At 34.4% G+C, this 61,240-nt stretch overlaps 2 protein-coding genes, 1 long non-coding RNA gene and 1 pseudogene across 4 annotated transcripts; 2 read left to right on the top strand and 2 right to left on the bottom strand.

The window, feature by feature from the left end:
• Positions 1-417: 417 nt before the first annotated feature.
• LOC111412093 (tRNA-specific adenosine deaminase 2-like) lies at positions 418-10,341 on the bottom strand. 2 transcript variants are annotated; one of them, XM_023042866.1, is made up of 9 exons: positions 9,981-10,341; positions 6,443-6,496; positions 5,935-5,972; positions 5,550-5,616; positions 4,370-4,529; positions 4,188-4,284; positions 2,838-2,935; positions 2,058-2,118; positions 418-788 (listed from the first exon to the last, which is right to left on the bottom strand). In XM_023042866.1, exons 2-8 carry the CDS (start codon positions 6,494-6,496, stop codon positions 2,081-2,083), a joined length of 552 nt encoding a protein of 183 aa, XP_022898634.1. In that variant the 5' UTR covers positions 9,981-10,341; the 3' UTR covers positions 418-788; positions 2,058-2,080. The 2 variants fall into 2 exon arrangements, with proteins under 2 accessions (XP_022898634.1, XP_022898625.1); XM_023042857.1 differs by having other exon boundaries at positions 9,938-10,338.
• An 8-nt stretch (positions 10,342-10,349) lies between these two features.
• On the top strand, positions 10,350-11,370 carry LOC111372994 (annotated as a pseudogene).
• A 1,763-nt stretch (positions 11,371-13,133) lies between these two features.
• LOC111412105 lies at positions 13,134-13,890 on the top strand. Its single transcript, XR_002705964.1, has 2 exons — positions 13,134-13,452; positions 13,548-13,890. It is a non-coding gene; the product is annotated as an uncharacterized LOC111412105 (long non-coding RNA).
• A 20,479-nt stretch (positions 13,891-34,369) lies between these two features.
• Positions 34,370-60,582, bottom strand: LOC111372984 (calcium-transporting ATPase 9, plasma membrane-type-like). Its single transcript, XM_022995426.1, has 36 exons — positions 60,538-60,582; positions 59,419-59,522; positions 59,091-59,265; positions 58,060-58,176; positions 57,918-57,981; positions 57,229-57,317; positions 56,946-57,077; positions 56,752-56,841; positions 55,644-55,713; positions 55,089-55,159; positions 54,872-54,955; positions 54,694-54,771; positions 54,542-54,613; positions 53,224-53,307; positions 53,051-53,133; positions 52,849-52,957; positions 52,708-52,763; positions 52,427-52,469; positions 52,245-52,328; positions 51,951-52,088; positions 50,452-50,517; positions 50,265-50,363; positions 49,895-50,005; positions 49,045-49,215; positions 48,533-48,592; positions 45,195-45,359; positions 44,977-45,093; positions 40,050-40,148; positions 39,130-39,267; positions 38,889-38,989; positions 35,934-35,979; positions 35,689-35,823; positions 35,187-35,294; positions 35,015-35,106; positions 34,649-34,746; positions 34,370-34,564 (listed from the first exon to the last, which is right to left on the bottom strand). Exons 1-36 carry the CDS (start codon positions 60,580-60,582, stop codon positions 34,560-34,562), a joined length of 3,399 nt encoding a protein of 1,132 aa, XP_022851194.1. The 3' UTR covers positions 34,370-34,559.
• Between the last annotated feature and the right edge of the window lie 658 nt (positions 60,583-61,240).

The raw sequence follows: 61,240 nt of genomic DNA, 5'->3' as shown, positions 1-61,240 counted from the left end.
TATATTTTAATAACTAATATATATTATCCTAAAAGGATAATTGGTGCATAACCAAGTTAAATAGATTAAGAAATAAATGTTTACATTAAACAAAAATTTTGCCCCTTGCGAACTCAAATTCTCATCATCAAAAGGTTTAAATCACTTTGCAAATGTAATAGATTGCATTTTACAAGCATAAAGAGTTTAAATTGCAACATTATATGCACAAGGAGTTCTCCTTGGATAAAGAGTGCAAGTTTAATTTGTTAACATATATAAAACCATTGCATTAAAGAAGCAAAATCTTATCAACTCGTGATTTAAAGTTAGAGACGTTGAAAGTGTTGTATATGTATAGATATTTATAACATACATTCTTTCACACATGCACCATTTTTGAAAAGTGCTTATAACTCACAAAGTAACGTAAAGGGAAAAATACAAAAAGACGACATATGTAGCGTTTAAAAGTTATTTCTCTCAAAGGTACATAGATGCTATATGTTGTTCATGTTACACAAAGGGCGTAATAATTTAAGATGAGTGAAGTATAAAACAAGAAACTACGTCCTATATTTCAACATGAGAAATCAAAAGAATTCAAATGTATGAATGCTGCCTCCAAAAGCATCTGATCCCAGATTCACATTCAGTTTCTCAACCTGAAACAAGTGATCTTTTCTAAGCTAGATTTTGGACGCCATAGCATAAGAACAGGACCAGTTCAAAGGCACTGCAATTTTGATCCTTCAGACCCGACCCAAATTTAAAGTTGCATAAACAGGTTACATTCTCCATCACAGCACCTAAACATCAGATGATTCGATCAGATAAGCATGACAATTATATCAGATAAAAATGTTAATTATACGAACTTACGCACAAGAAACGTCAATGTCCAGATGGGGAAACAGGGAGTTTGAAGGCATAAAAATCTCATAGGCATGGTTTATATCGTTTGAGATGCTCGTCATGCAGGACATCCTTAAGGTGAAAAACATTACACAAAAAATAAGGGCGCGGTTGGTTTCCATTTTCATTTTCAAAACGATTTTTAGTTTTTCCCGAAAACGGCCCGTTCTCCGCGTTTTGAGCGTTTTCGACATTTATAACTGAAAACGCTAAAAACGAAAAAAAATCGTTTTGCGTTTTCAATTATAAATTTTAACTCGTTTTTTAAAACGACGGACCAAACGCTTTTTCCGCGTTTTCGAAAACGAAAAATGGGCCGAAAACGGCAAACCAACTACGACCTAAGTTTTTATAATTTCAAACTCACGTATTAAAAGAATATATTTAAATTTAAATAATGGTGGTCTGAGATCAATCATTAATCAATTTCCCGATAAGGAATTTAATTTCTTCCTACCAACATTCTAAAATCATGATAGATAAGCCAATCCTTTTCCCTCTTTTATTTGTAAATCAGTAATCTAGCATCCTGGATTTGTATCCTTAAGGGTCACAAATAGCAATTTTCTTAGTCCCAACCTTGAAAGTTGAATATCTATTGCCAAAAGCACATGAAATTATGAGAAATACAGTCAACTAATTTCTACAGACCAAATATACTAAGGACCGGTTTGGCATAGCTTTTACTTTTGCTTCTTGTAAAAGAACTTTTGAAGGAAGCTACCATAATTTTTGTTTGAAAACTAACATTTAAAAGCACTTCCTATTCCAGAGGTGCTCTTAGACCATAATGCACCAGCTTTCTCTGAAAGCTCTTAACTATCAAAAACACTTCAACAAAATTAGCCAAATGGATCCAAAAGCAACTTTTGGGTCTCAAAGGCTCCTTTGGCTTTTCAAAAGTCATGTCAAATGGACCCTAAAGCATCTTGCCTTTTATTTCTTAGCAAAGACAATCTTATGGAACTAGATTAAGCATTGGACAAGCATGCTAAGAAATCAAATGCAATCATATAAGCCACTATTCTCTGTCACATCAAAGCATGAAAATCCACCTTCTCACTTAGTCACCAGGATGCTGATATGTATGGTTACGGGCACAAAGAATAGATAGTATGACTGTGTGTGAGACAGACAGCCGAGCCAAAAGGCCAAAATAATACCTCTGGGACTGGAATCAATCCATTTAGACCCCTTGCATTGGCTTTCTGTGAGGCTTTGGGGCTGAATCAAAACAAATACAGTCATCACTTCACATGCCAGCAATTAAATTAATAGAATGAAGATATAAAAAATTAGAATTGACAGTATACAAGCATGTGATGTATGGAGTTGATATCCTAGAAAAACATAAAGTTGCAGAAGTGCACAAGTCTAGCCTAACACCGGATAACAGATACAGCATGTGAATGGATCCAAATCCTCTATAATATTTCTATACAACAAAAGAAGATTTTAGTTTGAACATACATCCTCAGTTATAAGGACAAAATACTTTGGATGAGACCGGAATTTTACGATCTGTAACTTTATTGGACCGGAAGGATGACAACTTCTAAGATTGGCATCAAATTATAAAAAATTCACCAACTTTATTGATGATGTTAGGCATTTAATAAGGTTTTAGGTTATTTAAACGTGTTCATTAAATATTAAGAAGCCAGATCAAGCAGGATGTATACATTTCAGATGGCATGTGTTATTGATAGGTTAAACAAGATGGGAATGCTTGTGATCCTAATCCAATAAGAACATTAAGGTTCTAGATTGTTCACCAAAGAAATGCCTTTGCAATTGATTAATAAATAAACTCCTGAAGTGATTCTAGGGAGATCATACATTGAATTTTCCTTTTTGTGTTACAACCTTCCCATTTTAAGCAAAAATCTGTAAATGTAAAAATGTTAAATTGCAGGGACAACAACTAGAACTAATATACATACCATTGGGATTTCCTTGTTCATAGAAGCTTCTTAAAAGATTGACTGCTTCTGATGCCATTACTCCTCCAGTACACTTGAAACCCTTTTTCGAAACTCCACTGTCAAAAAGTTGAAAATTACAAGAAAGAAACTAATTAGAACATATATTCCAACCATTAATCGAAACCAAAATTTAGAGGGGTAATTATCAAAAAACCGGAAAATAAAGACTCTTTTGTTGTGACCCTTCATTATTACTCTAACTAGATCCCAGGATAAGCCAAACATTTGAATTTTAATAGCCAGTTATGTCCTGTGCTCTTAGTGATTATGCAATATTATGAAAAAATAACAAATGCAGTTGCAACATTTATGGAGAGACCGGTAGTTTAGCACCATAAATTGCATACCAACTTAGAGTCTTAGAAATTAGCAAGAACACCATCCCTGGATGAAGTATCTCATAAGGAAGTGCGAGAAATTTAAACTAAATAAAGTATATCGCTTTTCTTTATGGAGAGAGAGTAATGCAGAAGCAAAAATTGCATAGGAACTCAAACGTTAGAGAGAGCCTCCAGCCCAATTAACCAATTTTTATTGGATCCAGTTATCCAATCTTTACTTCCATACATAATTGAAAGACCCGCATATGAAAATAGAAGACCGATTAATGTTAAGAATTGATATACGTAATTTTTCTGAACCACCCGATCCAAAAGCTTAATCTAATGGAGCAGAAGTAAATTTATTTTATTTAAACTCTTCAACACAATCCCTTACATGCATGCTCCTTTTTCATCAAATGATGTATAAGTGTTCAATTTTTATAAACAGGAGGCGGGGACACTCAACCCAGAACTTCATTTATTGTATAATACAACCTCGAAGTAGAGCGATTATTAAACTTGTAGCAAAAAGACGAGTTTCCCACGACCAAAAATCAGAACCTACTGAAGAGGTTGCTTCATATTTTCTATAACAGACACGAATAAGAAGGTGCACTAGACCTTAAAGCAAATTCGACCACATTATAAGCCCTGGTTGCATCTGTTCCCACCCACATGCTAAGCTTAAACTATTTGTTTTCCAAGTTTTTGGCCACATACCATGTGTACCACTATAATACTATTCAATCATGACTTAAAGACTAAAAGAGGAAAGGGGAATACATTGAGCTCTCCTATAACCACAATGATTTCAGACTGCATAGTATACGAAAGAGACAGTAAAGCTTATCAACAAGTATTGCCCATAAAATACCAGGAATCACAAGTATTATATAATCCAACACGTATGTCCAAAAATATACTATGACAAATAGCTTTTACAGGTTAATGCTTTTCTAGAAATGAAAAGAGGTTAGAATCAAACCTATTGAGATTTTCAGAGCTATTCGTATGCAAGGACAAAATTGACCCACACCCTCCAAATTTATCATTTGCACAGCCGTAATATACTTCTTTTATGCCTATATGAAGATCATGACGTTGCCCAAAGTTAAAATAACTATTAAATGTAACATTTATTATGCAAATAAACTTCTTTGAGCATACCAATTATAGATAAAGCTGCTGCACACATTATACATGGTTCACATGTAACATAAAGAGTGCATCTTGAGAATTTCGAAGCAACTTCTTCCTTTGAAAGTTCATCTTTCTGCCACTGCTCAAGTAGCATATCAATTGCTTCCATCTCTGCATGTCTGGTAGCCTGAACTTATAAAATATAAGTAAATCAAACCCCAGATCTTTCGCGTGTAGAAGGAAAATGTGAACGCCAGAATGTTTGATAACCAGAAACGGACAAAGAAGAAAGAGAGAAAAAGTTCAAATAAACATAAGGAAAATGCAACAAATAGAATGAGCAAGTAGAAACTAAGTTACTATCAGGAATTGATCCAAAAAGTTAAAAATGCTTTTTCAACATTGTAATAGTAGAACCGAGAAAAGCACATCAAGAAATGTTTTGCCAATATTTTATTCAAACACATCAAATTCTCAAATCAAACAGTGATTCCCTTAAATCAGTAGTGCAGGGAAGAGTGACTAGCATAGCATAAAAAAGGGGGAGCACAGGCATCCCCAGCTCCACAACCACGTTATTTACATAGGTAGCATATTCTGAAAAGAAATGCAATAGGGTTCTATTTTCCATCTCAAAATAGTGATGTATTAAAAATAAAAAAATAAAATTACACACACGCAAGGAAGCAAACCTCATCAGTCATGAAAATGGGTCTAATGCAAATGTAGGAAAACACCCCCAAGTATCAAATCTTGGCACCTAAAAACAGTTTTTAATGCTTATCTCCAATTGTACAAAATTCAATAAATACCATCATGACAAAAAGTAGTTTCAATCTATTTCAGCCCCCGTTTGGTTTTGATTTTTCACTCCTAGAAAATTAATTTTTTGACCGTTACTTCCATAAGCCAGCCGTCATTTTTGCCTTCTTCACTCATAGGTGGGACCCAACGGTCAAAAAATTGATTCTCAAAATCACTACCAAACAGGCCCTATTTGATCATAAAAATTCTTACCCCAAGATGATAGTTTTGGTGATATCAGATAGTACCGATAACATGGGCAAAGACAGAAACTTGTTATAGGAGGGCCAAAAGACAAGGAAATGAACTCTAATGTAAACTCACAAAGAAACCCATAAAAATCTCAAGAACCGAGAAGTTGGCAAACTTGTGGAGACAAGAGAAAAGCAGATAATGAACGTACATTTCTTGTCTCAGTGGTTCGATTTCTCCCTGAAGCAATGACTGCATGATCCTCGACAATAACACAACTGACCAAATGAACATGGAAAGTGAATGAGAACACAGGTCTAAACGTTCATCTATCAATCTTGTTTAAAAATTGAAATCCAGGTCTCATCAATCAATTCTAACTGCAGAGGGCTGATTGGAGATCCTAAAAGATTTTATACCTTATAGATTTAAATTTAAAGCATGTAATTGCACCTTAAAATAGGCACTAATTTATCCACATGCATGATGCATCAATGAACATGTCATACTGTAAAAGATATTAACGACATTCACTCGCAAAATAAAAAATGTATGTAATTAAAAACAACAAGGAAAAAGTAGAAAGACAAGCTTACCCAACAGGTACTTCAAGGCTGTCCAAGGCAAGCTTTGCCTGGCAGAAAATAAGTAGGCATTAGAAAATAACAGAATTTCAGACATAACTAAATAATTATTGCATCTTACAAAAATGATACAAAATTACATCAGCAATGACCGTTAGAATTACGACACTTGAAGAATGTGCAACCTCAGAGCTAAGAATTTGCAACCTATATTACATCATATATTGAGATTCCCTTTTGCAATTTTGCTTTCATATTAACCAACTCCATTTCCAATGCCTAGTATCACGGATCCTCATTTTTAGTTTGCAGTATAGTCAAAACCTCAGATTATCATTGATAAGAACTTCAGATATACATCTACTATAAACAAATAGAACAGAAACTTGGAAAAAGTTCAAAGTTGTAAACTAAAAGTTTTGAATTTTATGAAAATTGGGTAAGAGAAGAAACCCACAAACTTGGTGCCAAACATCAATATGCCAAAGCAAGAATAAGATGAATAAGTTAGGTCTAACACCTGCTCTATAGCAAGGTTCATAAACAATGTAGTATCTTCCTCTGTCTCTACCATCTGCATAAAACAAGGACAAAAGAAATAACAAACATCAAAAATCATATTTGTCATACTTTTTCTTGTTTACAGAATTGAATTCTCACAAGCATTTTCAAGAACATATCAAAAGCTCCAAACTTTGTATTACACAGCAACAAGTTCTTGACCCAATTCTCCTGCCTACGGAACTTATATGATATGCACTCATGACAAAATTACGTATATGCAAGACGTTACGGACCCACATAAGAAATAGAAAGTCAAATATGATGGTTTGATATGATAGATAACGATCATATTTTTCATTTTTGTGGCCAAAGAATGGGAATCAAACCGAGGCTATACAAAAGATTTATATTATAAAATAACAAAACCAACATATTTCAAACAATTAGTTGAATACTATTTGCCTTACTGTTTTAGAGGCAAAAACATTAATTAAGACAATCTAGCAGCTCAACCATTTCTTTCTCTATTGATAATATAGCCAATCTATTCAATCTTTCTTCTGACATTGTTGATCGGAGGTAAATCTTGATCAACTTCAATTTCGAAAAACTTCTTTCTGCAGATGCAACTATAATCGGTGTGGTTAAAAAAAATTTGTAAGCAATATAAGTATTTGGGAAACAAACATTCCACGTCTTCAAATATTGTAGCAGTTCAATTACTCGTGTTGCTTCACTTTGTATATAACACCTCAAGACTTGTAACTTCGAATATAAATCATCTCCACTGATATCCAAACACCCACTATATTCTAGATATTTCTCAAGATTCATACAAGAGTTCAACAAATTTAAATAAGTTGCACCCCTTTACCTCTTCAAATTAAACAAAAATTCAAATGTGACATCATATTGTTTGAATTGTTCAAATCAAATCCTTAGAGAAGATAGAGCTCGATCAATTATAAAAATTAAATATTCAACTCTAAAAGATTCTTCTACTGATTGCTTTATCTCATCACTCCCACTTTCATCAAATTGCTTTTTTCTTCGAATTATGCATTTTTCTATAAATACAACTTCAATTTCCATTTCACTTGCCTTTTTTGTCGCTTCATCCATGGTAATAGTAAATCCAATTTCTCTATAATCTTTAAAAAATGAAACAAGTCCTTGCAAGAGGTCGATAGCATGATCAATATCCATGATTTCGATTTTAAGAAATCTACTCACAATATTGACAATGTACAACAACCAGTACCAAATTACAATGCCAAGCAAGAACTCAAATTCTCAAGTTCATATGTTGTTTACAACTTGGTTTCACTATTTACTTTAGAATCTTCGTTACTTTCTGCCAAATCAAGTAAAACATCCTATTTGTGAAGTTTGCTCCATTATAGGTCTCACACTCTCAACATGACTTTCCCAACATGTTTGACACAATGGCTTTACTGTCAAACCTTGTACATTATCTTTGAAAATCTTTCATCGCTTGGTAGAAGAAGAGAACAATAGGTACATGCGTTGTATCACTCCAAAGAAGGATGCAGCTTTAGAACAACAATTCACCATGTCACATAATGCTATATTCAGATTAAGAGCGCCACATTAAGTATAGAGAGCTTGGGGATTCATTTCAAGTACTCTTCTGTGCACACTTTTTTGCTTCTCGCTCATGTTAGAACCGTTATCATGCCCTTACCCTCTTATATCATCAATATCAAGATCAAGTTTGATCAAAACCTTTTGAATCTCAGTTGCAAGTCCAAGTCCTGTTGTGTCATCTACCTCAGAAAATTCAAGCCAATATTCTTCAACTATAGGTAAGTTTGCTGAATCATCTACACATTGTCCTCTTAAGACATTTGCTCCTTATGACTTACATCTGGAGTACAATCAAGTATAATTGTGAAATATTTTGCATGTTTAAATTTCTTGACAATTGAACTTCTCACCTCATTGGCCAACAACTGTATCAAACCATTTTGAATTTTTATTTTTTTTGTCAAGATACGTATATTGAATCTCTCGTGCTTTAGCCTACCAAATATGCTCTTGCATTACTAGATCAAACTCACTAACCATTTCCACCATTTGTAAAAACAAGTCATTGTTCTGAACATGTAGAAACGAGATGTCATCAACTCTTTCAGACCCATTTTCAACTAAATAATCCCTCATTCTTTGATCAACGATTTTTCAATTCTCAAGATCATCCAAATTTAGAGAAAAGCAACCCTCTTCTTCCTTATCGTCTACTTCATTAACACAAGCAAGTTTCATCACTTCTTCTTCCTTATCATCTACTTCATTAACATAAGCAGGTTGACTCATTTCTTCTTCCCTATTATCTACTTTATTAACACGGACAAATTGAATCTCTACTTCGTCCTCATTCAACTCAGTCACATTGTTGATTTTAAAGTAATTGTCAATATTCCCTACTTGATTTTGAGTTAATGCAATTTCATTTCGTTTCATTTTTCTCTTTTGAGCACCAGAATCATATTTAGAAGACATGGTGTATGAGTCAATAGCTAATGTCCAATGATTAACCTAAAAGGCAATTATAAAATATATCAATCCTCTCACCATTAAAGTTTTTAATATAGTTACCACATGCGCCTGTGCAACTGATCATGCAATAACCAATCATATAAGCCGACGAGACTTCAAACATTTCCAATATATTCAATAACAAGTTAGGGCAAGCCATTACTTGCTGAGAAGTAGAATTTTGATGAAAATTATGGAATCATACCCTTGAGAATTTCATCGTCACAACTCACAAGCCAGAAATAAAAATTTAAAATCAAACACCAATACAAATATACAATTCTATTGCATTAATCTATTCATCATTAATTCAGAATCCTATTGTAAATTGTAATTTCATCAAAAATTCTACAAAATCAGAAATCAAAAATCCTATTTAACTATTTTCAATAATCGGAAAGTAGAAACCAAACCATAGATAAGATCATATTCATAGGAACCCAAAGTAAAAAAAGAAAGACAATTAAAAAACGGAAAAATGTGGTTATGGGAAGTCTTGCTATCAGAGTTTCGTAAAAGGTCTATTGGAAATTCTTTCCATATACACGGTTCCATAGGTTAAATCCATTAAATGCAAGATAAACAACTCATAATTGCTTATTTAAAATTTTAAATTATCATCAAAAATCGTGGTATGCACACATTGAACCGACCAGAATCACGCTTCTCCTTACATGACAACTCAATTAGACAGACAACGAAACAATTCTCAATGGCGGAAAGAGTTGTTTACATATGAAGATTCTTTAACAAATAATCCAAAATCAACTATTTATAGGGAAGAAATCTTTTAGACTTATTTCTATTCAATAACTTCCTAAAATTTTTCTCTTTCACGAATTGTTTCATGTACCATTACCAATTACGATTCTAATTGCAGAAACTACAGCTACTATTTCTATAATAAATATAAAAAGTAAGAGATAAGGCAGAGAGCCAGAGACGGAGAGACCTAAACTGAAGTGGTGTTGTGTGGAAACGGAAGAAGAAAGTACTTCTTAGGCGCGGCCATCCTCCATAGTTCCACTTCCACACTTCCACTTTCCCATTCACTCTTGGAGCTTGGAGCTTGGAGCTGGAGCTGGCGACTGGCCACTCGAGTGAGCAGTTAGGGTTGAAAAAAGGGTCTAAGGAAAGAGTGAAGGGAACGGAAGAAGATGAGAAGAAGCCGTCTGAGGAAATGAGGCCGTCGCTTGGTCGCCGACTTGCCGTCCGGTTGGAGTTGGAGCCGATTGGAGACCAGAGGCGGGGAGAGCAGTCGCAGGAAAAACCGGACGGGAAAAACTAATGAAAAATAGGTTCTTCGTTTTCCTTTTACTTCATTTAATTGAAAATAATAATAATAAAACAAACCAAACTGGGCCATGATGAAGCCCCCTCCAATTTCGGGCCTAAGGCGCAGGCCTCACTGGCATCGCCAGAGGACTGGTTCTGCCCGAATCTGTTAAGTTCACATTTTCGATGTGTTTATTTATGTTTGTATTTGTAGGTATTTGTGTTTTTTTGTCAGTGGATTTTGGTAAATGCGCTTAATTGATTGCCAGTTGTTTGATAATATTCCTCTTAGAAAAGGTAACTGCTTTTCCTGTAATATAAAAGTAGGTGTGTGTGTAATTTCTTGATTTTGTCCTGCAGCATGTGATGATATTGTTAAATGGAGGGGTGCCCATTGCATTTGCTGGGACTGAAGAGCCATCTGCATATGGGAATTGATCTCTATTGAGGGGCTTGGGCCTGGTGTCAATGGCAAGCTCAGCTCAACCATTGCAGAGATTCTTGAAACCAAACTATCTATTGACAGCTCTCGGTTTTATATCAAATTTTATGATGTTCAGGTAACTACTTGACATCTTGTCTCATATGATAAATAGCTTGAGTGTTTGTCAAAGTATTGGAGGGACCGAGAAGTGACCAAAAATTGTGCAGCTTTCTTCTCGACACAAATGTGGTTTTGGAGCTAAAACTACATAGGATTGTCTTTGATCCTCTGTTAGCTCCAGTCTCCAGATAAAATTGCAGGGACATGATAGAAGTCAGATTTATTTCATATAAGCCTAGCCAATGTTCTTACTAGAAAACTTAAATGTTATGATTGGTTTTGGAGTTATTTGATGAAGTTTTTAATAAAAGTTTTAGCAGATTTTGATAAAAATCGACGAAATATGTGGTTGAAAAATTTATCAAAGTTGCGAATTCATTAACGATGAGGTCAAAATTGAGGTTTGAATCAATATTACAAATAATTTCATCGTTTCAAAGTTGAAAGAGTCAAGTAGAAAAAGTCAAGTTGCTTACACTTTTTTATGATTTTTTTGTGTTCAGCGCTCGTTCTTTGGGTTCAATGGCTCCACATTTTGATTGAAGTAACATAGAAAGTGACAGGAGTCCTAAGTATGCGCTCAAACAGGTTTAGAACTAGTTAACCATTGCTTTTCATCTCTAGCGGTTTAGAACTAGTTAACCATTGATGAGAAACGTATCCATCCCCTTTATCTTGGCAACTACTTCGTTTCTAAGCCTTAGTTTCGCAAATCTATAAATAGTTCATAAATACGAATAATGGTAGATCCAACGAAATGTGTAGTTAATATTTAGTAATTATAAATATGTGAAATGCTAGAGCCTTAAAATGGTTTGTTTCCTCTATGTTCAATACAGCCATGTGACTCGGTTTAATTCAGGGTTCTTTTTTTTTCTTGATGACGGGAAAACTCGCAGTCGCTACCCTTCGAGTGCGCACTGGATAAACCCTCGAACTGACACAATAACCTGCAAAAATTCAAAGTTGTTATTTTTGATGGTTGATTGTTTGATTAATTATTTGGTATCATACTAGTATTCATATATTTTAATGGAACTTAGATCCCTGCTTTGGGCCATAGGCTATTCGAAGAGAACAAGAAAACCTGCAGGATATTAGTCTTATAATTTTGAATGATGTTATACAAATAAAGTGTTAAAAAGAGAGTGGAGAAGATTTGATTTTTTATTTAGAATTTAGCTGAAAAAATTTTGGCTCAATCATATCTCACCGCGTTTTGTATACATAAACCATTATGTACATGTAATACAATCGATTAAATTTTTCTCTTAAATCATGTACACAAAAAGGATAATATTATCGATTTATAACAAACGCTAGCTGCAATTTTAACCTAAAATTTACCCCCAAATTTTGGCAGTCAAAACACTTGCAAGCCAAAAAGGAAACGTTGTCAACTTCCTTACCAATTGGTTAATGATATCTTTTGCCATATTTTTCTTCAATCATGGATTTTAAGAGGGAAAATTCCACATTATTTTTGTTCCATACTTTTATTTTGGCTTGATTTTCACTTTTGAAAGATAGGCCAAAAAATTGACCATCTCTTTGTAATTCTCGATCACGACACGGACAAAATAAAAATAAAAATAAAAATATATTGGTGAGCCTTTGACAAACTTTAACAATCTTAATTCTCAAAAGAGAGATTTAACATATAGTCCCTATTTGTTTCCCATTTTAAGTAATAATGCATTTTGAAATAGTTAACTGATGAAAAATGTGAGGTTAAGAAATAAGAAAAAAATAGTTATATATGTAATATTATTTTATTAAAGAATGTGTGATTGAAAAGAAAAATGTATTTTGGAAAAAAAAAAAGGGCATCAAACAAGGGCATAAAATATTTCATGACCTTATCTGACTTGGTTATACATAATTGATCGCGTTGGTCTTCATTTCAACGCCTTTTGTAGTCCAAATTGAATCACAATCATGTTACATGTACATTATGATTGACAACGAGTTTGACACCCTTTCGTGCAGCAACAATTTACACCATTGATTTTAAACACATCCATCGTATCTTGTTCAAATTCTTTCCGCTTAGGGGGACGTCATCATTGATGTCAATCAAAGATTTACATCTAGCTTAATTCATTGAATCAATACATCCATGACTTGTACCAACAAGTCAAAATTCATTTTTCCATTTTCCACGTCACTTCTACTTTTCAACACTTCGAACGACCTAGATCTGATGCCATTTTTGAAAATTAAGGCCAATTCCCCTAAATTTATCTTCGTAGGAAAAATAATTGCTCAAGCTTTCATACTCATTGTTTTTTGCTGGATAAATTAACCACAAAGAGAACAAGTAAACCCACCCGATGCTAACACGTGCAAACCAAAAAGAATACGTTGCCAATTGCCTCACCAAATGATTAATGATATCTTTGGGCATATTTTTCTTCAATCACAAGATTTTACCAAAGAAAATTCCACCTTATTTTTCTCTATCCATACTATTGTGTTGATTTTCGCATGTTTTGAGTAAGCCACCATGGTACTGTTCACAAGCCATTTTTGGTCGATTGAGAAGCCAAATTTGTGGTCGGCTAAACTGTTGATGTTTTTGGGTGGGGAGTCGTCTTTTGGTTTCTAGAATTCATTTCCTACCTTGTTTTCCTCTTCCCTCTTTGTAGGTATGAAAATCTTTTCTTCTTTCATTTTCATGACAGCCATCCTGTCTTGCCTTGCAATTTATTTTCTACCTTGTTTTTCTCTCCCCTCTTTGTAGATCTGAGAATCCAATTGAATTTGTTCGTTTACAAGTACGATCCTTCATATTCATTATTATTAACGCCTGTGGAGCATTTCCGAGTTTAGTGAAGGCTAATTAAAGCTCGATACAGATGCAATCGTAAAAGCATTTATTTTTGTTACCCTTTTAAAGGATTGGATTCTTGCCCAGGGTTTTGTCTTAAAATTAATTTGTATGAGGTTTTTTTCTTGTACGCTACTTCAGTTCAGGGAAGTGATTGATTATTTAAATGTCCTTTTTCTGAATGTGAAGATTTCTTTGTAATTTTTGCTTATGTTTTGAGAACATATTCGAATAAAGCTATTATTTTTTCTTTGCATATTTGGAATTTTTTATATTTATTTCTCATTGCTTCTTTGGGTTTGCATTTATTTTATGATTGAAAGCAAAGTTTCTCATTGCTTGTTTGGGTTTGCATTTGTTTTATGACTGGAAAGCAACACATGCAACTAATTAAAGTGTAGAACCGGGAAAATGAGTGGAAAATTTGGCTGAATTATTTTTATTAGAGATTATTGTTGCTAAACTTTGAAATATTGCTCATACTATTTTTATTTTTTCTTATTTGTGTGGAAGTGTACCTTTTTTGAGTGGCTGCGTCTAGGAGATTCACGTGCCTTCTTAAGTTCACTTGTTGGGCTCTTAAAAAAGTTTCGTGGGAACGATACTTTGCATGAGCCATGATAGCTTGATGGTTGCAGATCTTGATGTAGTTATTCAAAGAGCTAAAAGATCATGAGCTTAGCCTATGTGATTGTATATCATAGTTGTGGCACATGTACATGTTGTAAATCGAGAACATCTCTTGTTAGATATGGCCATTAACAAAAAGGAATTAAGGTTCTGTGTTTTTAATTAGGATATATTACATTAGGTTTTTGGTTCATCCCTTGTGTTCATGTCTTCCAAATGTTTAGATTGATGTATAATGGCCTTTCAAGCAATGTTTTCAATATGGATGAAAAATCAATAAAGGGATATGAGTATTACATTACGTTTTTTATGCATCCCTTGTGTTAATATCTTCCAAATTTTTGGATTGATGTATAATGGCCTATCGGGCAATGTTGTCAATATGGATGGAAAATCATTAAAGGGATATGAGGTCAACTCACCAAGTTAACTTTCACTTTTTGAAGGCTTTACCCTTTTGACCTTTCAAAAACTAATGCCAACGTTCAGGGATGAAATTGATAAATTGAAATTCAAGGATTAAAAGTGGTACTTTCAGGGACTATCGGTGTATAAAACACTAATAAGATGGTAGTGTGTTCATCCTTATGGCCTTCAGTAACTCTAGAATTTTCAGGTGACTTCTATTAACATAATTTTTTGTGGTAGGGAAAATAGCTGTATTTGGTAAGGATGTCTTTTCTCTCAAGTTATCGTGAAAGTTAACTTCAAGAGTGTTGTACAATCACAATAGCATATATGCAACTTATTGGTTATTGCTTGATTTATGTGGTAACCAGTTGAGATCAGGCTACAGCCTTCTTTCCTTAAAAAAGGAAATGGAACATAATCATTTTCTTCCCTTTTCTATGTTCTGGAACTTCTTTGTTTTATACTTTTCTCATCTTTCTTTCTCACTTCATTTCTTGTTTTCGCATGTTGTATATTGTTAATATATCCTGTTGATGTGGTTTATCTATTCTCCAGCCACTAATAAAGCATTTTTATAGATTGTAATGCGATTTATCAGTTTTAGTCTAAATAATGAATCACTTAAGCAAATCATATATAGGACATCAAACTTGAATTTAATCATTGGATTGGGGTATCATAATTAAAGTTGAATTTTGCTACTTAACCATATGAAAATTTTCATTTCCAACTTATGCTTTCATTTATTAGTGTGGTCATTTCTTTCCAATTTAATTGGTTCAACATTGACACCTTTTAGTACCTAAAATTAAAAAGGCCCTTGCATCTTTATTAGAAGCCATTAGTTAGAGTGATTATGTAGATAAATCTGTTAGGAATCTACTTAAGATGCGCAGCGAAAAATTAAAATAGATTTCGATTCCCATCGGGAATCTCCTTGTATTTAGATAGAAATTGTGAAAAAGATCGTACCTTTTTCTAGATCTGCAAACTCATTTGTTTTTCTTGCGTTCCAACGATCTTGATCTGCTTACCACAGCTGTCCAATTGTCCAGTCTCCAACGGTGATCCACACAAAGAACAAAATTGCAGGATTATGATTTTTTCTTGTGCTAGCAAGAATAATGAATTCTCTACAAAATTATAAATTATAATCAGTTATTTATATAAGCCCAAACTAACCTGGTCCAATTTTTAATTAATCCACTTAATTAAATCCGGTCCCCGAACTAATTAATTCAATTAATTAATTCAGACCTATAAATAACCAACACAATTAATCAATTTATCTAACGATTGTTAAATTAATTAATTGATAAATTGTAATATTCCAATTCTCTTTTGTGTGCGACCCATCAAGTTTCCGATCACGATACCTAATGACGTGAAATATTATTTTGATCTAATCAAAATTGATAAATTAAAACACCCTTTTAATTTATCATCATTTCACATTCGTTGTCCCATATGACATCTAGCAATGTATCAGGGAAATACATGTGACGGGAAATGTCACGTGGTATGACAAAATCAAACTCGTTCGTTTACCGTGAAATTATAATCCTTTCGTCAATTTGATCTGATCAATTACGAATCTCGATTATCGATCATATCTTTCACTTCACTATTAAGTCAATATAAGTCGAAAACTCCTTTTTAACTTATGAGTACACATTGGTCAAGAATTTCGTTATCGACTTAATTGAATGAAATGCATATCATAATCTCTTACTATTTAAGAGCGACGAATCCTCTATTGGTCGAAATACCCAAACGATACCGTATTAGCAGCCCTTAACAGAGCAACATCTAACACCGCCAAAGTATGATTGTCCTCATATAAGGTACTATGACGACCTTAAGTCAAAAGACCAATTCCACTACTGAACGTTAGAGATTAACCACCGACACTCAAATAGTTATCCATGTGGAATCTCTAGGCGGGTCTCCAATGTTTTGTTCTATAACAAAACATCCACGTGTTCATTTAAGTGTCACCATACTTTAGCTTGTGAGATTAACTACTTACTTCATAAGTAAGAAATGCCACACGTGATGGTCTATCCATAATAATGATATCCGTATCTCGTTATTACTTACGACCACAATCGATTTAAGATTCAATCATATGTACTTTATATCTCACAACCACAACTCCTTGTGATTAACAAATTACGAAAATTTGAATCTACGGACTCTATTATTTAATTTAATTGTCTATTAATTAAATAATAGATCTGCCATTAAATTGCATTAATTATATATAGAAAGTATTTATATCCAAGATTGATTGGACCTAGGGAATAACACTTGCAAACTCCGACTTGCACTAGATCCAATCATTTATGTATCCAATATCATAAGAGTCTACATGATTATCATGTTTATGCTACGACAACTCTTTGTCTGTGGATCTGCAATATTGTCAAATATAGAAATTTGCTCTTCTCTTTAGTCATTTCTATGTATTATCTCTCTGATGAGATTGTACCGCCTTAATACATGTTTGGATCATTGATGAGACCTTAGTTCCTTCGCTTTCGTGATGACTCTATTGCCATCACAATACAATGGTATGTGATCAACAATATTAGGAACTACTCCAAGTTCATTAATGAATATCTTAATCCACATCACAACTCTTTACTGCTTCTGAAGCAATCATGTATTAGGTTTTCACTATTGAATCAACGATTGTTTCATGTTTGGAACCCTTCCAACACATCCTTTAAGAGTAAACCAATTTTTCCATATAAAATCTTCTCAAGATTTTATATAGAATGGGACAAGTTAAGTAATCTTCTAGATCTATCTTTATAGATCAAGTTGCTTCCTCATATCGTTCATGAAGAAATCATTTAACAACCATTATTTCAACGATTGAAATATAGGGATGCTGTTTCTTACAATATTAGGAATGCGACAATGCTCTCACTATTTTCTTGTAAACACACAATTCGTCTTCATATTTGATAAAATCAAACATTTTGATTTTTCTATCAAATCGAAAATTTCAGCTCCAAGAGATTTGTTTTAACCCATAGTCACGGTATGCAACAAATGCAATCAAAATTAGAATAAACTTTAGCATGGCTGTAGGCAAAAGGTTTCGTCAAGGTCAATACTTAACCTTTTGCTACTAGTTTTGCTTTGTATGTACGGATATTCCCATCTGTTTCGATCTTTTCCTTATAAACCATTTATAACCTATTATCCCATCAGAAGGGTCGACCAAGGTCCAAACCTTATTCACATACGCCGAGTTTATCCCGAGTTTAATGGTCTCTTTTTGTCTCTTTTAAGTCAACACTTGACTTTATTTTTGTGCAATTAATAAGTTCATCATCCTCGATCAGTAATATCTTATTAGTAATCACGGATTCACACCTTCTTGAAGGTCGAATGATCCTACTAGACTCACATAGATCTGACATGTCCTCAGGAGTCTCTACTCCTTGATTAAGAGTATGTCCCATATCAAATATGGGATAAAACTCGAATTCATCTACTTGGTTAACTATATCTGTGGACTCTTGAACTCTTTCGAGTTCTATTTTGCTCCCATTGTCCTCTTTTGGAGTGAATATTTTTTCTAAGAAGACGATATATTGTGAGATGAAAAGTTTCTTCACGATAATAAAATTTATATTCAAATATCTGCTTTGAATATCTCACAAATATATATTTATCAGATTTAGTATCAAACTTTTCCGATTCAAGGCGCTTCAAATAAGCGTCATGGCCCCAAACTTTCATATAAGATAAATTGGGACTATTGCCTTTCCATAGTTAACCAATTTAGATGTGACATAATTTAATGTGTTGCACACTACAATTAGTGCATGACCCCAAAACGATTTTGGGAGATTTGCATGGCTTGTTATTAATAGCACTATATCTAATAGTTAACGGTTCCTCCTTTCAAATACACTACTATGCTACAGTGTATATGGAGTGGTCCACTGCAAGAGAATCTCATTCTCTCTTAGATAATCCAAATTTAATTTTTAAGATATTCCCATCTCGATCAGATCTTAACGTGAATATATCCTTACCTATTTGTTTCTCTATTTTTAGATTGAATCTTTTGAACCTTTCAAGAACTTCATGTTTGAATTTCATCAAGTATACATGATAATTGATGACATAAGAGAAACCTCATCTGACATTAATTGACATAAGTCTATATACATCACTATGTATTATGCAAATATTTATGCAGACATTTCTCCCTTTCAAATAAAGGGAGATTTGGTCATTGTGCTTAATAGGCATGATATGCACTTGTCAAATGATTCAAAATAAATTGACTCCACATATATATTTCTATGTAATATTGCATTTCATCTATATGACAAAGTCTATCATACCAAATTTAGGTAATAATTAGATTATCGCAATTATGCCTTATAATTTTTATACTCATTACAGAATCCTTAGTATTAAAGAATATAAACGTCTTTTTGTAATTTATCATAATCATTAGAATCTTTATCAAGATAAACAAAAATAATAATTGTCCTTAACATTAAAATAGTTCATGTCCGAATATGAGATTCATTTTAATGTTCCAGTTATGATGGGTACAAAGCGACATTTCTCTAATTCCAATACTAAACCAAAAGGTAATGGCAAGAAGTATATTCCTACAAGCAATGCAGCAACATTTGCTCATCTTCAACGTGTAGGTCAACTTCTCTCTTTTGCAGTGGTCTATTTCTATCTAGTTTCTCCATATTTGTATAAATATGAGATCCACATTAGGTATCAAATACCTAAGAAAACTTGTGAAGTAGATGTAAGTCTTGCAATACTTCGTCCAATGACCTTTCATTCTATAATGAAAACAAGGGTCATTAAATTTGGTATTGTCCTTCGCTTAGATTGTCTTAACCATATTGGATGCTTTCCTAAAGCCCCTTTAGATTTCATCTTAACACCCTTATAGGAATCAATGGTTTGCCCATTACTAACTTTGATATCGGGCCTAACAGTCTTAAGCAGGTTAAACAACTTAATGAGTATGCATTTGAACTTATTCGTATCATAATTCATAATTAGTATGAATAACTCTATGACAGAGATTGCAAAACTAAGTCAATACTTAGTTCATAATTCATGATTGAACCAAATTGAGACTACTTCTCAATGCTAATCATTTTCAGTACACAAGCACTGATCGAAGATTCATCTGTCATTTTGCATCGGTATAGTTGCTTGGAAGTCTCATATCCTTCCATACATGATTATCACCATACAACTCTTTGAAATGAAAAATAATGCGTTAGCATCTATACTCTCAAGTCGTTTTTGTAACTCAGGTGACAAAATTGCAAGCATTACATACGTACAATACTATTGTCATTACTGCATCTATTACAGTAGTCATCTCTTCCTTAATCGAGTCATCAGCAGGTGTCTCTAAAAAGAACCACTCAATGACGTAACCAATTTTCTCATGCATGAGAACAATTCTCAAATTGCGGTGCCAATCAAGAAGATTTGATTTGGTTGATGGCATCCAGTATGCCTTTCAAATACACATGGTTACTCACGATTCAATAAATATAAATGAAGAAAAAGAAAAGAATAATATATAAAATGCATTAATTAATTTAACATGGACTTTTATTAAATTAATTGTGCTCCCACTATTTAATTCAAATTTATGACCATTTTACATAAATTTATGGAATCCATACTTGACATTCAGTAAGTCGGGATCCCATCTGTTATACGAAGGCCTTGAGTGTACTCAACAAGCCTTAATATAATAATTGGATAGATACTATTATCAATTGTATCTCTATACAACTCTCAGATCGTTAAGCTGACAACTCTTCGTCTTCACACATTTTATGTGTTAGCTTAACATGCCTCTAAATTTATCTCATTAAGTGTATTCAACAAAAGATAAATTTTAATTAAGTCAAACCTGTCATTCAAAAATATCAAATATTTCATAGTGTCAAACATATCCCTAATAGACCAACTTTGAGTGTACTCAACAAGTTGAGACGATTTGGGACTCTGATTTTTCACTATAATAATGGAAGACGATTATAAATGTGACTTAATATTTTATTGTGGGGTTTTGCATTTAAAAGTTCCATCGTAACAATTATATATATTTTTTATTATACATCTACCATGTAAATAAATATATGTATAACATAATATAATAGTGTGGATGATTATAGACTTTTACTATCTAGTCTAGCCCGACCTATAAGGAAGACTAGTTGGTCAATTCCTAAGGGGTATAACATTGAGCAATATCAATGCACCATCTCCATGGTCTCCTCTTCTTTTTGTTTCTTCAATTAGTCCAGCTGCAACATATATCTTATACTAATTAGTATGCAGGCCTAAATGAAATTAAATTCGCAGGAATAATGATAATGATGGGCTCGCAAGCCCAAAACAATTAAGAGCTCGCAGGCTCATAAAACGACAAGAATAAAATTAACCATTCAACACATCTATATGGTCGAATCCATAAACGTCCACTAATAATACTTTCATCACATAAATATATGCCTATATATTATCTAATATTATATGCAAACACGTTTTCAAGTTTCTAGCAATTAAGGTCGTCTAAACTCTTTTAGACAAATGGATTGGAACAATTAAATAATTAATTAATCATATTAATAAATTAATTTAATTAGCGGGCATATTTAATTAAAATCAAATTTTAATTATATACCAAATTAGAGTCAAACTCTAATTCCACAATTATAGAGCGAGACTATTTAATTAAAATCAAATTTTAATTAAATATCAAATTAGAGTCAAAATCTAATTTTAAAAGTTAAGGCGATTGAATTTAATCAAAATCAAATTATAATTAAATAGCAAAATTAGAGTCCAACTCTAATTCCAAGATTTCAGGGCAAACTTATTTAATTAAAATCAAATTTTAATTAAACAACATATTAGAGTCTAATTCTAATTTTTTAAGGAAAAATTTTAAGGCAAGACAATTTAATTAAAATCAAATTTTAATTAAATGTCAAATTAGAATCCAATTCTAATTTTCAGAATATAATCGGGTGAATAATTAATTAAAATCAAATTTTAATTAAGTATTAAATTAAAGTTCAACTCTAATTTAAATTAAATTTAATATTTTAATCTAGGATAACACTCCTGAATAAAATAAAATTCAACTTAGGGTCAAATTTAATTTTTAAGTTAAAATCTAATTTTAACAAAAATATGAATGTCATCAATTTTAAATAAAATTTCAATATTTGGGTCAAAAAAAATAAATTTTTTGTCAAAATAGGTGATAACCCATTTAAATCAATTTTAAAACCTTTTTCAAAATTGCCTTTAAAACCCTTTCCAAAACAAATTGCAAATGACCCAATTTGAAATTATAATCAGGACCTCCAAATCTCACAAATTACAAAATATGTCCTCCTTTTAAAATATGCAATTGACCCTTTTTACATAATTGCGTGCGGGGGTTGCAATCACATTAAATGCAATAAGGCCCCTGCCTCCAACCTCATTTACCTGTTTACAATTCAACCAAGTCAACTGAAACCCTAACAAAACTTCACCCAATGGAAAAGGGGGCGGCACTTGTCGACACCGTCCCTTGGGAACATGTGAGGGTGTCCACCGCTGTCATATAGCAACGGCGACCGTCGCTACAACAGCGCGAGCACTGCTGCATGACTGCAGCGCTTCGCGCTACATTACAACAGGATGCAGCGGCAACTCGCAGGCAAGTTGCAGCGGCAAAGTGGCAGCGCGCAACGGACTTCAGCCCATGGCCGGCGATTGCCATTGCCGCCAAGTCGCCGCTGACGAGTCATTCTTCCAACCCGTCCTAAACCTTTCTTTTTTCGATATTCTGACAAAAAAAAATATTTTCTACCCAAAACAAATTTTAAAAATAGAATTAATTTTTCTTAACTGCTAGAAATAAGAAAAAATAAAAATCAACTTTTAATTGTTCTAAGATGCAAAAAAATTTCTAACAAACACAAAGTGAGCTCTGATACCACTGTTGGGAATCTACTTAACATGTGCAGCGAAAAATTAAAACAGATTTTGATTCCCACCAGGAATCTCCTTGTATTTAGATAGAAATTGTGAAAAAGATCGTACATTTTTCTAGATCTGCAAACTCCTTTACTTTTCTTGCGTTCCAACGATCTTGATTTGTCAACCACATCTGTCCAATTGTCCAATTTCTAACGATGATCCACAAAGAGAACAAGATTGTAGAATTAGAGTTTTTTTCTTGTGCTGGCAAGAATAATGAATTCTTTACAAAATTATAAACCCTAATCAGTTATTTATAGAAGCCCAAATGAGCTTAGTTTGACTTGGTCCAATACTTAATTAATCTATTTAATTAAATCCGATCCGTGATCTAATTAATCCGATTAATTAATTTATCCAACGATTGTTAAATTAATTAATTGACAAATTACAATCTTTCAATTCTCTTTTGTGTGCGACCCATCAGGTTCCCGATTACGATACCTAACGACGTGAAATATTATTTTCATCTAATTAAAATTGATAAACTAAAACACCCTTTTAATTTATCACAAATTCATACTTGTCGTCCCAGATTGACATCTAGCAATGTGTCAGGGCAATACATGTGACGGAAAATGTCATGTAGTATGACAAAATCAAACTCGTTCGTTTACCGTGAAACTATAATACATTCGTTAATATGATCCGATCAATTATGGGATATACAAGTATGTCAATCTCAATTATCGATTATATCTTTTACTCCACTATTAAATCAATATAAGTCGAAATTCCTTTTCGACTTATGAGTACACCTTGGCTAAGGATTTCGTTATCGACTTAATTGAATGAAACGCATATCATAATCTCTTACTATTTAAGAGCAACAAATTCTCTATTGGTCATTCACAACCTTTATATGATTATTGACATACTCGAATGATGCCGTATTAGCAGCCCTTGGCAGAACAACATCCAACACCGTCAAAGTATGACTGTCATCATATAAGGTACCATGACGATCTCAAGTCAAAAGACCAATTCCACTACCAAACGTTAGAGATTAACCACTGACACTTAGATAGTTATCCATGTGGAATCTCTCTGGGCGGGTCTCCAATATTTTGTTCTATAACAAAACATCCACGTGTTCATTTAAGTGTCACCACACTTTAACTTGTGAGATCAGTTACTTATTTCGCAAGTAAAAAATGTCACACGTGATGGCCTATCCGTATCTTGTTATTACTTATGATCACAAACGATTTAAGATTCAATCATATGTACTTTATATCTCAAAATTACAACTCCTTATGATTAACAAATTATGAAAATTTGAATTTACAGACTTTATTATTTAATTTAATTGTCTATTAATTAAATAATAGATCTATCATTAAGTTGCATTAATTATATATTTAAAGTATTTATATTTAAGATCGATTGGACCTAGGACATAACACTTACAAAATCTTCCCTTGATTCGGAATTATATAATTAATGGTCCAATACTAGATAACTTCTTCCATATCAGTTTGTGATTTGGATTTACATCAATTCCCAAGATCGTTTGAATATAGTCATTAAATATTCAACCATGATCATAAAATTCTAATTTAACTGTTGTATTTTTCTCTTTCAGGAAATCTTGTTCAGTCTATAAATTAAAGGACAAAAATGGCGGCAAAATATTTGCACCCAATCGTGAAAATGAGGAATTGGAATCTGTACAAATTGTGGGAAATCTATTCTTTTTTATAGTTGTGCTTCAAATTCGATTTGTAAGCAATGTGGCTTGCAGTTTTCAGAGTGTTTAAAGATTGTAATAGATAATGTAAGCTTTGTGTCACGTTTAACCTATTCTGTAGTTATCTCTTACTTACTTTTTTTCTTGTTTATACCCCAAATATCTTGCACTCTCGTCTGATAATTAAGAATTGCATTACACCTATTGTTGATACAATCTGTGCACTGGTTTTGTAAGTTTACCGTATAGTATTCCAATTACACCAAATTACCAAAACATTCTGTCTGTAGTATGCAAGTGTAAGACCTGTTTCGTCATTTTGTAAACTGTGAATTATTTATGCCACGGAGAATAAAATTGCAAAAATTCATTTGACCAGACACAAGGAATCAGCCAATGAATTAGAACAAAAGATGACCGTTTAAATGATGAAGCACATGCTTGTGTACAAGTGTATAAATTAAGCTTCAGTTTTGAGACTTCATGTCCATGCTATATTCGTTAACTGTAATGCATCTTGTTTCTTTGAATTTATATATTTAATATGTTACTTGTATGGTTCCATTACCTCTTACTGTTATTTGTGTTATATATTTATGGTATAAATATAAAATGTGAAAGAAATAATCAAATTAGATAAAGTGCCAAAGTGGTGAAAAATGTGGCATTTGTATGGGACGTCGGGGGTTCGAGTCACTTCCCACGCAGATATTAAAATGTTTTGATTGGGGCCTTTTGGGCTCTTGGGCTTCCTTGACTAAAATAAATGATTTTTATTATTATTTGATGGGTAAAACTAGCCAGTATTTTCTGACTGCTTGTTTTTGTAACAACCCACTAACAGTCATTAAAATATTCGCTACTCAATCATTAAAATTCTACATTACTCATTGAACATGGTGGAGACTGTTACTTTCATCTTGCCTATATAAATCCATAACTCGTTTTGGGAAAAACACACATAAAAAACATCTTGCATCAATTCTTCCTTTTCATATTCTGAATTTCTTATACTCGGGTTTTTACATATATTTTGGAGTACAATTGAGAGTTCTGAAAAAATCATTTGTGATTGCTGCATAAGTGGTTTACAATCGTTGTATCCTGGGAGTGATTGTCCATGGAGGTCGTAGTAATTATCGACGGGCAATTTCACTTTAGGATATCATACTGTCACGAGACTCGATCGGACGATAAGTTTTATATTTCTGCATTATATTATTCTGAACATTACTGCAACTAATTATCTTTCCAACAATCTAAAGTGAAATTCTCTTTATAATTAGTTACGATGTCTGTCGTAGAGATATATGTTCCTAAGTATTCTGACAAGCTTGAGTTGTTTGATGGAAAGAATTTTAAGAGATGACAAATGAAACTGCGATTTTATTTGACAACACTTAAAGTCGTTGATGTTATTGAATCAGATAAACCCGTTTTTGCAATTGCTGATAATCCTACTGATAAGGAAACAGAGGATTTAGCTAATTGGGAATATAAGGATTATATGTGCAGAAATTATATTCTGAATTGTTTGACGTTAGATCTATATGATGTTTACTTGTCATGTAAATCTGCAAAAGAGTTATGGAATTCATTTGAAAAGAAATATGCTACAGAAGATGCTGGAACCAAGAAATTTGTTTTAGGAAAATTTCTAGATTTTAAAATGAATGATGTTAGAACTGTGGTCAGTGAAGTTGAAGAATTGCAGATTATAATTCACGAAATTATTGCTGAAGGATATAAAATCTATGAGGGCTTTCAAGTGTCAGCTATAATTGAAAAGTTGCCACCTTTCTCGGAAAGAGTATAAAAATGGTTTGAAGTATAAGAGAAAAGAAATGTCCTTGGAGGATCTGATTATTAGGATTAGAATTGAGGAGGACAATAGAATGGCAAAACGTAAAAAAAGGCCAGACTTTGATACCAAGGCTAATCTTATTGAAAGAAGTTCTGGCAGTAAGAAACCAATTGAAAATTTTACAAGGGGTCAGAATTTTTAAGTCAGAAACAAGGGAAAACAATTTATAGGAAAGAATAATCGGTCTAAGCCCTAGTTTAAAAATAAAATTGGTGGTGACTGTTTTGTTTATGGTAAACTAGGTCATCTTGCAAAGGATTGTAGAAATAGGAAAGGAAAAGCTGTAAAGCATCAGGCACATATGGTAGAGGATGGGAATTTCTCTGCTATGGTGACAGAAGTGAATCTAGTAAGCAACATGACAGACTGGTGGGTAGATTCTGGAGCTATCAAGCATATTTGCTGCACGAGAGGTGCATTTTCTTCATTCACTCCCGCTAGTGATGGATAATGTCTGTTTATGGGGAATGCTTTCTCTTCCAAAATCGAAGGGAAAGGAACTGTGACATTTAGATTTACTTCATGAAATATCCTTAATTTAAAGGATGTCCTTTATGTACCTGATATTAGGAAAAATCTAGTGTCTGGATCTATCTTAGTCAAAAAGGGTTTTAAGATTGTATTTGAAAGTGGTCAAGTTGTACTGTCTAAGGGTGGTTCCTTTGTTGAGAAAAGGTATGCAGATGAAAGTGTTTAAACTCAATGTCTCTGTGATTAACAATAAAGCATCTAGCTCTTCCGTTTATTTGTTGGATTCTTATGATTTGTGGCATGCTAGACTTGGACACGTTAATAAAACTTCCATTAAAAAATTATGACTTTGTGGGAAACATTCCCAAAATCGATAATTATCCAAATTCAAAATGTGAAATGTGTGTTGAATCTAAATATGCTAGAAAATCATTTCCTCGTGTTGATAGGACTACTTCGATTTTAAGTTTGATACATTCTGATTTATGTGACTTAAAAGGATATGTTACTCGTGGTGGAAATAAATATTTCTTAACTTTAATTGATGATTATTCTCGATATTGTTATATCTATCTAGTTAAGAGCAAGGATGAAAGCTATTCAAAATTTATTTCATATAAAATTGAAGTAGAAAATCAGCTAGACAAAACTATTAAAGTTTTAAGATCTGATAGGGGAGGAGAATATACTGGAGATTTTGATAAATTTTGTGTTGAGAATGACATTATTCATGAGACTACTCCACCTTATTCTCCCCAATCTAATGGTGTAGCCGAAAGGAAAAATCGAACCCTTAAGGATATGGTCATATCAATGCTAAGCTCTTCTGGATTACCTTTTAACATGTGGGGGGAAGCACTTCTTACTGCATGTTATATTCTTAACAGAATTCCTAGTAAGAAAAATAATGAGTCTCCTTATGAAATGTGGAAGGGCAGAACACCTTCATATAAATATCTTAAAATGTGGGGGTGTTTAGCTAAAATTTCTATTCCAACACCTAAGAGAACTAAACTTGGTCCGAAAACTGTTGACTGTATTTTTATAGGCTATGCTTTTCATAGTAATGCCTACAGATTTTTAGTCATTGACTCTAAAAATAATTTGATCGAAAAGAAAACAATATTTGAAACTAGAGATGCTGAATTTTTTGAAAATAGATTTCCGTTTGAAGAAAAGTCGGAAGAACCAAGCAGTTCTTTTAGTATTCCTCCTAGTGTTAGAAAGGAGCCATCTGAATCAGAAGAAGCTGAAATTAGGAGAAGCAAAAGACCTAGGACCGCTACTTCATTCGGTCCTGACTTTATAACCTACTTAGTAGAGGATGATCCTAGTACTTTTGGTGAAGCTATGTTTTCACCAGATTCTATATTTTGAAAGAAAGCTATAAATAGTGAATATGATTCAATTATGTCTAATAATACTTGGGAGTTAGTGGACTTACCTCAAGGATGTAAGAGAACTGGGTGTAGATGGTTGTTTAGGAAAAAACTTAAATCTGATGGTTCAATTGATAAGTACAAAGCAAGACTTGTAGCTAAAGGCTATAAACAAAAAGAAGGAGTTGATTTCTTTGATACTTATTCACCCGTTACTAGGATTACCTCTATTAGGATGTTAATTGCAACTGCCTCACTGTATGATCTTATTATACATCAAATGGATGTCAAGATTGCATTTTTAAATGGAGACTTGGAAGAGGAGATTTATATAGATCAGCCTGAAGGATTTGTTGTAAAAGGCCTTGAGGATAAAGTATGTAGACTTAAAAAATCTCTTTATGGCCTCAAACAAGCTCCTAAGCAATGGCATGAAAAATTTGATACAGTTTTGACATCAAGTGGTTATGTGACAAATGAAGCAGATATAGCAAATTTGAAAATAATTATGGTGCGATAATCTACTTATATATTGATGATATGCTGATTATGGGAACTAGTTTAGATGTGGTTAATAAAACTAAACAATTTCTGAACAAGCACTTTGACATGAAAGATTTGGGTGTTGCTGATAATATTCCGGGAATCAAAATAGTAAAACATTATGAAGGAATTATTTTGACCCAATCACATTATGTAGAAAAGGTGCTCAAGAAGTTTAATCAATACAACTGTATTCTTGCTAAAACACCTTATGATGCAAATCGTCATTTGAGAAAACATTCAGGTCCTAGTGTTTCCGCTTTAGAGTATGCTAAAGTAATCGGCAGTCTCATGTATCTCATGAACTGTACAAGACCTGATATAGCATATGTTGTAGGTAGCTTAGCAGGTATACTAGTAATCCTAACAGTGAACATTGGGATGCTCACATTCGAGTCTTGAGGTATTTGAGATACACTCTAGACTGGGGAATACATTATACCAAATTCCCTGCTATACTTGAGGGATTTTGTGATGCTAATTGGATTTTCGATACCAATGAAAGTAAATCTACAAGTGGATATGTATTTACATTAGCAGGTGGTGCTGTCTCCTGGAAATCCACTAAGCAAACCTGCATTGCTAGATCTACTATGGAATCTGAGTTCATAGCTTTAGATAAGGCAGGTGAGGAGGGTGAATGGTTAAGGAATTTTCTTATGGATGTTCCTTATGGTCTAAACCATTTCCAATTATTTCAATACATTGTGACAGTCAAGCAGCTATTTTAAGAGCTCAAAATTCATCCTACAATGGAAAGTCTAGACATATTCGTAGGAGGCACAATACTGTGCGTCAGCTGCTTAAGGATGAGATTATAGCTATTGACTATGTGAAGTCAAGTGATAACATTGCTGACCCATTAACCAAAGGATTGGCTGGAGAGCTAATTCAACAAACATCGAGGGGGATGGGGCTAAAGCCTATTACTTATTAGATCACCTATAATGGATAACCCAACCTTGCAATTAGAGATCCCATGGTCAAGGTTCAATGGAACAACAAAGTTATTGGAGTGGTCTGTGGGGGTACTACATTGGATTTATTCCAAACCCCTCCCTGTGATGCGTAGTACCAACTGTATTGATTTGAGGATGAGCTAATGCTCTTAATGCTTACTATAGTTGATATTCAGTGGGGTGTTTAGATACAGTGCACCCTTGATAGAAGCACCTATTTGAGTATGGAAGTGGGGCCGCTTCCTATGAGAATTGAGGCGAATTCTCTAGAGCACTCAAAGAAACTGGGAAAGTTCACGGCCGAAATGAACACAACCGCGAGAACTCAATGATTGTTCTAGAAATCATGTGTGTGTTCTATTGTCTCAGTTTGCAATTATAATTGTAGAGTTCAAGACATAGTTCACTCTACAGTTAGTAAGCTCGATAGAACATACAAAGCCAAGGTTCAAGTCGATAGACACCTAAGCCTGCATGATTTCTACCGTACTCCAGAGTAATATTTTCATTTATCTTATTTCTTTCATGTGGGGGGTTGTTATATATTTATGGCATAAATATAAAATGTGAAAGAAATAATCAAATTAGATAAAGTGTCAAAGTAGTGGGAAATGTGGCATTTGTATGGGACGTCGGGGGTTCGAGTCACTTCCCACATAGATATTAAAATGTCTTGATTGGGGCCTTGAGGCATTTGGGCTCTTGGGCTTCCTTAACTAAAATAAATGATTTTTTTATTATTATTTAATGGGTAAAACTAGCCATTATTTTTCTGACTGTTTGTTTTGTAACAACCCACTAACAGTCATTAAAATATCCACTACTCAGTCATTAAAATTCTGCATTACTCTTTGAACATGGTGGAGATTGTTACCTCCATCTTGCCTATATAAACTCATACCTCGTTTTGGGAAAAACACACATAAAAAATATCTTGCATCAATCCTTCATTTTCATATTCTGAATTTCTTATACTCCGATTTTTACATATATTCTAGAGTACAATTGAGAGTTATGGAAAAATCATTCGTGATTGATGCACAAGTGGTTTACGATCCTTGTATTCTGTGAGTGATTGTCCACAGAGGTCGCAGCAATTATCGACGGGCAATTTCACTTTAAGACATCGTGCTATCACGAGACTCGATCGGACGATTAGTTTTATATTTCTGCATTATATTGTTCTGAACATTACTGCAACTAATTATTTTTCCAAAAATTTGCTCTTAATGCTGAGAATTTGTGGTTGATTATTTCGGTAAGGGAAAAGCCAGAAAGTTCAAAATTTCAAGATCACTTGACAGTTAATTTTGACTCCGATAATTATGATCGTGATACTGATCCTAAAGTACAGAGAACGAAGTAGGTTCAAATTTTTCCCTTATGATATGCATTTATATTAGGGAAACATCACAATTCATAAATCAAGATTGATGTTTATTTATTCACAATTCAGGTATTATAATTAATTAACTATTCAATCTCATCCCATTCCCATTCCCACACGCACACCCCCATCCCCACTCCCTCGCCATCCCTAATTTCAGACATAAATCTCTCTTTCTCTGCATTCTCCTCTCCATTGCAACAAATCAATTGTCTTGCATCAACACCACTGCAACAGGATCGGCGTCTCTATAAGAGTGCAGCCTATTGCCGATCTATGTTCCCAGGTGGCCACACAACCTCTGTCCAGTTCGCGTGACCACTGCGTGCGGTTATGCATAGATCGACGATGGTGGTGGTTGGAGTAGCATTTAGATAGCAATTGCCGCTACACGTGGCTTCTCTCTCAATGTCGCTGCAGTGCGCTCAGATCGATGGTGGTGGTTGAAGCGGCGCTCAGATTAGCTTCTCTCGCAACGCAATTGCAGTATCTCCGCTGGATTTTTTATGTTGTTGAACTTATGGTTTCCACATTTTGGTAGCGTAGGGGTTTTAGCATGGTTGGATGGTGGTGGATTTGGCGGTGGTGGTGAGTTGTTGGTTAGGTTGGTTTTATTTATTTATTTATTTATTATTATTATTTTTTACTGGTTGTTGGATTTGGCAGTGCTGTGGATCTAGGTAGGATACAAGCGATAATGGTGGCAACTGGTGCAGTCTGTTTGTGGTGGTATGTGCGGTGGTGTTGCTGATGAGATATGGTTATGGGAGTGTTGCAAAATGATGGCGGTGACGACGATATTGGTGATGGCGATGGTAGTGGTGGTGCGTTTTTATTGGAGTGGGTTGGCATTTGTGACCTGTTGACCTATTAAATACTTAATATGTGAGCAGTTGGGGGTGGAGGTGGTTGGAGATTCAATAGTTGTGGTTGTGGTATTTTTGTTGACAGTGGATTGGATCTAGTGGTGGCTTTGTTGGTGGTGGTGTTGTGGTGATATTGTGGGGGTGGCGATGATGGTTGTGTAAGGGTGGTCGATAGTATGTGACCTACTATTTGGTGGTATGTGACTAAGTATTTAGTTATCTGCGACCAAGTATTTAATTGTGACTTAAAAATTTGATAATATGTGACTGAAAAATAATATGTGACCAACATATTTGAAAATATGTGACCGATAAATAAATTGTGACCTATAATTTTTTTGATATGTGATTTCAAAATAATCTGTGACCAATAAAATTTTCGATTTGTGACCAATTAATTTGATAATATGTGACCAATAAATAAGTTGTGACTTATAATTACGTTCATGTGACTATTCATTGTATAAATGTGACCTCATTATATTTAATTAATAAATATTTTTAATTAATTAGCTGAAACCTGATTTTTGCATTAGTTAAACTTAAAACTCGATGTTTGAATTGTGTATAGTTAAAAGATGATTTGTGAATTTTTCCCTTTATATTATCAACTGTAATATGCATTGGAGTCCATGAAGCGATGATGCGGATGGAAAGCCCACTCAATCAAAAGGTAGGGAGATGTGAACTTTCACCCGACAATTAGAACAACATCTTAATGATAGAAAGTGCTCAGATAAATGCTTGAATTCTCTGTTCGAAACAAATATTAAACAACACTTATGCTCTATTGTTTTCTGGATTGTCTTTCAATAATTTTGTGAATTAGTTATGTTACTCATTGCTCTATTAAAGGAGGAAAAATATGCATAATCTTTTTGTTTCTAATCTCTTGGTAGACTCTTGCTTCATCATGGAAACCACCTCGCAAAATTGGGTATATTGTTGGGGTTCGATGAGGAAATAAGGCAAGTTCAATAATCTCTGAGTACTTACTTCATTTCCATTCCTAATTCTATTTGTACAACAATATTCCCTGCTTATGGTTTCTTTTCAAAGTTCGACTGATTTTAAGCATTCACAATACCGTTTTGTTTCATGCAGTTGCACCTCAATCCTGTTAATTGTTTTGTGCAACACCGACCATCAATGCAACATCTCAAGTCTAGGGAATCTAAAAATAGGAAGACTGAAACTTGTAGTTTTGATGAAACTGTTAAGGTTCAACATTCCATAGAAGGAAAACCATTCCACCCATCAAAGAAGCAGGTTGTTTTTCCATTTCTTGACCTGGTTGTTGCTAAATTTATTTCTTGGAGCCATGCTACACGTACACCTTGATTCACATTCCTATGTGTTGGCAAATTTGAGTACATTGATTTTAAAAATACTTTGAAAATCTCTTTTGTATGTTCATGTCCACAGTCCACTAGACCTCACTCCCAACATCTCTACTTGCCATTCTACATTTTCTTCATTGTACGTAATACATGTTAAAACCCATGTATACAAGTATGGCTTATAACAGTTCTCATGTTTTGCTTCATATTACTACCACCAACGTAAGTACCTGCGGACAAATATTTTATATAATCCAATGTAATCATCATTGAAAATAGGTTTCATTCTTCATTCAAATACTGCATGACCAAATTATAACATGATTACTTACATTACATCACCCACTACACGTGCAATGCATGTGCCTTCACTAGTATTTAGAAAAAATAAAATAATTTGGCTTATTTAAAATAAATAAATTTAAAAAATGAGGAAATTTTGATTCTTCAATTTTTGATCTAGAATAAAAAATCGAACCAAACCCGTCGGTTCTCGATTCAGATACATGTTCGAGTATTTATATTAAGAATAACCGCTCGGTTCGATTTGAGAGTTTTGTCCAGTCCTAGCTGTAATTCAAATGAAAAGTGAAACTCAATCAACCGAAGTTCAGTGGCATAAGGCGCACAGAATACACCATCCAAAATGGTTATAAGTGCATGCTGAAGTCTGCAAATGTTAGTCTTCTTTATGGCTGGTGACAATAAAATTATACCAACGATAATTGACAAAACAACATAAAAAGCACTCCACGCACACGAACCAATCAATTCCAATAAACTTGGGCATGGTTCGAATTGGGTGGGGTTTGAGTTCAACCCAAAGCCAAAATCGTCGATTTTGGATAAATTCCAACCCAGACATTGGTCTGAGTTAAAAAAATTTGCCTATCTATTTTAGGTTAAAAATTTTGTTTTCCTATATATATATATATATTTTTTATTTTGCTTGTGTAGTGCATATCAATAATATAAATGGTAAATGGTTGATTTTCCTAAAATTATTCTATATATCTGATAGTTACCAACATATTTCTTGGTTCAAGCCCAACCCAAACCAACCTGATTCAGTTTGATTTGATCGATTTTTCGATTTTTGCCCACCTAAATTCCAGAATGCAAAAATCTATATAACCGTTCTCACATAAAAATAATTTATTGATCATATATATCAACATTAGTTGATAAAGAGCACATTACAACTTCACTGTATGAACAGAAGCAACTTTGTACCCCACATTACAACTTAAGTTAGCTATATTGCACCCTGCCTACGGAAAAAGATGAGCCCAGAAGCTGTCTTTTTCCACTTCCTCAGTATTTAACCTGGATAACAAAAGATCAAGTCAACTCATAGAGATGAAGAAGCGCTTATTCCCCTCATATTCAACTCGCAAAAGTTTTCTTTACCTCGTGATTCCCTTTCTATACGTAATTTCTTCATAAACAAATCACTGAAAGGTCTCCCTGGAACAGGAATAAGCTTCCCAACAATGGCTAAAGGCCAGCTGATGAAGAAAAATAGAAAGCGAAATTTCATACCAGATCTGAGAATAATATGAGAATATCCACATAGTGATGCAGTTATCAACCCAAAAACACGTTTTCAGGATTAATACAACCGCCCATGACTTAATGTGAAGAAATAGTATCTCTAATATCTATTAGTATGTAAGTATTAACAAATACGATAGTCTATCAACTAAAATAAGATGTAAAGTTGAGAAATACCAGCCATAAGTTGTAAGCCAGAATGCCAGGCAATGAGAAACAAACCTGATTATGCCGATCACAACGGAAACAAGCCACAATTTCCAATTGAGTCTAACTGTTGAAGTAAACTTCCCAAGAAAAAATATTATGATAACCTGAATAGCAAGAGTAGATTTATAAATTGCAAGAAATTTTGGGCATCTTGTACAAGAAAGAGCAAGATATGAGAAATAACCTGGAGAACTACTATAAGTCCAACTATTCCCATGAAAAGACGGTTTTTGGTAACCCCTTTCCACACATTGATCTCATCAGGCTTTCTAGCATTCAACACATTGAATATCTGTAATTATAAACAAAAGAAATTAGTTAAAGCACGTGGAAAACAGCAGTTTAAAAATTGGCAAATTAAAAATAAAAGTTCAGAGCAGCTTCAGCAAAATGATTTCAACTAAATTAATATTTAAACTTCAAAACACATCACAGACATCACACAGATTCATGTTCTGCAATATTTTGTTGATAATATCAGCACAACAGACATATGTTAGACAGAGAATCTCAAGCCTTCACTTGCCGGTCAAGTATAACAAAATCATGATCATTATTGTAAAAGCAGACTGAATATTCCAATTAAAAAAACTGCGACATATTAGAACATAGAGAGAGAGAGAGAGAGAGAGAGTATACACTTTGCTCCGTGTAGCAAAAGATTAACACTTTCACGTCCCAATTACCTGACAAAAGACAAATGCATTGAATATCAGTGTATTCTTCACTCTGAAAGCTCGGTCATCCGATTCATCCTCTAAATTCAGAATGCTTCTTCCCCAGAAATCCAGGATTAGGAGAACAGCCACTTGATATAGAGCCTGCAATCACTCAACTGCCAACAATTAGAACGTGGATATTTAATGAAGTATTTTAGTTTCCATCCAAAAATAAAAAACTCAATAATATAGTTAACACAAAAGTTTGATACCTGAATTATTAAGTTCCTCCACATGACATTAGTAATGAGAGGTTCCCTAAAATATAGACACTAATATTTGATCAGCAAATAATTTCAATCTCAGAAAGTGCATAACAGAATTTAATGATACGGACAAAAAATAAAAGGCATCTCTACACCATGGTGCTTTCACTCTTAAGGTGGAGCCTAGTACAAGGGAATGGGGAAGTAAGAGTGGCGCAGTTAGAAAACAAGAAAAGCCACAACCATGACAATCAAACAATCAAACAATAAAGCACGATAAAGCAAGATCAAATTTCGAACAGAACACTTTTTCTGTTATTTATTAAATCAAACGTCCCACCCTACATCTAAATGACAAAGAACATGAAATAATAAAACCCAACTATAAGTCCTGACAGGATGAGGAAAGCAAATCCAACATTTTTAATTGAAAAAGGAAACATAATAACTAAGAGATTGGACAGAATAAGTAAAATACTCATAGCAGAATAAGGAAATAAACTAAAGCAGTAGACACTGCGCTTGTCCTGGCCAAGAAGCAAGGCTTGGCCAAGAGGCATCAAGAGACACTATGATGCAGGACTATCCGATTGTAAATAGGATAAAATTTAGATAAATATAATAAGATGTCTAGTTGTAATAGGTTCATCTTCTTATTCTTATTTCTTGTTCAGAATATGATTTCTAATTTCTTTTGGATTGGGATTTATTTTAATTTCCTTATCTTAGTTTTCAAGTATTAGTACAAGTAGGGAATAATTTTGCCTCTATAGAGGCATTGTACACTCTTCAACAATAATCAATTATTATTCAATATATACATAACATGATTGTTCAAATATCGTTTTTATTTATTATATAATTATTATTACCAGAATTTCATAACGCTTTCACACCAAAATTGGTATCAAAGCAAGGAAATTGCCTTAATGATGGTCCTGGAGGTAATTGAACCGTACATGACGAACGGAGGCTCGACAAACTTGAACAAAATTGAAGGGATCGACGAAACCTACACAACATCACGCAAATGTAGACTACGTTGAGTCTTGAAAGGAATCACGAGCTCATGGAGAAGCAAGCTGACAATAATTTGTAAACTTTAACTGCTATGAATGTTAGTTGTTTCAATAAGCATAGAACACGGTAACATGTGACTAGAGAATTTCCTCGAGTCCCAGCCAAGTTCGAAACACACAAGTTATCAAGGATTATTTTCTTTAACAAAACTTGAGGACGAGTTTTTTCAAGTGGGAGAGATTGATGTAGGATAATCCTATTGTAAATAGGATAAAAATTAGATAATTATAATAAGATGTCTAGTTGTAATAAGTTTATCTTTTTATTCTTATTTCATGTTTAAAATAGGATTTCTAGTTTCTTAAAGATTGTGAATTTTTTTAGTTTCCTTATATTAGTTTTCAAGTATTAGTAGAAGTATGGAATAATTTTGCCTATATTTATAGAGGCATTGCACACTTTTCAACAACAATCAATTATTATTCAATGTATACATGACATGATTGTTCAAATATCGTTTTTATTTATTACATAATTCTTATTACAAGAATTTCATAACTCTTCCACACCATGCTCTCAGGTCCCTTCACCTGTTGCATCCTCATCTAGCCTAGAATTATCTACATCAAAGAGTATCAGCATTCCTGGTTTCATTTGAGATCGGAGTTGGTATAATAGATTCCTGAAAGAACACATTTCCATGTGAACCCCCATTTTCAAAATATGGATTTTCTCATTGAAATCAGAAGAATAATTCTGTATTTCTTGGTTTATTTACAATCATATGGCCTCTATATATATTACTACTGATATGATAAAAAAGGAAAAAAAATCTCTTAATTAAGAGAGAAATAAATCACCCTAATTATGGACTATCTATCTAAGGAATAATCTAAATATGATGCAATATATCAAAATAGCAAATCAATCACAATTATCTACACTCATCATCTGTGTCCAACGGTACTTTAACAAATGTATGGCATGGCTCATAACATCTCTATAACAAAGAACAATAACATGAGATTGAGAGGGACAACTCGCATCACCTCCCATCTTTCTTGTATTCTTTAATAACCAATTCAAGCAGCAAAGTGATTGCCAATAATCACTATCAACTAAGGTAATAAATTTATCTACTCTCACTCCCTCATTGTCTCTATTTTCATCTCTCTTGTCACTAAAAACCCTAGTCCAGCATTGACGCACGATCAAAATTTCAACCGACAAAAACGACCACCAAGAATACCTTCATCTCTTTTAGATTTTTTATTTAGAGAAAATAAACTCACGTTCATAGAATGGGCAAGAAAAAAATTGGCATCTGTACTTTTATGAATGTTTTCCTCGTCTTAATCAAAGATTATAATAAGAGAAAGTCACAGGCAAGACTAAATGAATTTACATATTTCAAGTAACAAAGTCAATTATCTGTTTCCCCCCAATTGTTTTAGCTATTTTAATGCCAATAATCTTGCAGTATGAATAACAAGAAAGATCATGAATTTACAGAATTTGAAGTTACAAATTCAATTTATCGGTTTATTTAAGTTTTGTAGTTATTTTAATGCCAATTTCCTTGCAATTTTTGTGGGTCTTGAAATCTTTCTGCATGGGCTTTGCCAATTTTAAGATAATTGAATGACACAACTCCGGTAGGGGTACGAGAAGAATTGCAGAGAATGGAATGATGTGATTGCAAAATATAGTGCCCTCTATGTCAACTATGTTTTCAAGCTATCACAATATGAACAAGTAGCAAAGTTCGTTACATCAGTACTGAAATTCCAGTGCATTCTGTGATAATTATTTCTCCTTTCGTACAGTGGAGGAGGGAAAAAAATGCAGTTCATCACTCAAATAACTGAAACCATATTTTTGCCTTGGTCACATATAAAACAAACTTCAGACCAAAATTGATTCATATATGAAAAGTCTAACCTTCTACCCACAGGAGGCCTATGCATCAGAGGATCAGTAGGAGGTTCCGTTGCTAGTGCTTCAGCCCCTAGTGTATCCATTATAAGATTTACCCAGAGAAGCTGCTCAGAAGACAAAATAGTTATAAAGTTAGTTTTGAACCTAAATGAGAGTTATGGTTAAGAAGTCGTGCCTATAAAGGAAAACAGCAGACAGACAAATACTTGTACTCAAAACATGGGGAGAAAGAGAGATCACAAACCTGCACTGCATTTAACGGGACATTACGAGCAGAAACTGCGGCTACAACATCGATTATAGGAGCTGCAACATTAACAGTGAGCTGAAATTGTATAAATTTCTGAATATTGGCATAAACAGATCTACCAAACCGCACCACCTACACAATTAACATAAAACTATAATCAGCAGTCCCAACTTTAGTCATAACATTTTCAGTTTGTAGACACTTCCACAAGACAGTAAAAATGGAAAGCTATGCAACTATGCCTCAAAAAATAATTGATTTACAACTAGAGCAATCTGAACTACTGCTTTAATAATTTGATTCGGAGATACATTCACTAGACAGTCATAATGAAAATCTACGGCTCCAAAGGTATTTCTGATAGAAATTTGAATTATGTCCAAATAACAGAAGAAACCAATAAAACACCTTAAGAAGACAAAAAAATCATTTAAAAATACTCTCATGAAGTTCTGTTATAACCCTAGCTCAAAGATTACATGCTATGATCAAAGAATCTTAAAATGATGCAAATCCAGAAAACCATAGCTGGTTAAGCTACAAAAATATAAGCCTCGTTCAGATTGAAAATATTAAATTTTGACATTATTTTATGCAAAATTATGAAGGATATACGAAATGAATAACCCCCTTATTTTCATGCTGAACATGCATTGTGCAATTACTAAATCCAAAATATAAATTGCATCGAGGTGACGGTTCTGGTAATACAGACTATCATATATTCTCCTAATAGCATGCTTTTCATTTATTTTGAAGAATCTAGGTGATGGTTCTGGTAATATGCACTATCATATATTCTCCTATTTTGAAGCAACATTCATAAGATGGAAAAACTAGTTTTATGCAATTCTAAGAGCCAAACTAAGGCATTTCTTAAACAGTACATTAACATGCTCACGACACAGACTCACCTTCACTATTGAAGCAAAATTATCATCCAATATAATGATGTCTGAGCTCTCTTTGGCAACTTCTGTTCCATGGATACCCATTGCAAGACCAATATCGGCCTACACCGCAATACAATTACGAAAGAGATTATATGAGCTGGGGAAAAAAAACTGATACGGACATCTATTTACTATTTATTTTCTTTCATTTACTATTTATTTTCTATTTGGACTATTAGTTATATTCTATTTAGATTATTATTTATATTTCTGTTATTGGGCTTGTTTAGCGGGTTTGGCCCAAGCCCTTCTCTTTAGGGTTTTTGTTTTGTTATTTATTTCTGTTTTGTTGCGTATTTGAGACAGTTGATGAATTAATGAATTAAAGAATAGAATGCTTGGGTTGTTGCCTATGGCTTCCTCCTTCTTCCCTTTCCCCTGATTTCTACTTCTTCTCTGGTTTTCTCCCCCCTTTCTCTCCGGCCCTTTCCCCCTTCTTGCTGCCTTCTTCTTCTTCTTGCTAGAATTCTACTTGCTAGTTGTGCTATTTTGCTATTTCTAATTATTCTGCAGGAATCGTCCCTCATCCTGCATCAAAGTGGTATCAGAGCTAAAACCTGGTTTCTTTCGTTAAGGTGCTGTTTAAAATTGCTTACTGGAGCATATACTGAAAACCTAATCGAATATACAGTCCACCCCTGTTGCCGTCTTCACCTATTGCCTACACACTGACCAAATCCCCAGCAACCATCTGCTGCAATTCCCCACGGCTACTGCACAATCCAAACCATCATCACCAGAACCTACCACCACCCGTCAAGGCCACAACCTTCCGCCCAAATTACAAATTCCGACCCCATATCAACAATTACTCCCGCTGCCTCTCCAAACTCAAAACATCTGCTGCACGACAATTACACCTGTGACCACCACCTCCCCGACTCACGCACCGAAATTGCAATCAACTGCCGACTGTTTCAGTAATGGCCGTCCAAGCCCAATTGCCGAAATCAATAGTACCGTAACGCGACACCCACACCCGCAGTCGACCAACATAATTACCTTCATCCCAAACCAGAAACGGAACCATCTCTCTCACTACGGATTCGGACTTCTGCTAGTCAACCGGCGCGACGCCCCACATCGTTGAAACGCTCCTCGTCGGCCAGTTCCCAGAGGCCGCCTTCTACAGCTTTCAATGGGTGGGTTTATGAGTTATGGGTTTAGGCTTGATTGGGTTATTAGTTAATCGGGTTGGTTTATTGGTTATCAATTGGGTTGGGCTTAATTTCAATCGGGCAGGTTTATTTGTATCACTTGGATTTGGGCTTGACTTTAATTGGGTTGGGTTTATTAGTTATTGCTTGGGTTTAGGCTTGATTGAGATTTTGAGTGTGATTTAGGCCCAAATTTGTGAAATGGGCTCATTTATTATTTTGATTTTGTATTATTTAAAAAAAAAGAGTAAAAAAAAAAAGTCAAAAAAAAAAAGAGGAAATTATTTAAAAAAAAAAAAAAAAAAAAAAAAAGAGAAAAAAAAAAAAATTTCTTGAATTTTGAGAATTTCCTGACATTCTTTATAGGTACATTATTTCCTCGACGAACACGGAATTTTCTATCTTGGCATCTCAGCGCTTAACAGTTCAGAAAAGTGGAGGCATTCGACGCTAGGACGACTCAGGCCAACTGAACTCAGGGAGCCTCTGCTTCTATCTATTTTTAGTGACACTGTTACTGTATTTTAAAATTGCATCAATTAATTCTTTGTGTTGCTACTATTAATTTTAGCCATAAATATGTTGGATTGAAATTCACGAACCGACCCATTGTTCATTCGTTTACCCCACGTGACTAGACCTAACATTCGTACCTTTGCTTTTTATTTTATTGGTATTAGTAGTATTAGCTTGCGATCGGGCCATACGTAATCCCTACAATAAAATAAACTAACAATAATAACCATAGAGAAATTTCGATCACTATTTTCCCTGCTGGCACTCGTTGGTTGTTGATCTCAGTAGGCACTCCACCTAATTTGTGTTACCGTGTATGCAATTGCGTAGTGGTCGCGTTACTGCCTCTAGCTCTAGTACCCTTGCCATGGACCCTTCCCACATTGAAGCTATCACTCGACAGTTGGCACAATTACAAAATCAATTAACGGCTGTCCAAACTGAGTTAGCCGCTACTCGTGAGGAGAATAGAGCCCTCACCGCTAGGGTAAACACTCTTGACCCAACCCAATCCTCAATGGAATACTTTCGACAAGGTAATCAAAAATACTTTTGACCCGATCGTAAAGATAGGGATAGGAATAGGGATCAAATTCGTGAGCGAGAACGAGATAATTTTGAAATTCTTACTCAATGGAATGCCCTTAAACAAGGAAATCAATTAGTGACTGAGTATATTGCGCAATTTGAGGAATTTCGAACCAAATGTCATTTAATTGAGGACGAGAGCACGACTTTGAGTAGGTTTAGCCAAGGTCTGAAAGATGATCTTAAGCGCGAGCTTTTCCTTCGAGGTGTCACTACTCTTAATCACGCTTACTCTTTAGCTCGAGATTATGAGTTGATTATTAGTACTCCTTATGAAAAGCGTGGTCATTGTCGTTCACCCATCTCATTAGCGTCGCCTCATCACAAGTCTATCATAAAACCCCCCGTCTGATGTTCCTCCAATTTTGAAAAATAAAGGTAAAATTTTTGATAATCATCATTTGGCTTCATTGGCTCCACCTCCTTTCGTTAAGTCCCTTCTAGGACCTCCCCCTTCTAATGGTTCTCCAATCTTGGAAAATCAGGGTAGAATTTCTGAAACTCCAAGGTCTTCTTCTCACTTGTTGTGCGTCAACTGTAAAGACTTTGGTCACATTTCTTCTAAATGTCCTAATCGAACCTTAGTCATGGAAGAACGAAAGAATGTAATAGAGGAGCCGTTGGAAGATCTAGTCTATGAACCTAAACTTGAAGATTTTGATGACTTGGATGATGGTGAGGACACTTCCTTAGGTGGAATCCAGACTCTTCCCAAGACTTTGGATACTATACCCCTTATCTCTGACAATTCTCGATCACATGTTATATGTCATACCCTTGCCCAAGTTAAAGTTAAAGAGCTTGACGATGTCACCAGTCACCCTTGGAAAATCCAATCGCCTGTGGTTAATACTAAGGCAAAATTATCCACCACTGACCAACCTCAAATTGATGGTCACAACAAAAGTGCTAACCAAAATCCTAACAATTTATTACAGTCTCTAGTCTAGAAAAATCTTGAAAATTTGGACTGATCCCTCCAATTGTTCAAATTGCATATAACGATCCTGTGAACTGGTCTTTAGGTCTAAAACCCTTTGAAGTTATTCTTGGTTGTGAACCTTTGAAACCTCTAAACCTTATTCCCATGCACCCACATGCTTGTGTGTCTATGTCAGTTGAGGTAGTTGTATCATATTTTCATAGCTTGCATATTGAGATCAATAAACAATTTGAAGCAAGTAAAGCATTATATAAACCTCAAGTTGATTGGCATAAACAATACTTTGAATTTAATATTGGGGATTATGTTATATTGCAAGCGTGTAATGCCGGTCTTTTTAAAATTTCAAAGCAAGTTGGTCAAAATGCCTATGTCATTGACCTTTTATCACATTATGACCACCACCCTATTTTATTTGTTACGGACTTCGATGCTTACAACGGCTATTTTAGCCCCTCTGATGACCCGTTTCTACTCCCACATGAGAATTTCCATACTGAATCTGTTGCCATGTCTGCTTCAATCCCACCTATCACAGCACACAAAAATAAAATTGATGTTATTTTGGATGAACAGCTTGTGTTGACCAATGATAGAGAGACCAATGATAGAGAGATTCAGTGCTTTCTTGTTCGTTGGATGGATCGACTTGATTCTGACGGTACATGGATTCCCAAAGAGAGACTTCAGCGGCATGAGCCAAATTCATTGGAACTTTATAAGAGTCAGCAATATTCTCATTCACCTAAGTTATCTTGGTCAGCTCATGTTTTTGCGGGTAATTTGCAATTGGCGTCGTCATCATTTGTGGAATTTCGATATTTGGTTCGTCAGAAAGATCGTCCCCTATGGCATGACTTGGAGCTTTAGCATCAGATTCATTGCAACATTTTGATTTATCCACTCGACGGGGTCGAGTTTTTCTCCCACCCTGGGAGAATTGATGTGGACATCCATTTACTATTTATTTTCTATTTGGACTATTAGTTATATTCTATTTGGATTATTATTTATATTTCTGTTATTGGGCTTGTTTAGCGGGTTTGGCCCAAGCCCCTCTCTTTAAGGTTTTTGTTTTATTATTTATTTCTGTTTTGTTGCGTATTTGAGACAGTTGATGAATTAATGAATTAAAGAATAGAATGCTTGGGTTGTTGCCTATGACTTCCTTCTTCTCCCCTTTCCCCTGATTTCTACTTCTTCTCTGGTTTTCTCCCCCCTTTCTCTCTGGTCCTTTCCCCCTTCTTGCTGCCTTCTTTTTCTTCTCGCTGGAATTCTACTTGCTAGTTGTGCTATTTTGCTATTTCTAATTATTCTGCAGGAATCATCCCTCATCCTGCATCAAAAACAATGCAAGACAGCAATTCTTTTGAACACCTCATTATACTATACACACTATTAAATGTTCGTTAATGGCATTCATGAACCCACAGGATTCAAAAATCATAGTGAAAACACCTGTACCAAGCCCAATCCAGCACCAAAATGACGATCTTAACTATCATAGTCAACTCATGAAATCCCCACAAATGGGAATTACATAAATTTTATTTACATACTATCAAATAAGCTGATTCAAATTTTGACTATTGAAACCTAAAATTGGCCTTTGCATGCTCAAATATTTTGCGTGTAAGTAAAAGAACGGGTACACAGATTTTTAGCAGCTACTGAAAGACCAAACCTCATGTAGTGCAGGAGCGTCGTTAGTACCATCTCCAGTAACAGCAACAACGTGACCCTTCTTCCTCAATGCTTGTACGAGCAAGAGTTTGTCATTTGGTGATGACCTACCCATCACCTGTATGTGAAATGATAATAAGAAATGTCATCCATGCCACTCAAATTAATAGAACATAGACAACAACAAAAACATTTGGGCTACCAAGTTAACTGAAATACCTTAATTTTATCAGCCACTACCAGCCTCTGCATCTCAGACATGGCATGGAATGCCTTTCCTTCAATGAGATTTGGCTCGGTAGCATCTCCATTTGATCCTAATATCCCACACTCTACCGCTATTGCTTTTGCCGTTTGAAGATTGTCTCCAGTAACCATACATACCTATAAAATTGTTAAAACAAATATCAACATAATAGCAGGTGTTGACAAGCTAAGTGGAAACATCAGCGTAAGACCATGGATCCCATTCAAACAGACAGAGTTCTTCATCAAAGGTTCGGCAGCACAAATTTCCCTAGTTAGTTGTCGTTACGAGAATTAGCTTCTAAGGTATCATCTTGTAGTTCTAGGATTGGTTTTGTATGGCCTAGTAAGACTGGCCTCAGTTCCATGCATGTGATAGCTTGTTCCAACCAAAACTCGTCCCTTTTATTAATCAATGCCCTCCCATCCTATAGAAATAGAAACTTCAGCAACCCTTTTATCAAAGGCTGGAGGGTCCGTACCCATTAAACAAGAAAGAGGTTTTTCATAATATCATTTTTTTTATTATACAAAATCATAATCGACAACAATAATTAAGGAATATAACGTTAATAGTTCAGTGAACAAGAAAAGGTATTCTGTTCTAACACTAGATAAGTGGCACTCAATAAGCACAATAAAGATCAATTGGCCACCACAACATCAATTACACAGAAGCACAACCCAACTTGAATCTAGGTGACAGCCACTCCTATACGTACACACTCATCATGTCATAAGCAAGTACAAATACTCTTTACAATATGTATTAAATGTATCAAGTATCTGAGAAGAAGTGGGTCACGGGATATCAAAATGTTAACGATACAGATCTTGGAAGGTGTACTGCAGAAGATCATACATATACAGATATAAGCAATAAGAAGAAATGCAATGTTGTATTTGTTGACACATAAAAATTCAGCCCAAATCGAACGGCCCAAGGAATGAAGCCCAATTGGAGGATCCCCAAATCAGATAGCCCAAAGAACGAAGCCCAATCAAACAATTCAAGATGAAGGCCCAAATAGGGAGGCCCAAGAACGCGGTAACGCCATCGCCCAAGTTTGCAAGTCGCCCAGAATCTGAGCGAATGGAGTGCCATGCAGTCGCCCAGAGCTGTTACTCTATTCTCGCCCAAACCTTCAAGTCGCCCAAGGTCTTAACAAACATAAAGCGTTGTGGTTATCAAGAAGTGCAGTTATCAAAGCAGTTATTAAAGCAGCCCTATCACGTTCCACGATTTAAGGAATTCAATCGAAAACGGTTGAACGACGAAGAGTAATGGCAGCAGTTTTCATGACAAGTTGGCCATTATGAGGAAAGTGGGCAGTTGCAGAACGATCAAGCAGTTTTTAGGCGGTTGATCACAAAAAAAGATCATCCATAGAGTATAAAAGGGAGAAAAGACATAGAGTAAAGGACCGAATCAAAAACTCTCGAACAGAGAACATGTAATTTTAATTTCTTTAGTTCAGACTTAAACACTTTTTTCAGTAACTCGTGTGCTTGCTCCCCTTGGAGGCATTTTGTTTTTGATTTCCAATTGTAAAGTCATCGCCAATAAAAGAACACCCATTTTTGGGACTTTGTCTCAAGAGGTTTGTCCCTTACACAGTCGTCTGATCCCTTTTAATTGTTAGCGACTAACTCGCACGAAACAGTATTCAAAGTCACCCAATTAATGCCACTGTTACAGATTAAGATCTAAATTGTCATCATAGAAGAAAGAAGGTAATAACACATCACCTTCTAGGCCTAGGGAAAATTTCTTTGTTAATTCGAATACTAGTGAATCAGAAAACAGAAATCACATAAATATAAAGATATAACTTCAGACCCAGATGTTTTGGGTGTCAATTTTTATCATAAATCCCTGTAGAGCTTATCTGACAGACACGTTTGCTTTCAATCTTATTAGTTCACATGCTAATAAGCAACCCAAACCTTCTTAATTCCCCTAAGAAAAATACTGGTGTAGAAATAATGAAAGCATATTTGCATGATTTCTGACAGCATTTCACATTAGAAATATTTCATGGTCTCTTCACATCTTGGAACCACTAGTCAAGTTTCTAAATGCATCACCTACTTCAGTTGGAACGGAAATTTAAAACCATGTGAAGACAGAACTATTGAAAACACACGAAAATGAACACCCGAATGGAAGCACAAGGAGTGGAAAAAAATATGCAACAGCAGGGGAACAATTTATATTCACAAATTTCAAGATCCCACGATAACATTTTGTAGAGATTCCAAATAAAGTTAATCCTAGGATCTAGGAATATATACTGTTTTTAGGTTAAAGGAGAATTTGGGTAGGTAGTTACCTGATTTCTCTCTAATTAGGTTTTTCCTAGTTTAGTAGATGAATAGTTTGGTATGTATCAAAATTAGTGGGGGTCTTAATTGACTGCCTGTGTGTGAATTAAGCTGTATGTTTTCCTTCATTAAGAAAAAGAAGAATAACGAGAATTCTCTCAATATTTCACACATTTCCTAACTAACAAAAAGAAAGGGGAAAAGAAAAGATATTAGGGATGACAAAAAAGAAACTCGTTCAACCCGAAGTAGGGACGATGTCATTGCCTCGAAGCGGGTACGAGAAACATAGTCCTCACCCCGTTTAAAGTTAATTTTAAATATAAATTTTTTAGCAAACAAATATAAACGATTTATCATCATTTTTAAAGAAAACATGAATTGTTCTTAACAAAGTAGAAAAAAATAATATTTACTAACTAAAGACAAATATATATATATATATATATATATATATATATATATATATAACGAATGGGGCAGCAGTGATCCTGCCCCGTCCCACTTTAACCGGAGGGGGGAGGAGGCAAGGTGACAAAATTATCCGACCGAACAGTGGTGGGAATAGCCGAACCATCCCATACCCATCCATTGTCATCCCCACAAGTTATTGCAATATCAGAAGATTATAAAGAAGACGAAACCAAGATTGATCCATCACAAAAAGATGTTGAATTCCAGAATTAATCCTAAACTTTAGGGATCAGTTTATCTTTTCTTTTCACTTGGATTGAATTTTTCATAATTTAGTTTTGTATTTTGAATAAAGAGATTAGGAAGGTTGTTTTCTAAAATCTCTCCAGTTGTTATTTTTATTTTTTCCTCTTCCTTGATTTGAGGGATTTGTTTGTTGCTAGGATTAAAGAAGATGGGCGGCAGATTTGTTGCTACTCTCTCCTATAAATTGTACCTCCTTTTTGATTGTGGTAATGAAAACATTGTTGTGTTTACACTTTTCGCATCACTTTTGAAAGAGATGGATATACCTTAACACCGGCATCAATGCACAACTGAACCGCATCTCTGACACCTTGTCGACAAGGATCCTATATCGCAGATGAATGCTCTCTTAGTGCTGAAATACACAAATGGCAAATTGTGTAGATGTATTTTTGTGCAAATGTATTTTACATATGGCCAGCATCTATGCATACATCCATGGAAATGCATTTTATACACAGAAAGTAATTTGGCATCTAAGGGGGATGCAGAAAAGATTACTGATGGTAAAGAAAAAAGAAAACTTTTCGAGATAGGATGTACAACACAAGATTTTACTTTTATTATATCTACATAAGGTCAAAAACTGAGACGGAAAAACAATAAATCACTTCATCTCTCGGTGAAATGAATTTAAGATGACATATATTGATACTGCATTTAATGAAATATCTCACGCCTTCCAAGATTAGGGATGTCATCGTTCGAAGAGAAAGTTAACAGGGACTTTCAAGAAAAGTTGAAACCATAATCGGAGGCTGATACTTTTCAAAAATACCTTGATACCGACAATGGCAAGTAAAATAAGGTCTTCTTCTGGTAATTGCCAATTCTCCGTTTCCTCCTCATTAGAAGGGACCGTCTCCATCTCGTATGACCTGTAGGCAATAGCAACACAGCGTAGACCTCCTGCAGCCATATCTTCAATTGCTTTCTTGAAATATGATACCTACAAGACCAGAATAAATGCAATCACAATTAATATCAAGTCCAATAATTTTAAACAATATAAATACTTCTACACGTATTTGGAGAAATCTATCCTTATCATTTAGTGCAGGTATGAGGCCCCTTCTTTATAAATTCATTTCTCCCCAAAATCATTTTCAATCACGCATTAGATTAGATTTGATATTTCCATACAATTCTACCTCGTTTAGTAGAAGTTTTTTTAATTTTAGTTTCATTTCAGTTTCTTGCTCTATAAATAGAGAGCTTCTTAACTGTAATTCACAACCCTCGATTGCATGGATAAATTGAATCTTCTCTTGCCCTCAATTCTTCTCTTCATTGCACCCCTTTTTATTCAGAATCTTCAATTGTTCGCGTCAAATACTCATGCGTCATTTTCTCAACTTTTTAACCAAACGTTCTCCAAAATATCACTATCACATAATCTATTCCAAAAAATCGGGGCTCAAACAAACCCTTAAGAGAAAACACATTTCTTCCTAATTTTTTCCTTATCTCATCAGAACCAGCTAAGATCTTCATCCTTAACAAATTAGAACAAGACAAATATATTTTCAAGTAATTAAAAACCCAATATTATTATTGCAGAACTTTCCGCTGAAGGGAATAGAAAGAGCAAACAGCTAGTTAACTAAGAAAAGAAAGTTTCCGATAACCTTATCTTCTTCCATCTGCGCCATGCAGCCATTTGAATCCATGTAATAGGTACAAGATGCAAGGACTAGTTCTGCAGCCCCTTTCCAGTGTACATGAAACTCAGAATTCGACTGAAAAAAAGAATTAAAGATAAATACAACACGCGACCCACCAAAATTGTACTATCACTATCTGCTATTGATATCTTGCTAAAGAGAATGAACAAATCTAAGTCTAATCGCTTAATTATTATATTTGTCTTCATACACCTTTCCTTTCGCATCCTTCCACTCCTATTTCCCATGAAAAGCTATTTATATTAGTATGAAATGTAGTAGGGAGCCAAAAAGTGCAACTACATCATAACATTTAATTGATTTATTCAGTTACCAGTTTTAGAGCGACACCACCTTTCTTTTTCTCTGAGTTGAACGGAAAAGCATGGATTATTAGTGACTTTGATCGAACAGTATCGAAATCCATCCCAAGCTACAAGAGACATAACAACTCAAGTAAAATAAGTAGCATAAGAGAATCAAAGAATGTACTAACACTCAAACAAAACTAGCTATATTACATTAATGCCCCACTGAAGGATGGCCTTTTCTGTTGGTGATCCAGAAATCTCCAGAGCTTTACCACCCTGTTAAAGACCAGCCACAACAATTTTCTATTGTTTCAGCATTATAATGGTCTAAAACTAATCAGATATCAAAATTATTTTGTGTCAAGATGCTTGAATTTTCAATGCAACTAGAATGCTTGACAAGATTCTTATACTGCATATGCAGCCAATGTTCAGATCTTCCTTTCCATTTTCCAACGATTACTAAATATTAGAAGTAACATTTCATACAATACCAGCATAAATTCAATCAGCTGTTTAGATCTGTGATATATACACATGATCTAATACCAACACCATTGATGGTGCTAATTCAGTGCAGACAGTTCATGCCTAAATCAAATAAAAGCACGTATAAAATGGAAGACAGCACTACAGCACTTCGGACTATAGCTCCAGCCTCTTCTTAAGACAAGAAACGAACAATTTGTGGCCCACTTCCCCCTTTACAACACAAGAATACAATTAAGATTGATAACCTAATCATTGTCCTTAGATTCTAAAAATCGTGCATTCATAACCACCAAGATACTAAGAATTTCAGAGTACACTGAGTTAGAAATTAACATGCGATGAACAGTTCTCCATTCAAAAGTCAAAATGCTTCTCAAAGCTTAGAAATATTATCCAGCATCTCCCACTGAGGTAATAATCCCCTTGTAAAATGTAGACGACATCAATATTACAGTGATTTTATGGTATCAGGTGCAATAGTACTACGTGAGCATAACTTAGGGGATTATATTGATAGTCGGATATAGTAGTAAGCCAGAAGGTCAAGGAAATTGCTGTTACCATTCAGCAGTAAAATGATGTGGAACCATGCCCAAGATATCAGGCTGGTGCATAGATTTACTAGCCCAGGATCCCACTGGAGTATGACTAGTACCACTCCAGAGATAGAATAGAAACCACGCTGTCAAAGATTGTACCAAATGTGATGCACCATTCTCATGCAGAAGCATGTGTAGGTGTCAACATTGCTGTACGCTAAGAGGCAACAGGGAGGAAATCCACAGTTTTTTTAGTGACGGCAACGAAAAGCTGGTGATGATAAATGAAGGCAAGGCACAGGATCAGGGGGTGCTGATCCAATGTTTCTTTACTTGAGAAACAAAGGCCTGATCCACTTTTTAAGGATTACAGGTCTCCTAGTAAGAGACAAACATCCCAAACCATTGGGCACCACACCAACTTACTCGTGAAGTGCACAAGTTAGCATAAGAGTCTCCGAACAAGCATCCGTGCACACATTCATCAACATATCAATTGGAGACAACAAAATATTACACCATGAATATTACATGCCGTCACAAACTAATAAGCCGATAAAAATTGTCAAAACACAAGCAATACTACCCTAAGCATCACTATCGATCATTCAATTAGAATATTAAGTAAAATAAAGAAGAAATCATGTGCTAAATGGTTGCTATTTAGCAATAACCCACCTCAGGGACAAATATCCTGCCAGTTGTATTCTGTGAAATGCCTTCAAGAAGCAGAGACATAACATTAGGAGGAAGTAGTGACTGATTGTCAGGGGGTTCAATCTTCTTCCCACAAGCAAACACATCAACCACAGTCATCTGCAGAAAGTTGGGAAAAAATCGTACAAAATGAAACAAACTCCCAGATCTCTACCAATTACGTCAATGGCTGGAGCAATCAACACTCCTCCCTGCACTCGCTTCCCAAAGAAAAAAATTCCCAAGATAAGTGGAAGCAAAATAAAAACCACCAACCTGATTCAAAGTTAGGGTCCCGGTTTTATCACAGCAAATAGTTGTTGCAGAGCCCATGGTTTCACAGGCTGATAGCCTCCTGACCTGCAGTTCAATTGCCAATCATGAGACACCGGAAAATATGAAAGTATATCTTAAGAACAAGAAAATGACTGTCACTTCAAATAAGATAAGCAATATACCAAGGCCTTGTCCGCCATCATTTTTCTCATTGAATAGGCAAGCCTACAAAGTGATTTAAAAATTCAGTAAAATAAAAAATGTTCAATGCAGATGAAGAACACATTTATACAGGCATCCAAGCCTGTAGGTGCAATAAATGCAAATGAGGTATCATAACCATTAGAAGGAACTATTTTTTACAAAGGAGTATCGGACATCCACAAACTTCTTCTAGACTTTAAAACAGCAAAACAACGAGCATAGGATTCAAGAGAAGATGAAGATGAACAAATGAACTTACATCTTAGTGATAGCCAATGGAAGCCCTTCAGGTACTGCAACAACTACAATTGTCACCTACAATTTCACCTAAATAAGTTAACAGGTCAAAAATAAATATTAATGTATGCAACATCAATTGATTATCTTAATGAGCACATACTGAAATAGTGAATATCTTTATGAAGCCATCTATAGAATCACTAATGCTAGTCTGCCCTGCTCGGAACTGGGTTTGACCACCTGGATTGCTGGTTTTCCCAATAAAATAGCTGCTCAATCACAAAGTCAAGTTTATCACTGACACTACTGCAATACAAAAAATGAGATCACATATCGAACCATTTACTATATCTAAAAGCTACCTAATCACAAGGACAATCAGATCCACTACAGCCATGGCAAGCCCAACAATACCAAAAAATTTTGCAACCCCATTTAATCGTACCTAAAATTCATAAAACACGAAAATGATAATATTGTTCACATCTACTCTTAGCATCTAGTGTAAAAGTTCAGGAATTCCAATGAAGATAACCTGCAATGGTGTTTCTTCACCATTATCCTCTGATATGCTGGCCATCAGTAATCCCCATTTTGTATTTATCCCAACGCTTGTTACCTGTGAAAGAATAACATTCCAACGAACTGTAACTCACCACATTAAAGTCTATAAAAAGAACTATGATCACTCACAGAGTACAAACATTTTCATGAAAATGACACATATGTTAAAAAAACAAACCTCTATTCGACTTAACATACTTCACAAGTATCCATAGCACACTTAAAATTGTAGCTTAAAATCAACAAGCGTGCAAAATAGAATAGTAGTAGTATAGTAACGATAATATTACTAGCTCTAATACTACTGTACTAATAATGATAATGATAATAAGGTACAAGGTTTTACTCCTAAACCTATGAGCACACTGTCGGACATAAAGTAACATAACCTAAAAGCAGGTCAGCATTATAAATAATATCTCAGTTCTCTTAAGCTCGGCAAACAAGATATTATGAAGGCATATACTAAATGAACTAAACATGGCATCAGAACACATCATTTAGTTGTGTCTGCTACATACAAGGCTTGTCAAAACACTAAGGCAACATACAAATGAATGGCAATTCTATTTAATACAGTTATTTAATCTCTTTCACTTTACATTAACACTGAGAGAAGCAGACGAGAAGCCACTTATATTTTTTATAGTTAAACCATTTAACTATGAGTTATCCTTCCCAATTGGAACAGGTTAGGTCATTTCAACTTTCTCTATCAACCCTTAAACTCTTATTATGCTCTCAGTTTTCTACTTTTCAGAGTCACCAAGTAAAAGCATATTGTAAAGAGGGCTCAAACTTCAAGCCATAAGGACTATCAGCAAATTTTAGCAGAAAAGACGAACTAATATACGTACTTAATAAAATAAAAATACTGGACGCACTACAAATATGGAGATGAATCTTCCCATCAGCAGCTATCTAGATTAACTCACTTAAGCCAGCACTCTAATTGATGAGATACATGAAGGCTACCAAAGAAAAAAGGAAACAAACAAATAATTTGGATCACATACAGAAATACAGAGACATAGTTGAGAGAATACAATGCAAGAGTGCAACAGCTGCATTTGCTCCATGCAGACACGAGCAATAATCAAAACCAGTGTCCATCATGTACCACTTTTTTGTAAGCCATCTACTTATCACAGCTATTAGCTGTGAAATGCTTTCTTGCAAATAGATAACCGCATCAATACATATACTCTAACATGGTGGTTGTAAATTTGACAGATAAAATTCCATTTCCAATAAAAGCAAAAGTTGATTAAAGAACGACAGAATATTACCAGCATGGTACCATAACCATCAGCAACCTTGCATCCAGACATAAGAAATGGTGCCCTTGGATCCTTGTGAACCTGTAGAACCGTGACCAGTAAAGAAGAATATGAGCATGATAACTACCAACTAATGCAGTAGAGGGCCTACTGGGGCTTACAATTTTGCTTTCCCCAGCCATACTTGACTCATCAATCGCAAGGGATTGACCAGCGATTAGAACTCCATCTGCAGGGACCTGTTAAAACATATTCAAGAAAAAGCAAAGAAGATTATAAGTATCATGGATCGAAAAAGTGACTTTATTTTGAAGGGGAGCAAGAGGTATTGTCATTCACCTGATCACCAATTTTGAGAGGCACAACATCACCAACAACTATATCAAAAATAGAAATCTTAATTCTCCTCCCACCCCTAACGACCTGTACAAAATTACAGGAAATCTGAGGAAAAATGCGAAAGGTGGACAAAAGGAACCAATCCAGAGTGTATAACACCTAGGGGGGATTTGGGGGGGGGGGGAATAGGAAACAATCTAGAGTGTATAACACCTACCTCCATGTGTATATTTTGCTTCTCCTTATTTAAATTTTGGAATGGGAGGGATTGTTGGTAATCACTTACAGCTGCAATATGGTAAAGTAATTAGATATCTCATAACTGCCTAAAGTTGACACTGTCCAAGGGGATAAGTACAACACTAAAAAAAGAAGTCACAAAACATGAATTTCAGAGAGAATAAACAGCTAGATACATAGCATCTATTCAATGAAACTTAAAATCTCAAGTCCACAAGCTCACTCAGCGTCATGATATGAATTGCTTTTAACACAAACTTCAACATAGAAGATCACAATGCACACAGTAAGAATGGAGAGTGACAATTGTGAACAATTAAAGATGAACAACAAAAGAGTTAATTGCATTAGCATACCTCCAATCTATTGCATTTATTGGCACATAAAACTTTAACATTGGTAAAGCAGTCAGAGTGATACGAGGTCAAGAACTTCCAACTAAAAAGCGTTAACATGAACACGTGCAAAAATATCATACCAGTTGAAACGGCAAAAAAATAAAAGGCTATAAATCCTACGTTCTTTATTGTACCTGTATAAACAATAACTTCAAGTACAGCAAAGGTAATGCTTCCCCCATCATACCAACCTTCTTTTATACCCTAAGGAAGAGAATAAATGTGAATTAGAACAAAAACAAAACAACAAAAGATGCATAACAATAAAAACATGCAAAACATGCATTTCTCTCTATATATCTACTAATTTGACTAATTGCTTCAAATGATAAATGGAAATGTAATCTTCATAGATCGCATACACTCTGCATCATTGTTTATATATATATAATAAATTCTAGGCAATTGAATTGCCTATAAATTATTTGCATGAAAAATTTCAATTAAATATGTTTGATTCATTTTATTTTCAACTTGAAAAATGTTATACTTGTCGATGAGAGAGACAGAGTGAGTGAATTACCTAAAAAATAAAAATTTACTCCTCGTTTTCAAGAAAAATATGGTCATGTGACTAAAAATAGGAAAATATTTTTCATGGAAAAAAATATCTATCAAACAGTACAAAAGTAGGAATTTTGGTAGAAAATGACATCTTCCATGAAAAATATTGACAGTCAGACACATTTTTATAGAATATGTCATTATAGAATACTTCTCAAAAGGCAAGGAAAAAGGAAACCAAAAGATAGCATATTTCATGGGACATTGTCTGGTTACAAAGTTAAGTAAAAAGATATGCATATTATTGCCTTTCTTTTCAGACAAATTTTCAGCCTGGGTAATGAAAAAAATAATGAATAACGAACTAATCACTACTTTTTGATACCAAACAATCTGTCAAAATTGAAAAATTAACAATACCATTTTAGACTGATTTAACCAAGTCTAATATTTAAATCAAGCATAGAAGATTTCATATATACACACACACACACATATATAAGTAGAATGGCATCTTCCGATCTGCAATCACATTGCTTCCCCGCAAAAAATGTCCAGGCGAAAAACTAATGCTATCAAGAAAAGGCTCATAGTTGAAGAAGCAGAGACCAACAACTAGATATTGCACAGGTAGTGTCACAATGTCATCATAATGAACTTGGAGAAAAGGAAAGTATACTTCTTTATGGTATGCAATCAAAATTTAAAAAACAGGCATTTGTAACCTGTTGACATTACCTCAGACTTTATGCCCAGTGCCAAAGAAGCAGCTGCAGCAACCATCAAGATAATCAGAGTTGTGTCTTGACAAGCCTCCCAGAGAAACCTCTTTAGAGAAAATGCAGAAAAAGAATATACATTCATGAGACAATGTTTACCTGCAAAGAAAATATGCAATTGCAGCTTAAAAACTTGGAATATTCAGTACTTACCCAGAAACTCCTGCCTTTTTTCTGAGGATATGTGTTTGATCCAAAAGCTTTTTTTCTATTTATGAGCTCAGTCTCGTCTCCAGATACACCTTTTTCCAAATTTGATTTTACTTTATCAGCAACTCCTTTGACCTGATACCAAGGACAAAGGGAAAAAGAAAAAGAATTCAAGACAATCTAGAGTAATAATGACAAGAATAAAAAAAAAAAAAGATTTTGCTTTGGGAAAAAAAAAAAAAAAAAAAAAAAAAAGAAAGTTAAAATGTGAGAGCAGTGGACTTGCCCCTCCATGTTGCTCCAGCAGAGAAAGATTATGCTCTTGGGGCATTGAACATAGCTCATTTAAGCTAACATCAAAATCGCCACCAGGCTCTAAAATGCAAACATGTAACTTCAGTACAAATAATCAACCAAAAAACCAATAACATTTGTTATCGGCTTATGGGAATCAAACATCAATTAAGGAATTAAAGGAAAATGTCAAAGCAATCAATAGTTTAGCTTTCTTTTGGAAAAATTTATATACATCATTTATAAATGTCAAATTTCATTTTAAAACACACATTCCAATTGAACCAAAAGTACTATCCACTTAGCCACCATTCATTTCTATTATTTAGATATTAAACCATTTATAAATTCTTCCCAAACGGAGGCTTAAACAAATGCTCAAACTTACAGGTTGTAGATGAGTTAATAAATAAACTACCAGGAAGAAGAAAATGACAACAGTAACTATGGAAAAAGCCATAGGCATTTTCTTCTCCCAGTTTAGAGTGATACAGCTTGCAGTTACAAGCTTAAACCCAATATATTAGAATTACTATGAAGATGGTAATTTATCACCTAAGAACTTAATGCCAATATTCATTAGGAGTACAGAGGCAAAAACATTTGTTCTTTGTTTATATGGAAGACCTGCCACTTGGTGCTATCCATTGAAATTTAACCTCTACTTAATTAATTAAATACCACAGTACAAAGAATGAGAATTACCATTCACTCCTTCGCCAGCAGCTTGGAAGAGAACAGCAGACTGTTGAAGCAATAATTGATTAACAATTAATGACAAACTCAATACACTTCACCTAAATAAGAAAGAAGTATGATTTACCCTAGCGACTTGAGCATGCATTCGAATCTTAGCAATAATTTGCTTCCTCTCATCTTCTTTTTTCAAGTCCAACGTATATCGAAATCGGCGAGAAGCATTCAGCACAAGTGCAGTTTGCTAGGGAGGACAAAATTAAATTAGATCACGATTAAACCTCCCCTTAGATAACCATATACATAGACAAGCAATACAAGAGCATCATTATGTTGAATAAAGTATCCTAGTAATGCATTTTGATATGCATCTTAGAAGGACATAGATGGTATCAAGATTAAATACATAATCAGTTACTCCCAGAGATAAATATCATGGACCTAAGAGAACTACCCAAACACCAACAGTTCCCCCGTTCAATCATTTCTCACAAGAACCACTTTTCCCCTGTTCCGTTTTCACTTTAGGGAGTGATTTTCCTATTAAAACCTTTTTTATGGCAATTAAGATTAAATTTTTAGTAGATTTTTAATAAAAGTTGATAAAATGTCTGGTTGAAAAGTTGTGAAATTCATGAAATATGTGATTAAAATTATTTGTTGACTTTGACTTAGCCATTTTTTTTATGTAGATTAAGCTCCATAACTCTCTGTCTGTGCACATGACCTAATTCACACTTCATATGGCAACAAACATTATTCTGAAAATACATTCTATATCCACGGACTCTTTTTTTTTTTTTAATGCGAACTCTGCAGTCACCTTTTTTTTTTTTTTTTTTTTTTTTTAAACTCCACAGACTCCTTAAAGAACAAGAACATAAAAAATAGAGTGGAGCTGATACCCTTCCCAGCCTGTTGTAATTATAATTGGTAGAGAACTCATAAAAGAAATGTAAGGAAAAAAAAGCACATGAAAATTCAATATCATCTAATTCAAAATTTCCTCAATTTCTCTTCTATTTTGATTTGCCAAATTTCATTCAAGCGAGAATATTAATATTTGGTATGCTGTTGAAAAAAATAATAGAATCAAAACAAGATCAATCAAAAATCGGTGAAAAAAGAAAAGCAAGTTAATAATGCAAAAAGACTTACTCTCCATCTCTGCAACTGATCCAGTGGAGCACCTTTAGTTCGAACAATATCGAATGGTCCTGGACCGTTGACTTCGTCCTCATAAATCTCTCGGCTACTGTTACCAGCCTCAGGGTCGTTCCTGTAGCGTCTATACGGAGAGTTCTTGACTTCGTCTCCAATTACTTTGCTCATTCTGAAGTCGCAGGACAAACAAACAATCACAATTTCACTATTTCGACACAATGTGAAATCGGGCTTGGGTTTCAGTTCACTTCTTTAGGTTATCTGCACTCAACTACAATAGAATACAGATCGAACTGACAAAAAATGGTAAAGTACAAACTACGCGAAAAGATTCATCATAATGAATTTAGAGATGAGATGGAAAAACCTCAGAACGATGAACGCCTGAGATTGATTCTGTGGGTGCACATCTTCCCTTGCACAATACTAAAAATATACCTTCACGCATGACATGCAAATGAACTTTACACTTGCAAAGGAACGATACAATAATTAGCACAAAGTCCTTATATTTATTATATTTATTGTGCAAAATGTCCTTAACTTTCATTTTTGGCATTTTCGTCCTTATTTCAACTTTTTATTGGAGAAAACATCCTTTTCACTATTTTTAATGTAAAATGACCAAAATACCCTCCATTTAAATAAAACAAAAAAAGAAAAAGAAAAATAAAGAATAAAGTACAATTTTGCTCCTAAATGTTTTAAAAAATGCAAATGAGTTCAAATGATTATTAAAAGGTCTAATAGTATAAAACATCTCTACGTTTAACCTATAGTGTGCAAAACGTCCATATGTTTCAAATTGGTGAAAATGATGTTTTTCGCAATGAAACATAGAAATAGGGATAAAAACACAAAAAATTGAAACGTATGGACGTTTTTCGCAAAAAGTGACAAATGTAGGGATTTTTTTGCGGGTTAATAGCACAAAACGTTCATACGTTTGACACTTATTGCGGAAAACATTCGTACATTTCATTTTTTTTTGCATTTTCGTCCTTATTTCAACATTTCATTGCTAAAAATGTCATTTCCACCATTTTTTAATGTAAAATGATCAAAATACCCTCATATTTAAATAAAACCAAAAAAAGAAAAGAAAAATAAATAATAAATTGCAATCTTACTCCTAAATGTTTTAAAAAGTGCAAGTGAGTCCAAATAATTATTAAAAGGCCTAATAGCATAAAACTTCCCTACGTTTGGCCTGTAGTGTGCAGAACGTCCCTACATTTCAAATTGATAAAAATGACGTTTTCCATAATAAAACGTGAAAATATGGATGAAAGTACAAAAAAAATTGAAACGTATGGATGTTATCTGCAAGAAGTGTCGAAGGTAGGGACGTTTTTTGCAAGAAGTGCTAAACTTAGGGATGTTTTATGCTATTAGGTCTTATTAAAGCTGAAACCATTGCCAAACTGATGAACCTCCATACCATCACCCAAACTCCGACGGCACCACCTCTTCCGGAGAGATCCATGTCATTTCCAATACACTAATCGACTATACTCACCAGAGCGCTTCTCTTCATGGTCTCTTATTCTCTAAATGGGACTGCCACCTTAGAAATGAAAAAACTTCGACCAACCATCGCCCAGACCGTCGAACCTCTGTACCGCTGAACCATCTGTTGATATTTTAAGACTATGAAGAGAAGCGTCCTAATGAGTATAGTCGATTGGTGTGTCGGAAATGACATGGATCTCTTCGAAATAGGTGGTGTCGTCGAAGTTTGGGTGATGGTATTTTGGAAATGGTATAGAGGTTCGACGATTTGACAATGGTTTCAATTTTAATAAGGTCTAATAGCACAAAACGTCCCTACGTTTAATACTTTTTGTGGAAAACGTCCACATGTTTGACATTTCTTGCAAAAACGTCCATACATTTCAATTCTTTTTGCATTTTCATCCCTATTTTCACGTTTCACTGCGGAAAACGTCATTTTCATCAATTTGAAAGGTAGGGACATTTTGCACACTACAGACCAATGTAAGGACATTTTATGCTATTAGGCCTTTTAATAATTATTTGAACTCATTTGCACTTTTTAAAACATTTAGGAGTAAGATTGCAATTTATTCTTTATTTTTCTTTTCTTTTTTTGGGTTTTATTTAAATATGAGGGTATTTTGGTC

The sequence above is a fragment of the Olea europaea genome, chromosome 2 (assembly GCF_002742605.1).
Source record: "Olea europaea var. sylvestris chromosome 2, O_europaea_v1, whole genome shotgun sequence".
Taxonomy (NCBI): domain Eukaryota; kingdom Viridiplantae; phylum Streptophyta; class Magnoliopsida; order Lamiales; family Oleaceae; genus Olea; species Olea europaea.
The sequence above is the reverse complement of the archived record's forward strand: the minus strand, read 5'-3'. Positions and strand labels throughout refer to the sequence as shown.

Bases quoted from the DNA above. Each gene is read 5' to 3' on its own strand.
- LOC111372984 (XM_022995426.1), bottom strand. From the start codon at position 60,582: ATGGATCTCTCCGGAAGAGGTGGTGCCGTCGGAGTTTGGGTGATG. The intron at 39,268-40,049 runs GTGAGTCTGTGT...TTAATTGTGTAG, and splicing joins ATTTTGCTTCAATAGTGAAG to GTGGTGCGGTTTGGTAGATC. The intron at 35,107-35,186 runs GTTATTTCTCAT...CTTGCTATTCAG, and splicing joins GACTTATAGTAGTTCTCCAG to GTTATCATAATATTTTTTCT.
- LOC111412093 (XM_023042866.1), bottom strand. From the start codon at position 6,496: ATGGTAGAGACAGAGGAAGATACTACATTGTTTATGAACCTTGCTATA. The intron at 5,973-6,442 runs GTGTTAGACCTA...ATTTTCTGCCAG, and splicing joins TGAACCTTGCTATAGAGCAG to GCAAAGCTTGCCTTGGACAG. The intron at 5,617-5,934 runs GTAAGCTTGTCT...TCATTTGGTCAG, and splicing joins AGCCTTGAAGTACCTGTTGG to TTGTGTTATTGTCGAGGATC.